At 43.5% G+C, this 71,305-nt stretch overlaps 1 protein-coding gene, 1 non-coding gene and 1 pseudogene across 12 annotated transcripts; 1 reads left to right on the top strand and 2 right to left on the bottom strand.

Moving 5' to 3' along the window:
• Window positions 1–6,262: 6,262 nt before the first annotated feature.
• On the bottom strand, window positions 6,263–6,854 carry LOC103790956 (small ribosomal subunit protein uS12 pseudogene; annotated as a pseudogene).
• A 344-nt stretch (window positions 6,855–7,198) lies between these two features.
• Window positions 7,199–55,207, top strand: LOC103788993 (uncharacterized). 11 transcript variants are annotated; one of them, XM_078355735.1, is made up of 33 exons: window positions 7,199–7,330; window positions 8,986–9,106; window positions 15,600–15,717; window positions 15,899–15,997; window positions 16,325–16,537; window positions 18,065–18,182; window positions 25,126–25,233; window positions 27,639–27,696; window positions 27,956–28,063; window positions 29,853–30,029; window positions 32,290–32,498; window positions 33,688–33,789; window positions 34,343–34,552; window positions 35,725–35,829; window positions 36,394–36,603; window positions 37,781–37,885; window positions 38,446–38,655; window positions 39,833–39,934; window positions 40,482–40,691; window positions 41,876–41,980; window positions 42,580–42,789; window positions 44,158–44,230; window positions 44,684–44,898; window positions 46,662–46,766; window positions 47,323–47,517; window positions 48,697–48,801; window positions 49,358–49,549; window positions 50,725–50,829; window positions 51,368–51,562; window positions 52,740–52,844; window positions 53,401–53,595; window positions 54,501–54,552; window positions 55,072–55,207. In XM_078355735.1, exons 11-32 carry the CDS (start codon window positions 32,324–32,326, stop codon window positions 54,515–54,517), a joined length of 3,246 nt encoding a protein of 1,081 aa, XP_078211861.1. In that variant the 5' UTR covers window positions 7,199–7,330; window positions 8,986–9,106; window positions 15,600–15,717; window positions 15,899–15,997; window positions 16,325–16,537; window positions 18,065–18,182; window positions 25,126–25,233; window positions 27,639–27,696; window positions 27,956–28,063; window positions 29,853–30,029; window positions 32,290–32,323; the 3' UTR covers window positions 54,518–54,552; window positions 55,072–55,207. The 11 variants fall into 11 exon arrangements, with proteins under 11 accessions (XP_078211861.1, XP_078211867.1, XP_054103914.2 ...); XM_078355741.1 differs by lacking the exon at window positions 8,986–9,106 and having other exon boundaries at window positions 29,963–30,029; window positions 33,691–33,789; XM_054247939.2 differs by lacking the exons at window positions 15,600–15,717; window positions 15,899–15,997; window positions 16,325–16,537 and having other exon boundaries at window positions 29,963–30,029.
• Window positions 46,091–46,231, bottom strand: LOC128930173 (U4 spliceosomal RNA). The gene has a single exon (XR_008477857.1). It is a non-coding gene; the product is annotated as a U4 spliceosomal RNA (small nuclear RNA).
• Window positions 55,208–71,305: the final 16,098 nt, after the last annotated feature.

Here is a 71,305-nt window from a genome sequence, read left to right on the forward strand (position 1 = left end):
CATACATGTGTGAGGGAGGATGGATGTTGAGTGGGGCTAGATCAGGAGGAGCAGATGGCACTCACAGAGGGAGAGGTGCACGAAGAGACCCGTCAGGGCCTTGAAGGGGACCAGAGGCAAAGGACTGTGTTTACAAAAGACATTTCAGAATTGGTCACAAGCAATGCTGCTTCAGGCCAATTGACATAGGGAAGACAGAGTTGGAGGTCCTCTCCCACTCCTGCCCGTATTGACCCCAATTCAAGCCAGAGTGCCCTGCTGGCCCCTGAAGTCCCAAGGCCACCACCCACAGAGGACAGGGTGAGGAGAACAGTGGACACTCAAGGAGAATAGGAGAGGAGGTATGTACTTAAGTCTCTTTAAATGAGCAAAAAATGGAAGATATTTGTGTTCCATATGCATGTTTACTAAACAATAACCTTAGCAGAGACTTTAATAGATACATGGGTAGGATAACCTATTCTGTGGATACCAGACTCTTTGCCCAGCCTCTCCTGTCATTTCCCAGTGAGCTCATGAACACAGTGGCCACGGTGGCCCGTAAGACAGTGAAGTTGTGTTGCTGCCCTTGCCAGCTGAAAACAAACAGATTCTGGTAGTCATTACTAATAGGTAAGAGGAAAAAAATCTAGATCAATAGCTGCATAGTAGGGGATGTGCTAATTAGCTCAAGCAAATAAACCACATCTAGTACAACACCTGCAAACGGAGTCACCACCTGGAGAGGCTTGTAATCATTCAGTGTATGCGTCTGCTCGAGCGATCATAACAAAATACTATAAATTAGGTGGCTTAAATAATAGAATTTTTTTTTCTCATAGTTTGGGAGGCTAGGAAGCCCAAGGTCAAGGTGCCAGTGGATTTGGTTTCTGATGAGAGCTCCTTTTCTGGCTTACGGATGGCCACCTTCTCACTGTGTCTTCACATGGCTAAAAAAGAAATCTCTGGCATCTGCTTCTCTTCTTATAAGAGCACAAGCCCTATCAGATGAGGGCCTGACACTCATAACTTTATCACCTTCTTAAAGGCCCTATCTGCAAATATTGTCACATTGGAAGTCAGGACTTCAACATATGGATTCTGGGGGAACATAAATCAATCCATAGACACTCATTTTCATTCTCCAAGATGCAACTATTTTCTGAACGAGTTAAATAGGTAAGTTGAGCAGGGATGTGGTGAGAATAATCATCTCTGTATATTTCAGGTCCTTGATAATGGCACCAAAGCTGCAATCTCTCTTGTAATATGGTGTTGCTTTTGATTTGTTATTTTCCTAGGTGGAAGCAGTTCTAAAGGCTTCCCTTTGGTCTTTTCTACAAGAATAGCCAATACTCCACAGGTCAGAGGACTGATGAGAAGATTCTGCCAGTTGCTGAGTACGCCTGTTAAACTTATGCTTCTGGAACTAAGTAAATTCCACAGAATATTCTGATTGCTGCTTGGACTCTGATGTCCTTATGGTACCCACACCCACTTTGCCTTTGGTGATTAGGTGCCCTTCCTTGGCCCCTGACACCCAGGGATCCAAGTTTTTCCATATCTTTTAGGTTTTCCAATTCAGTAATGGCAGATCCCACTGAAATTGTTGATCTTCAGTGAGAAGGGCCATTGAAGCTCTTTTTTTTGAGACAGAGTCTTGCTCTGTTGCCTCAGGCTGGAGTGCAGTTGTGCAATCTCAGCTCACTTCAACCTCAGCCTCCCAAGTTCAAGTGAATTTCCTGCCTTCAGCTCCTGAGTAGCTGGGGTTACAGGGCCGTCCACCATGCCTGGCTAATTTTGTGTATTTTTAGCAGACATGGGGTTTCATTGTGTTAATCAGGATGGTCTCGATCTCCTGACCTCATGATTGGCCCACCTCGGCCTCCCAAAGTGCTGCTGGGATTACAGCAGTGCCAGGCCAATCTAAGCTTTTGAGCTCTTCAAGAATGCTGAGCCTTTCTTCACAAATATATTTTTCACAATTGTGATGAAAGGTGAATCACCTGGACCTTTCAACGGGGGTGATTTGTCATTTCATGACAAATTAATTCTAATATTCCAATCTCCCTGATGCTCTGAGTCTCTTCCTCTGCAGCAAACCAAGACAGGCCTGTCATTTCTAGGTCACACACACTGGCCCACCTTTTGGTCCACGTTTTGGGCAGCCAACCAAAGTCACTGTTAAGGCCTTTTCTTTCTCCCTAAACTGTAACTTTGCCTAGAATCTCTGCAATCAATTCAGCCTCATCCAATTTTATAGTCCTTCTACAACTGTGCCATGCTCTTAATATGCATTCCCACACGGATTCCCTGAATGTCTGTCTGTACACCCTGGAAAAACCATGTAGTTCTTTTGGAGTGTAGTGTGCCTTGTCATGACAAGGTCACTTGTTGTACCTTCCCTTTGGAGGCCAACGTGATGAAACCTCATCACTACTAAAAAGACATAAAGTAGCCAGGCGTGGTGGCGCACACCCAAAATCCCAGCTACCTGGGCAGCTGAGGCAGGAGAAGCGGTTGAACCCAGGAAGCAGATGTTGCAATGAGCTGAGATCGTGCCTCTGCACTGCAGCCTGAGCAAGTGAGATTCCAACTAAAAAAAAAAAGAAAGCTGAAATATTCTCTTCTTCATAAGTTTTTATTTCAAAGGAATAAATATTAAATTTGCCATGGAGAAAGCTGGCAGACCAAGTGGTGGAAGTTGTATCTCCAGGAATGGGACAATTAGACACCATGGGAGGCTCGATATCATGCTCTAAGGGTAACATTTCTTTTGTGGATCTTTGCAAAAGTGCATAATCTGAATCTGCTCAAGAAGAAACATCAGACAAACCCAAATTGAGGGGCATTCTACAAAACCGATGGTTCTTTAAAAAGGTCAGTGTCACGAAAGACAAAGACAGAGTGAAGAACTGTTCGGAGTGGAGGAGACTGAGGAGTCATGTGACTACCGTCAAGGCAGCGGAGAATCCTGGACTGGCTTCTGAATCAACAAAATTGTCTTTTGCCATACAGGACATTAGTAGGAAGAATGGCTAAATTTGAGTAAGGTCTGCAGATAGTGACATCCTTGGAGAGCCTGGAGATGAGGACAGAGTGCGAAAACCAATGAAGAAATAACAATCAGTCAAGGCAGAAAGGAATGCATATTTCCGGTTTTATTGTTTTACATCAGGCTGAGCTATGCAAAAATACAGGCTGCAAAGGGATATAGGTCTGTGCTTCGGGCTTCCCAGAGCAACCACACATACGCAAAACAAGGTCAGTGAATGGCTTTGTGGGAGAAGTTTTGAGCCCCTGAACTCCAAGACAGAAGAATCCTCTATGCTTGAGCTCAGCCCTCACCAAGACCTAACAGCCACATGGGCAGGCTCAGAAGGAGAAGGAAGGGGAGAGGGAAATATTTGGCCATTTGTGCTCTTCTAGGCACAGGGTCCACTTCAGCAGCAGCCTCCAGAGTGCTGGCCGCTGCCCCCTCCACAGCAGCTGGAGCCCCCTCCACAGCAGCTGGAGCCCCCTGAGGGCTGGCTGCAGCAGTCAGAGCTCTGGGGTCTGTGGCGGTGAGACCTGCGGCACCTGTGGTGGCTCAGGCAGCAGCCACCTCCCCCAGAACTGCAGCAGCCCCCAGAGCTGACACTGCAGCAGGAAGACACTGGAGGGCACTTGGGGGGGCATTTAGGGACAGGGCACTTGGGGATGCACTTGGGAGGGGGCTGGCACTGCTGTTGGCTCTGCTGGCAGGACATCTTCACGGTGGGTGTTCAGGAGCTGGGGAAGAATCAGACAGGAAATCAGACCCAAGTAGAGATGACCTCTGTCCCTGTGACACTCTTAGCATCACTCAAGTATAAAAACATAATCTTCAGTAGTTTTGCTTCCAATAACTTCTTCAAACTCTCATACTATCTTTTTCAAGCTTAGGACATCTTTGAGTGTCACACAATTGTAAAGTAAGACTGAACAATATTGCAAAATGCGTCCGAGATTCTAACGTGTTGTCAGTGGAGGAGGAAAGTATTACAAATATGTCTTCAGATGGAAACTGTCTAATTTTCAAGTCATTTATGGGAACATTATTTCTTAAAGAAAAGAAGCAGTCATTCTCTCTTGTCATAACTTGCAAGACAATTGTACTTGGAAGGTCAGCATTGCACAGGGTCTTGGACACTACCAGGTCGGTAAACTCATGTCAACACCGACAGATAAATTCATCAACTGCTGCACATCTAGTGCTGGAACCCTGACCTCCTGATCTCAGGTTGGAGCTCAGACTTCCTCAACTCCCCACCTGCTCGGGCTGTTGGCTGACATGGTGGCCCTCAGGCTTGGTGTGTCTTAACCAACCTGGGAAGTTTGTGAACAAGTCTCAGACCCATAAAAATGGGGGCTCATTAGCCCAAAAGAGCCTTTAGTCCCATGTCCATGGCTCTAGCTCTTCGCTTGCAGGCAGAGACAGGGTTGTATCTTCCGAAGCGGGCTTCCCTCCTGTGGCCTGCCGCGGTGGAGCAGGTCTCTGTGCCTCAAGCTCCCATCTTGGAAGGCCCACCTCATCCCAGAGCAATTTGTTTCCTCTAGAGTTCAAAGGCACATGGCACAGCCAGCCAGCTCTCTCCTTCTTCTCCTTCCTGTTCCCAGTTAGCGCCCAGACCCCTTTTTGCAGTCTACCCCTTCAGTCTTTTCTAAACTCTTCACCTCTGACAGCAAGGCTGTAGCCCCGAGGCCCTTCCCTGTTCTGAACATCCCTGCTCCTGTTCTTACCAGAGTCGCACACAGCACAGGGTTCTTCAGCACCTCAGGAGGCGAGCAGATGGGGTGCTCTGGTCCTGAGTCCTTTTATCTTGGCCTGGGCCCTGCCTCGGCTGTGAGACAGGGCCTGTGCATGAGAGGACCTGCCTCCTGACAGCCGTGAGATATCATAACTTAGCTAATAAGTCAATAAGATATCTTGTCCAGCAAAGCGTCAACTTTCTGAAATGTCCTATTTGTCAAAGATTTTATCTTTTATGTAGTGAAAATGTCACCGTCTTATGGGATGTGAGTTAATACTGCTGAGATCTAACCAGATATACTTCAAATGGAATAATTTTTCTGTGTGTTCTATATCCAGTAACACGTTGTTAGTAATCTTTGTTTTGTTCTTTCCATATCTACAAAACCTTTCCACAATTACAGTGACGAAAAATACTATTAAAGTCTACAGGAATATTCTATTCCATTTAACTAGCATCTTTAAAAGTATTTTTATTGCTATTATTGTCATAATTTTTAATATATTGATATCCTTTACTGCAGCTGCGCTGAGCACTCCAAAATTCTTGCAGTCAGTGAACACTTGAAAAAAATGTGGTAAAAATATAACCCAAAATGTACTGCCTTAGTCATTTTTTAGTGTACAGTTCAGTAATATTAAATAAAATCACATCATTGTGTAACCAATGTCTAGAATTTCTGTCTTCTTGCAACACTGAAACTCTACACCCGCTAAACAAAAGTTCTCCCTTACTCCCTCTGCCTAGCCCCTGGGGACCGCCATTTTACTTTGTTTCTATGAAACGGAGTACTCCTTGTGTCTCATATAAGTGGAATCATACGGTGTTTGCCTTTTTGTGACCAGCTTATTTAATTTAGCATATCTTTAGGATTCATTCATATTGCAGGATGTATATAAATTTCTTCCCTTTTTAAGCCCATTTAATATTTCACTGTGTGTATGTGCCTCCTTTCCTTTCTATAATCATTGAGCAGCGGACTCTTGGATTGCTTCCACTTTTCAGCTTGTGAATAATAATACTGTGAACATGGGTGTGCATGTCCCCTGGCAAGACTCTACTTTCAGTCCTTTGCATTGTATATACCCAGAAGTGGAACTGCTGGATCGTATGTTAATTCTGTTAACTTTTTGAGAAACAAGCATGCTATTTTCATAGTAATTATAGGTTTAGATTTGTTTCTAGAAATCTATCCATTTTATCTAGGTTATCCAATTTGGCATACAATTGTTCATAACTTAAAGTTATGCAAACATTTGCATTAGTTAAAACGCAAAGTTTTAAAAGTTTTTAGCTGGGTGGACAGCATGGCTTTACTTCCTATTTCTTGATACTTTCCAATCTTGGTTAAAAAAAAGTTTTTCTCTTTCTGAAAGGCTTATTTCAGTGAAAGTCCATCTGCAAAATGTTATATATTTAAATTAGAAAATAACTAAAAGTGCCATTGACATGCTGATTATTGGTTTTTTGGCACATGAAAATTGATTACTACAGTGTTTTCATCATTAAACTTATGATCTTGGTCTTTCCTTCTTGCCTTTGTATAGGGCCGAAAGAGAGACACTGGCTACTTTGACAAACTTAAAGCGGACTCCAGGAATATCACCAACAGTATGACCTTTGCGACCAAATCCAGCAACCAGAACTGCCTCGTTTTCCTCCATAAAGTTCAAGCAACCATCACTGGGTATAAAGGCTGTGATTTTCTTGCCATTCTTGATGGGCTGGACCCTGACGCACTTAGTAGAATTTGGCTGCTTAGCTTCAACTCCTAGTTTTTCCGGCAGGATTCCCTTTGCATGAGAAGCACCTCCAAAAGGGTCGGCCTTCAGGGCTGTGCCCAAATGGGCTTTCTTGTACTGTTTATCATGCCACTTCTGGTGTCCTTGGTGGCTAGGGAGCTTCTTAGCAGTACGAAGTCCAGGACACTTGCCCATCCTGCCGGCTTTGAGAGTGACCCTAGGCCACCTCACCGGGGATCTGGGGGCTGCCTTCTGAAGCCTGCGCGTCTGCACCGCGTGCCCGGGCCTGGAAGTCAGACTCAGGGCGGTGCGGCAGCCTGAGGCCTGCAGCCCTAATAGCGGGATCGGGATCGCTCAGCCCGCCAGAGGTTGTGTCTCCCGCCTCTTAAGCCTGGCAGGGGCGGTTCAAGTGGTGGGGGGTAATCAGCGAGTTGCCGGATCCAGGGCGGGTGCTATGAAAGTGAGGCGGAGGGGAGAGAGGGATTTCCCGGTCCCGCTGCACTCCGTCCACCCTCCTCGCAGCCCGTAACCGGGTTTTGCGGTTGAGGGGGCGGGTCCCTTTAAGGCCCCGCAGCGCTTGCGCCCGGGGTTGTCGGCGGGGCGACCCGGAGGAGCCGGCGGGCTGCAGTGGGCGGGGCTCGGCGGCTGTTGAGACAGTGGCGGCGCCGGGACGGGGAGGTAAGGGTCCCGAGGTGGCCCGAACTTGAGTGAGCCCGATGCTTTTGGAAACGCCGGACGGTGCACCAGCCGGGCCGAGAGCCGGACTCAGGCGCGGGGCGCGGCTGCCGTTTCGCTGGAAGTTAAGGTTTCCCGCGAAGTCCGCCCAGCGTTTCCGAGGTGAGTGCGCGGAGTCAGGCCGGGCGGGCGGTGAGTCCCGGACCGCCGGCGAACAGCTGGGGCGCGGCGCGGCTCTCGGGCTGCCCCAAGTTTCGCTGCGCGAGCTGGCGGGTGCGCCGGACCCGCCAGGGCCTGTTTCCAGGCTCCATTCCTCGCCTGCCGCTGCAGCCAGCCGCCCTCCTCTCGGGCGCTGCGGAAGAACTCGCGGCGGGTCCTACTGTGGTATCCCAGGGGGTGGAGGGACGAAGAAGCCTCGGGGGCACATCCTCCTAAATCCTCTGGAGAACATTGACCCTGCGCCGCACCTTAAGGCCGGAAATCCGTTCCCTCTTGGGACCTGAGAGACAATTTTAAATGTGCAGGTGGTGCGAGGGCAGCAGATCACACCTGTAATCCCAGCACTTTGAGAGGCCAAAGTGGGCAGATCACTTGAGCCCAGGAGTTCCAGACCAGCCTGGGCTACCCTGTCTCTACTAAAAATACAAGATTAGCTGTGTGTGGTGGTGTGTGCCTGTAGTCATAGCTAGTGTGGAGGCCGAGGTGGGAGGATCACCAGAGCCTGGGAAGTTGAGATTGCAGTGAACCGTGATCATGCCAGTGCGCTCCAGCCTGGATGGCAGAGTGAGAGCCTGTCTCGGAAAAGAAAAAAAAAAAGTACAGGTAATGAATTTTACTAAGTGAACTACCACAGACAAAGAAATGGAACATTACTAGACTGAGGTCTGGGGTGTATATGCAGGAGTGGCATTTTTGATTTTAGAGACATATGAATGATAAAACTTTAGTATTAGATATTGTTGAACATTTTCCCCAAGTGGTTGTACCATTTAGCAGGGAATATTCTGGTTATCCCACATCTTTGCTTACTCTCGTCAGCTAAAAATTATTTTGCCATTCTAGTAGAGGTGCAGTAATATATCAGTGTGGTTTCATCTTGCATTCTCCTGGTATTGAGATTATTTTTTATTGCCATTTGTGGCTTCTTTTGTGAAGTGCCTGTTAAATATTTTTATCCTGTTGTCATTAATTGAAAAAAAAAATGCTGGTTTTTCTGTTGATTTGTAACACTTTATTCTGGATATGTGTCCTTTCTAGAATATATATTTATTGCATTTCTCTTTTTCCAAACTGTCGCTTGCCTTTTCATTCTTTTAATGTTGTTTTTACATTAATGGAGATTCTCTAATTTTTTTTTTTTTTTTTTTGAGAGAGAATCTCACTATGTTGTCCAGGCTGGAATGCAGTGGCACAATCACAGCTCAGTGCAACCTCCACCTCCCAAGGCTCAGGTGATCCTCCTGCCTCAGCCCCCAAGTAGCTGGGACCTACAGGGGAGCATCATTATGCTCAGCTCTTTTTCGTATTTTTTAGTAGAAATGGGGTTTTGCCACGTTGCACAGGCTGGTCTGGAATTCCTGGGATCAGGTGACACACCTGCCTCAGCCTCCCAAAGTGTTGGGATTACGGGCATGAGCCACCACCTGGCATGTTTCTGAATTTTAGAGAAATTATACTTTATCAATCTTTTCCTATGTGGTTACTGCTTTTTGTGTCCTCTAAGAAGTCAGTGCCTAACCTAAGAAAATGAACATATTTTTCTGTGTTAATCTTATAGCAATTTTATTTCAGTTCATGCATTTTTTTTTTTTTTCCAGACAAGGTCTCACTCTATTGCCCAGGCTGGAGTGCAGCGGCATAATCTCAGCTGACCGCAACCTTCACCTCCTGGCTCAAGCAATCCTCCCACGTCAGCCTTCTGAATAGCTGCGACTATAGGTGTGTGCCACCATTCCTGGGTAACTTCTGTATTTTGTGTAGAGATGGGGATTCAGCATTTTCCCAGGTTGGTCTCAAACTCTTCGGCTCAAGTAGTCTACCTGCTTCAGCCTCCCAGAGTGCTGGGATTATAGGTGTGAGCCACACCCCCCAGCCATGTTCACTTTTTACTACATGGATGTGATTGCTTGATCCAGCACCGTGTACTGAAAAGACCATCCTTGTCCTTCTGTACTGTTGGGCACTTTTTTTTATAAATTGGATGACTCTAAGGTCATTTGGTTTATGAAATTAACGTGAGTCTGTTTCTGGGCAACATAGTGAGATCCTGTCTCTCCAACATATATTAAATAATAAATACATAAAATTGTTTTTTAAAGTGGGTAGAGCTGATGGAGTCATAGGTGGTAATTTATAAATGATTGTCAATTTCTTGGCTACATACAGGTGTTGGTAATTCAGATCTGTGGGGCATTCAGGCAAAATGTATTAAATGAATTTCATGGTGTTGAGAATGATCGCTAGATGATCATTGTGGCTTGAATTAGACATTATTTGGGCCTCACAGAGCTGCAGTTTTGACTCATATTTATTTGCCTTTTTAAAATGTTTCCAATCTTTCTGTGAAGGCAGTAACTCTTTTCTACTTAATTGTTCTTAGGTATACTTAATTACTAGGAAACCTTTATGGATCACACCTAACTAAGTGTTAAGCCACGTAAAGTAAAGGGCTGATGTGATGTGTTGTAGACAATAGTATTCTACACAATAGTTTCGGGACTACATCCGTTAAATTGTTTGTTTGTTTTTCTTGAGACAGGGTCTGGCTCTGTCGCCCAGGCTGGAGTGCAGTGGTGCAGTGGTCTGATCACGGCTCACTGCAGCTTTGACCTCTCGGGCTCAAGCAGCCTCCCACCTCAGCCTTCTTAGTAGCTGGAGCTACAGGCATGCACCACCACGTCTGGCTAATTTTTTATTTTTTGTACACAGGGTCTTCCTGTGGTTCCCAGACTGGTTTCAAAATCCTGGGCTCAAATAATCCTTCCATCTTGGCATCCCAAAATGTTGGGATTACTGACATGAGCCATCACACCTGGCCATTTTAGTTTTAATAATTTAAAATTTTTTCTAATTAAAAATATTTACTAAAATCTATTATTTACAAATATAGTGTTCATTATTGTTACGATTATTTTGTATGTGTTTAATGTCATTTTCAATATAAGCTCTTGGAAATTAGAGAACTTGTCTCTGATTCCTTACTGTATTCTCAATACTTAACCTTGTCTGCTATGAAACAGATATTGATTAAGTATTTGTTAAATGAATGAATGAACATACTGATACCACATTCAATTCTCCGCGTATCACAGCTTTCACCATCTAACAAATAAAATAGCTTGTATAGAGCAGAGCCGTAGTCAACCTGCCATAAAAGAAAATGTCAACGAAAGTAAACCCTTTTATGTGTAGATCTAGAGTTGGTTGGTTTCTGTCATATGCAGTCAACCGTCCTGACCAGCCTGGGCAACACAGTAAGACCCTATCTCTGAAAATAAAAAATCAGCCGAGCATGGTGGTGCACACTTGTAGTCTCAGCCAATCTAGAGGCTGAGGCAGGAGGATTCCTTGAGTCTTGAGTTAGAGGTTACAGTGAGCTATGATGGCACCACCACACTCCAACCTGGGGGGCGGGAAAAAAGAGTCCTGACTGATTAGTTGAGTCGCCAGAGAAAGTGCTTACTTTTCACAAAGTACTGATTTGAGGCCGATCTCAGTGAACAGGAATTCCATTCTTTCTGTTAGGAAATTAAGAGAGTGTGGGTGTGGTTAGTTAATGCTTATTGAACTATCTTTGGAACTCATCTCCTGCTCTCTCTGGTCTATTTATATATGTATATTCTATCTGCTGTTGTGTTGAGCTTTGCAAGTTTATGCTGCAGTAACAAAAGCCCAAAATCTCACCAGTAGAAGAGATTCGAAAGATAGCCAGATCCAACAGGTAAAAATCATGAGGTCAGTGAGTCCTCTCTCTATTATGACTCAAATGCAAAGGGAAGATGCCGTGGACCCTCAACATCGCAGCATGACCAGCATGTGCCTCCCACGAGCTGCAGTGCATGGTCAGGTGGAAGTTATTTGACTTCAGGAAAGGACAGTGTTCTCTTCAGGCCTTTTCCTCAGTGGCTGGATCTGCGTTCCTCTCCTCTCTCTTCCCTTCTCTCCCCCAGTCTCCATCCCTATTTCTCTCTCTGTTTCCACCTTGCTGTTCCCTTTCACCTGCTTTCTCCTCTTCAACTTTCATGTTTCTCCCGTCCCCCTGCATTTCCCAGGCTAAGGCTGCTGCAATATCCTGGGTGGGGAGATGTGTGTGGATTTAGGCGGTGCCCTGTAGATGTGTCCAGGATGGGGAAACATGGCTCAGCTGCCAGTATAATGGTTCAGAGAGTGGACACTTTTGAAGACCTTTCACAGCTCCCATTCTATAATTGTGTAGAACTTAAAACTGATGGGCCACAGTGGAATTCTTGGTTCCTCAGGACCTTGTGGTGGACACCTTCTTTCACTCAGCATTCACAGGGTGGCTATTAGGTGCCAGGCCCTGCCTGGGCTAGGGGCACCATAATGAGTAAATATCAGGTAACTACCCCATGGAACCCACCACTGCAGGCATCGAGAGGGGGAGAAAGAAAGTGGTGTGGCCGGTTTGTGTCCTTCTCATGTGGTCACATGCCAGGTCCTGGGGGAGTGGGAGCCAGTGCAAGGAGAGAAGCCCAGTGAGCAAGGAAAAGGGACGATGTCAGACCCAGGGGCTCAGACCCCCACCTGTAGCCAGGCAGCTTCTGGAGTGGACAAGGAGCAGCAGGGAAGGTTGTGGCCTGGTGTTTTGGGGTCCGCTGTCCCATCTCATTCCTGTGGGTGCCAGAATTTGTCCAAAGGGAGGACTCAGTGTCTCTGGAAACAGCAGGCCAGAGACAGAACGTGTTTCAGAAAAGGAGGAAGGAATTGTACATCATGGAAATAGAATATGATTTTATAGTAGTGTGTCTCTCTCTAGTAACTAGTTAGCATGTTCCTGTTAATGGAAAATATTGGTGGTGTAAGTCCCCCTGGATCTTCTCATCATTGTGTAAGTTCATTTGTTCCCCCCTCCCTCCCTATTTCCTCCCTCCCCTCCTTCCTTCCTCCCCTTCTTCCTTCTTTCCTTTCATGCCTGTTTCTTTTCCTTCCTTCCTTCCTTCCTTCCTTCCTTCCTTCCTTCCTTCCTTCCTTCCTCCCTCTCTCCCTCCTTCCCACCCTCCTGCCTTCCATCCTTATCTTTTCTTTTTCGTTCTCTCTCTGTCACCCTCTTTCTTTCTTTTAAACTTTTTTGAATAGACCACACTGTACTGAAACCCACATTATTTACCAAAATCTCTGGAGCTGCTTCTGTCTTTAAGGCATGGAGGTCATCCTGTATCCCTCAGCCCCTCCCAGCCTCCTTCTCTTTTGATTTGTGGGTGCCCCTGGGGCAGCTGCTGAGTCTCAGGGGTTTCTAGTTTTCATTAAGTTCTGCCCACCTGGATGGTTTGTCCCTGTCCTTACCAGACGCTTGCATTATCTAGATCACTGAGGTTGCTTTCGCCTAACTGATCTGCTATCTGTATTCCGACGGCACCCCAGCAATAGAGGCGAAAGGCACAGGCATCGAAATCTCCAGCTGCTCTGACTCTAGGTTGGTGCACTTCTATGCCAAGTACTAAGCACACAAGAACTGGACGCCACCAAAACCTGATTTGGGTCTGCTGCCTCCTAATTTCAAAAAACTTAATAGACATTATTTTTTAGAGCAGTTCTAGGTTTATAGATAAATTGAGTAGATAGTACAGAGAGTTCTCCTAGGGTCCCTTGACTTCCAGCACACAATTTTCCTATTAGTATGTCATATTAGTGTGGTTCATCTGTTACAATTGACCAACCAATATTGATACATCATTAGTAACTAAAGTTCATAGTGGACATTAGAGTTCATTCTTCGAGTTTTCACAGATTGAGTTTTGGCAATTACATAATGTCGTAAATTCCCAATACGGCATCATGCAAAATAGTTTCACTGCTGAAGATTCCCTGTGCTTCACCATTTCATGCCTCCTCTCCTCCAGCCCTGACAACCACTCATCATTTCACTGTTTCTATCTTTTTGACTTTTCAAGAATGTCCTACAGTTGGAATCATAGAGTATATAGGTTTCCCGACTGGCTTCTTGCTCACGTGATGGACTTAAACTTCCTCCATGTGTTTGTGGCTTGATGGCTCATTTTAAAAAATCACTGAATTAGATTTCATTGTATGGCTGCAGCACAGTGTGTTTATTCATTCACTTGGTGAAAGACATCTTGGTTCTTCAAGTTTTGACACTGATGAATAAAATTGCTCTAAGTACTTATGTGCAGGATTTTGAGTGAACTTCAGTTTTCCCAAGTGACTGTACAATTTGATTTTCACTAGCTATGGAGAGTTCGGGCTGCTCCTCATCTTTGACAGCATTCGGTGTGTTTCCCTTTTTGCATTTTAACCATTCTAATAGGTTTCCAGTGATAGCTCGTTGTTTTAATGTGCAATTCCCCAATGACCAATGATTTTGAGCACTTTCTATATGCTTACGCGCCATCTGCGTATTTTGTTGGTGATGTGCTCAGATCTTTCACGTATTGTTATTATTTGTTTACCTTGTGTTGTTCAGTTCTCAGAATTCGTCATGTATTTTAGACAGCAGCATTTCATCAGATTATTTTGTAAATATTTTCTCCCCGTCTTTGACTTGCTTTTTCCGTTATCTTCACAGTGTCTTTCACAGGCAGAAGGTTTTCATTTTCCGGAGGCTCAACTTTCTTTCTTTCATTGTGGATTGTGCTTTTGAGTGTTGTATCTAAGAAGTCATCCTCGAACCCAAGTTCCCAAGCTCTTCTCCTGTGTGATCTCCTGGGATTCTCATGGTTTTGCACCTTACATATAGGTGTAAGATTCACTTTATGAAGGGCATAACATGCACACCTAGATTGATTGATTGATTGATTGATTTTGCATTTGGTTGTCTAGCTGTTCTAGCACCATTATTTGGAAAGGCTATCCTTGCTGTTTTAAATGTCTTTTAACCTTTATGAAAGATCCATGGGCTGGATGTAGGCCTGTTTCTGAGCTCTGTGTTCTTTTCCATAGGTCCTATTTGTGTGTTTTTCCTCTTTTCACCAACTTCACGCTGTTTTGGTTTCTGTAGGTTTCTAGTAAGTACTGAAGTCGGTAGTATCTTTAGGGTTTTTTTTTTTTTTTTTTTTGAGGAGACGGAGTTTCGCTCTTGTTACCCAGGCTGCCATCTGGGCTCACCGCAACCTCCGCCTCCTGAGTTCAGGCAATTCTCCTGCCTCAGCCTCCTGAGTAGCTGGGATTACAGGCACATGCCACCATGCCCAGCTAATTTTTTGTATTTTTTTAGTAGAGACGGGGTTTCACCATGTTGACCAGGATGGTCTCGATCTGTTGACCTCGTGATCCACCCGCCTCGGCCTCCCAAAGTGCTGGGATTACAGGCTTGAGCCACCGCGACCGGCCCCTTTAGGGTTTTTTTTTTTTTTCTGAACTTTGTCATGACAACCCGAGATTGCTGTAGTCAAACTTGGAAATGTGTGAGATTCCCCCTTAGTTTGGTCTTCAAGGAGTTTTTAATGCTCAAGGCAGGCCACCCTTAGCTGCTGGTAATCTGTGAATATCATTTAAGTGCTCCTCCCAGTGGCTGTCCCCAGTAGCTTCTCTTCCGGGTAAGCTGTGACTCTTCATGGGTTAGCCTGTTTTAGGGTGGCAGTTTTTTCTGTGACCTCACTTCTCTGGTCCAGCCTAGAAGAGCTGACTTTCAGTTTGTTCAGCTTTTCTCTAGCTGTGAGGATAAGTGATGACTCCCTAGCTCTTTCCATGTTGGAGTGGAAACCCAGAAGTTCATTTAAAGAGTTACTTGTAATAAAAGTCACCCATTGTCAGTGTACAGCTTAATCATTTAGGTTGATTTATAGAATTGTGCAGCCATCAGCAGAGTTCTATTTCAGTACATTTTTGTCACTTCCCCAAATTCCCTTGAGCCTCTTTGTAGTCATTTCCTAATCCCTAGTCCCTGTGACCAGATCTGAACAGAATAAATATTTGGATAATGGACTTCATTGTATTTACATTTTCCTGTGTTTGGGACTGTATATAGTGGACTGTTGTCTTCCTTTTCTGACAAATGGAGGAGAGGCTCCATTCTCGGGGTGTTTTTGGGGAAACAGAACAGCAGTCCTGTTTATGGCTCTCCTTGAATTGGTGCATCTGTGCTGGTGAGTGGTTCTTGCTACAAAACCTTGTCTGGTGAGCACAAGGAAAGGAATCTTTAAAAACCTGCCATTAAAACAGAGATGATACATTTTCACATAGTAATATGTGCAGTTAAGTATTAAACCATCTTTATTCTTTTTTTTTTTCACAGAGTTTTTGCTGCTTGTCCAGGCTGGAATGCAATGGCACGATCTCAGCTCACTGCAACCTCCACCTCCTGGGTTCAAGTGATTCTCCTGCCTCAGCCTCCTGATTAGCTGGGATTACAGGTGCCCACCACCACACCCAGCTAATTTTTGTATTTTTAGTAGAGACAAGGTTTTACCATATTGGCCAGGTTGGTCTCTAACTCGTGACCACAGGTGATCCACCTGCCTTGGCCTCCTAAAGTGCTAGGATTACAGGCATGAGTCACCACACCAGGCCTGAAGCATCTGTTTATCCTTTCAGAAATATGGTTGATAACAGTAAAGCCACACTCCTCATGTGCCTGAAATGCCCCACATTATGTTCTTTGGGTGGCAAGAGCTCTGGAACAGCCACATGAAGGTGAGGGCAAGATTTTATTGTAGTTCTTCGATTGATTGATTGATTTTTGCGCTTAGAGGGGTAGCATCCATGTATCTGAAATAGAATTCAAGAGTAGAGACAGGCACCTGTATTAGTTTTCTCCTGCTGCCTATGATCACATGACCACAAACCAGTGGTTTGAAGCCACAGAAGTCTGGAATGAAGCGGCTGGGTTTTCTGATCAGGGTCATGTGAAGCTGCAATCTGGGAATGGGCTGGCTGTGGGTTTTCTCTAGAGCGCAGGCTATTTTTCTGAGTTCACTACACATATTGAAAGAGTTCTATTCTTGTTGTTGGGGGACTAAGGGCCCTTTTTCTATGCTGGCTGTCAACCAGAAGACACTCTGACTTCAGAGGCCACCTGCTTTCCTCCTTACCTCTCTTTCCCATCTTTCAACCAATAACAACTCATGGAGTCCTTCTCAAGCTCTCTGCCTTCCCTTCTCTGACTTCATCTTCTCCAACCAGCCATGGAAAGCTCTGTCACTATGGAGTGATGTGTCGATCCAGTTCATGCAGGTAACCTCACCATCTTCAAGTCATGTAACTGTCACATACCAATGTAATCACAGGAATGGTGTTTCATTACCTTAACAGGCTTCAAAGACAAGGGTATGGCATGTTTGGGGACCATTTCAGAAATTCTGTCTACCACAGTTGGACGCTCACATTCCCCTATCTGAAAAATACATGCAGCCTCTCCTCTAAAGTTTCCAAATTTCATGTCATTAAAGCATTAGTTCAACATGAAAAATGTCACATAGACCACATAAGATCCGAAGTTTAAAATCTCATCTAAAACATCCACACCAGGTGTGGATGAGGCTTCTGAGGATGTCCATTAAGTACAGATCCTGGACATAATTTCCTTACCTTGTCGACCTGTGAGACTGAACAAACTGCTTTTCTGCTCCTAATGTGGAATGGCGGGACAGACACAGACTGACAATTACAGTGATTCTAGTTCAAAAAGAAGGAACGTGGAAGGGAGAAGGAAGTCACTGACCCAAAATCATTTGGAAGTGGAGCTGGGCAAAATCCAGCAGGAGGTTCTTAAGTAGGATCCACAGCCTGGGACTGACCCTCCACCCTGTGGGACTTTGCGTCTGGGATCTTTGCTCTGCATTTCCTGAAACCATTATTATCTATCTTATTTCCCCCAACTCCTTTGGTTCTTCTTTCTCCTCATGGCAGCATCCTCTGCTTAATCCTTGGTCTGTCATCCCCAGCAGAATTGGTCAGATATTGCTTGTGTCAGGGTCCTGTCCGTCTCCATGAGGGGCTGTCCTTGTGAGCCCGTGCTCCTCTGGGGCTGTCTTCACTGACCTGGCCTCTCTCAGTCATGATTGCTTTCAGCTGACCTGGCTCGCTTAGGAGAAAATCTTAAGACTGTGGAGACCCAGAGCCATTCTCTGCCCTCTCTATCTCCAGGAGAGGAAGAAAATAACAGGGATCTTCATGGAGAAATGACCCATGTGAGGGCCTGGACTCTCCAGCAGTCACAGCAGAGGAAACTCCCTGAGGAAGAATGGAGGACCTGAACTCCCAGACTGGGAAAGCAGGGTTGTATTAAGCACTATTTAATTCTCATGTGCTCCCTGTCCCAGTCTATTAGCCAGCAAATGACAATGGACTGAGGTTAAGTAATAGGACTATAGAGCCATGATGAAGAATTGTCCAAGGAAAGGCCCCTTTACTCTGTTTGCAAGGTGAAATTGCTGTATTTAATCCAAAGTTTTCTGAAAGGCAGCAGTGAGTTTCTGGAGGGTGAGTTACCTGCTTTGCACAGGGAGGCTGAGGCCAAGGCTTGCGTGGTGGATCTGCTGCCACCAGGTCGTCAGGGCGGGAGCCTGGGAGAGTCTTAGTCTTTCTGGGCTTCAGTTTTCTCATCAGTAAAGTAGGGGCTTATTGTACCTCTCTGAGGTCCCTTCCTGCTCACTTTTCTCTGAGTCCTTGAGGGACTAAGATGGTTTTTAACACTGCCTGGACCTGTAACCTGCACTGAGCTCTCTGGGTCTGACTCCTGACTGACCCTGTCTCCTGCAGAGCCTGAGCTGAATCCACAGCCTGGAAGCCCAGAACCGAGGGAACAGATGGAAGAAAGAAAGGCAGCAGGTTTTGGGAAAGAGAAGAACCTGCAAAGGACAAGTCAGCGCTAGAACAGGTGAAAACCAAAGAAGGGGAGAGTAAGGACAAACTGGGCCAGAAGCCTCAGGGGAAATGGGCACTGGGCCTGTGAACATTCAACCACTCAAGAAGGAGCACAAGCTGAGCAGTGGGGATGAGAGAAACTTACCTCACAGGAGTCTCCTGATCCTGGCCAGGGAGAGCCAAAGTGGGGATCAGAGCTGGTTTATAGTGAGGGACAGCACCAACTCCAAGAGGGGGAGGATGTGACCATGAGCCTCCACCCAAGACCCCGGAGCCTCGACCTCTGGGCTGCCATAGCAGTGGATGCTCTTCAGGTCAGTGTGGATTAGAGGGAATAACCACACTTGGGGAAGGGTTAGAGATGTCTGTTCTTACATTAAACCATTCTGCCCTAAGTCAGGTGCCAGAGTAAGTGATTCTTGCCAGTATATGAGGCAGTGCTACTTACACTGTTCCTCTGCACTTTCAGTTGAGTAGGGTCTCTATGTGATGTATTTACTGAGTGTTCAATTTTCTCTACACTGTGTTAAGCACTTGGGGTTCAGCTAGTAGTTTCCCAAGGAACTGAAGCCCATGAGAGAAAGAACACAAAGACATGATTTCAAGAAAATAGAGTAGTTCTCCAAAAGTGGGGTGTGATGGCAGCCCAGAGGATGGGAGTGTAGGTGAAGACATTGCTCCTAAGGACAAGGGGAACCATAAGAGGGATTCTTCAGAGCAGTCCCGTTTTTCCTCCAGTGTCCCACAGAAGAAGATCCTGGGGCATGACTGGTGTAGAGCAGGGGTCTACAGGTGTAGGAGGGGCACTTGCTGCATCTCGGGAGAAATTATAGCATCCCTGGTAGGACATTTTGGAGAGGAATGTCAATGATGGGATTGGATGTCTGTAGTCAGTTTTATTCTATCTTCAGTGAGCACTGCTGAGAACTTCCTTAGTGCCAGACCCTAAGCTGGGAATCATGAACACAGAGATGAGTAGAATATGATCTCAGCTTTCACAGAACTCTCAGTCTAGTGACTAGTGAGATATGAGAAGTGTAGTGACTTCATTAGAGCAAGTGGCTCATGCTGCATGGAGATGACCTCAGTGGATGGCCTGGTCCCCCTACTGGTTGTTACCAACAGCTGGATGACTTGCTTTGAGCCAGTGACCCTGGACTTCTGCCAGGTGTCAGCATCTTAGGTACAAGCAACACCTCAGTTTCCTGTTGTGTCAAAATGCTTAATACTGCCAAGGTGATCAGAGGACACTAGTGACATCAGTAGCTACTGATGAGGTCCTGGCCAGCTAGGGAAATAAAGATGTAAGTTTAACAATGATTCTAAATTTATTCTTAATATAATGAGCAGAGATATCTGTCTTCTAAGTTAAATACTTTTTAGACTTCAGGATTCACCCACGTCCAAAATAACATATATATCAGCCATATCACTGCCCGAAGGTGATTTCTCCCTGTCCTTACCAGAAGCCTGCACTATCTGGAGCACTGCGTCTGTCTCAGGCTAACTGATCTGCTCTCTGGATTCCAGGGACACCCACAGAGCCAGTGGTTGAAGGCACAGGCATTGATGTCTCCAACTGTTCTGACTCCAGCTTGGTGTACCTCAATGCCCAGTATTAACTACACAGTAACAGGATGCCACCACAATTTTGATTTGGGGCTTTTGCATCCTAACTTTAATAAAATGTAATGGATTTTTTTTTTTAGAATAATTTCAGGTTTACAGATAAATTAAGCTGATAGTACAGGGAATTTCCCTATTCTCCCTTGTCCCCTAGCACCCAGCTTTCTTTCTTTTTTTTTTTTTTTTTTGGAAGGGAGGAGGGCAGGATGGGAGGAAAGGAGGAAGGGAGGGAGGAAGGAAATCAGGTAATGAGCCATTGCTGACCTGGATCTAGAGGTCTACAAGTTGGTTACTTTTCTTTTTTTGAGAGAAGGAAAGAAAAAAGAGTGAAGGAGAGGAAGAAAGAGGAAGAAGAAGAGGGAGAGAGAACGGAAATGTTGCTTTATTCTAAAAAAATAAAAAGGGTATCAATAATGGCCAATCAATATTTTATTTAAACCTATGAGTAGGTGTGATGTGGTATTAACAAGAATGTATATTTTGTGTATTTAAAGTGGAGAGCTCTATAAATATTTATTGTTTACTTTTTCCGGATCTTAGTTTGAGTTCTTTATATCCTTATTAATTTTCTGTCTCATTGAGTCTAAGTCTCTATGTATTTGGGTGTTAGGCTCGTTAGTTCTTGTTGTTGCATTTATCCTTCTTTGTTGCTTTAAAATCTATTTTATCAGATACGAGAATTGCAACTCCTGCTTTTTATTTATTTGTTTATTTTTGCTCTCCATTTGGTTGGTAAGTCTTTTTCCATCCCTTTGTTTTGAGTCTTTGTGTATCTTGCATATGAAGTGGGTCTGGATGTAGCATACCATTGGGTTTTGGCTGTATCTTTTGATTGGGGGATTTAGTCGATTTAAATTTAGGATTACTGCCATTTGACATTAACTGGTTGTTTTATCCATTCGTTGATGTAAATTCTTCTTTATGTTGATGCTCTTTGCTTTTTGGTATATTTTTAGAAAGGCTAATACTGGCTGTTTCTATGTGTAATGCTTCTTTCAGAAGCTCTTGTAAAGCAGGCCTGGTGGTGATGAAATCTCTGAGTACTTGCTTGTTCATAAAAGGTTTTATTTTTCCTTCAGTTGTGAAGCTTAGTTTGGCAGGATATGAAATTCTGGGCTGAAAGTTCTGTTTTTTTAAGGATGTTGAATATTGGCCCCCACTCTCTTCTGGCTTGTAGAGTTTCTGCTTAGAGATCTGCTGTAAGTCTGATAGGCTTCCCTTTGTGGGTAACCTGACCTTTCTCTCTGGCTGCCCTTAGTATTTTTTCCTTCATTTCAACCCTGGTGAATCTAACGATTATGTGCCTTGGGGTTGCTCTTCTTGAGGAATATCTTTGTGGTGTTCTCTGTATTACCTGGGGTTGAATATTGACCTGCTTTGCTAGTTTAAGAAAATTTTCCTGAATAATGTCCGGAAGAATATTTTCCAGCTTGGATTCATTCTCTCCGTCGCATTCAGGTACACCTATCAAACGTAAATTTGGTCTTTTCACATAGTCCCACATTTCTTGGAGACTTTGCTCATTCCTTTTTTTATCCTTTTTTCTCTAATCTTGTCTTCTTGTTTTATTTCATTAAGTTGGACTTCCACCTCTGATATCCTTGCTTCTGCTTGAACAATTTGAGTGTTTAAACCTGTGCATACTTCTCAGAGTTCCTGTATTGTATTCTTCAGTTCCATTAATTCACTTATATTCCTCTCTAAGTTGTCTATTCTCATTAGGATTTCATCAAACCTTTTTTCAAAGTTCTTAGTTTCTTTACATTGGGCTACAACATGTTCTTTTAACTCACAGAAGTTTCTGATTATCCATCTTCTGAAGCCTGATTTCGTTAATGGGATGTGCTCGTTCTCTATCAAGCCTTGTTCCCTTGTTAATAAGGAACTGTGATCCTCTGTAGAGGGAGAGGCATTCTGATTTTGAGTATTCTCAGCCTTTTTATGCTGGTTTCTTCCCATCGTAAATTTATCCACCTGTCATCTTTGTAATTACCATCTTTCAAATTAGGCCTCTGAGTAGATGTCCAAGTTGTTAATTCCCAGGGCTGAAATATGAGCAACTCACTGCGCCGGCCAAAACAGCTGTGTTAAGACTGATGGTGCTTTTCTGCGTGGGAATCTCCAGTCTGGCTTCCTTGTTGAGTCTGTAATAGGCGACTCTGCCTTCCCAGAGCTCCAAACCTTGGTCAGAAGGGGAACCAGTCCCATTTACTCTGCACCAACAGCTGCCACGCCGAGGTGCCGGCAAAACCGCTGTGCCGGCCACAAGAGTCGTCCTGGCAACCCATGTGGCTCCCACTGGGAATCTTCTGCTCCGTGAGTGACCAAAATTTGTCTGAAAGTGTGGCGTCCTTTTGTCTTTGTGCTTTCACTGGGAGCTGCAATCCTGGGATGTTAGTGATCAGCCATCTTGGATCGTTCCCCACACCCAACTTTATCATTAGTATGGTGCATTAGTGTGATACATGTTTACAACTGATTAATCAATATTGATACATTATTATTAACTAAACTCCATAGTTTACATTAGGGTGCATTCTTTGAGTTTTACAGTTCTATGGGGCTTGACAGTTACCATGTCCTGAATCCCCAGTACGGTGTCACACAGAAGAGTTTCACTTCTGAGAACCTCCTTGTGTTCAGCCAATTCACCCTCCTCCACACTTGGCAGTCACTGATCATTTCACTGTCTCTACCATTTTGACTTTCCTGGAATGTCCTAGTGTTGGAATCACAGTGTCTTTAGACTAGTTTCTTCCTAGCATTGTGTATTTAAAGTTCCTCCATGTCTTCTCATGGCCTGATAGCTCATTGCATTTATCACTGAATCACATTCTTTTGTACAGATATACCACAGTTTGTTTAGCCATTCACTTAGTGAAGGACGTTTTGGTTACTTCCAGTGTTTGACAAGTATGAGTAAAACTGTCGTAAATACTTGGATGCAAGCTTTTGAGTGAACATGTTTTCACATTACTTTGGTAAGTATCTAAAACTGCTGTTTTCAGGATTCCATGGCAAGGCTGTGTTTAGCTTTTTTTTCTTTTAAGAAAAAAGAACCTGCCAAACTGTTTTCCAAAGTGACAAGCATTTTGCATTTCCACTAGCAGTGACTGAGAGTCCCCATTGCTCTGCATCTCTGCCAGCCTGTGATATTGTCACTTGTTTGGATTTGAGCCTCCTATTAGGTGTATATTATAGTGTAGTGACATCTCATTGGTTTAATATGCAATTTCCTGGTGACACATGATTTTGAGCATCTTTTTCATATGCTTGTTTTCCATCCATGTGTCTTTTCTGGTGAAGTATCCATATCTTTTGCCCATTTCTAAATTGGGTTGTTTGCTTCTTTATTATTGAGTTTTAAGAGTCCTTTATATATTTTGGACACCAGCCTTTCATCAGATCTGTATTTTCCAATTTTTTTTCCCAGTCTGTCACTTGCTTATTCATTTTCTTAACAATGTCTTTCACAGAGCAGAAGTTTTTAATTTTTATGAAGTTCAAGCTTTCAATTTTTTCTTTCCTGGATTGTGCTTTTGGCATCGTATCTGAGAAGTCATCACCAAACCCAAAGTCATCCAGATTTTCCCCTATGTGATCATCCAGGAGTCTTAGAGTTTTGCACCTCACATTCAGGTGTAAGGTCTGTTTTGTGGAAGGTGTAAAATCTGTGCCTAGATTTATTTATTTTTCACATGTGGATGTCTAGTCATTCTAGTGTCATTTGTTGAAAAGTCTATCCTTTCCCTGTTAAATTGCCTTTGTGCCTTTCTTAAAGATCAGTTGAGTGTTTGTGTAGGTCTATTCCTGAGCTCTGTATTGTTTCCTAGTGACCTGTTTGTCTGTGTTTTCTTTCTTCACCATTTCCACAGTTTGGTTACTGTAGCTTTATAATTAGTACTGAAGTTGGCAGTGTCAGTTCTCTGGGGATTTTTCTGATCTTTACTATGAGAACCTGGTTGGGCTCCTGGTGGTAACACTTAGAAAAGTGTGAGATCCCCACTAAATGTGAGCCCCAATTAGTTTTGAATGCTCAAGGCAGGCCTCTGTCAGCTTCTAGGAATCTGTGAGTAACATTGAAGAGCTCCTCCCAGTTGCTGGCTTCAGCAGCTTCTGTTCCCTGTATTTGCCTGTCTGTCCGGTTTTCAGCATGGCAATTTGCCCTGTGACCTCTCCTCTAGTCCCTCTAATAAGGGTTGAAAATTTTCAGTTTGTTCAGCTTTTTTCTAGTTGTGAGGACAAGTGGTGACCTCCTACCTCCTTACAAGTTGGAGTAGAAACCAGGAATTTTATTTAACAAGTTACTTGTAATAAAAGTCACTAATTGCAAATGTAGAATTGAGTAATTTAAGTAGACATAGAATTTTGCAGGCATCACCTCAGTCCCCTCTTAAAATACATTTCTTCCCTCCCCAGATTTCCCAGAGCCTCTTTGCAGTCATTTTCCAATCCCTGGTCACCACGATAGAGTCTGAACAAAATAAAAATTTGGAAAACAGACAACATTATATTTAAGCTTTTATTAGATTATAATGGACCATTGTCTTACTCTTGTGGCAACCAGAGGAGATTTTTATTCTAAGGACTTTATTCGGGGAAACTTAGTGGTGTCCTGTTTATTGCTTTCCTTGAATTGCTTCATCTTTGCTGGTGTCAGACAGTTGCTATCAAGCCTTGTCTGGTGAGCATGAGTGAAAGATCTAAAAGAAAACCTTCTATTAGAAATACAGATGATGAATTTGCAGATAATGTTATGCCGAGTTTTTTTTTTTTTTTGAGCTGAAGTTTTGCTTTTGTTGCTCAGGCTGGAGTGCAGTGGCACAAACTCGGCTCACTGCAACCTCTGCCTCCTGGGTTCAAGCAATTCTCCTGCCTCAGCCTCCTGAGTAGCTTGGACTACAGTCATGCACCACCACGTCAAGCTAATTTGATATTTTTAGTAGAGACAGGGTTACTCCATGTTGGTCAGGCTGGTCTTGAACTCACAACCTCAGGTGATCTGCCTGCCTCGGCCTCCCAAAGTGTTGGGATTGCAGGCATGAGCCACCATGCTGGAGTGCTATGTGCAATCTCAGCTCACTGCAACTTCTACCTCTAGAGTTCAAGTAATTTTTGTTCCTCAGTCTTTCAAGTTGCTGGGATTACAGGCTTGCACCACCATGCCCAGCTAATTTTGTATTTTTAGTAGAGACAGAGTTTTTCCATGTTGGTCAGGCTCTCAATCTCAGGTGATCCATTCACCTTAGCATCCTAAAGTGCTGGGATTACATTCGTGAGCCACCACACCTGGCTGGGAGTTAAGTATTTTACCATCTTTTTTCTTTCAGAGATTGGGTTGGTAACATTGAAGAGACGCTTCTCACCTGCCTGAAATGCCCTACGTTATCTTCAAGTTGCAAGGGCTCCGGAACAGCCCTTGCAGTGCTCCCGTAAAGGTAAGCATCACATTATACTGTAGTTCTTTGCTTTTTTTTTTTTTTGTGCCTATAGGGATTAGCATATATGTATGTGAAAATATAAAAAGAGTACAGTTAGGCACCTGTAACTAGTTTTTGTTGCTACCTATTAACACATTATAACAAGTTAGTGGTTTGAAAACACAGAAATCAGGAATGATTGGTTTCTCTGATCGGGGTCTTAGGAGGCTGAAATCCAGTTATGTGCTGCCTGTGTTTTTCATCTAGAGCTCAGGCTACTCTTCCAAGTTCACTACAGATGTATTGGCAGAATCCATGTTCTTGTGGGTGGAGGACTAACATCCTTTTGCAGTCCTCCTCCTCCTGGCTCTCAGCCTGAAGACACTCTGACTCCAGAGGCCACCTGCATTCTTTCTCGCTTTCCCCATCTTCCAACCAACAACAGCTCTTGGAATACTTCTCCAGCTCCCATCCTCTCTCTGACTTTGTCTTCTCCTACCCACTAGAGAAATCTGTGACACTTAGGGAGGGGTGTGATTAGATCCGGCCCACTCAGGAAAGCTCAGGCTTGGTATTAGTCTGTTCTTGCAATGCTATAATGACCTGAGGCTGAGATTTACATAGAAAAGAGATTTAAGTAGGTCACGGTTCTGTGGGCTGGCAGAGGACAGAGATAGAGGGTGGGGGGAGAGAGGGGGGAAAGTGCTACACAGTTTTAAAGAGCCAGAGAGAGAGAGAGAAAGGGGAAGTGCTACATAGTTTTAAAGAGCCAGATCTCATGGAAACTCTGTCATGCACCAGCACTTGGGGGATGGTGCTACGCCATTAGAAACCATCCCCAGGATCCAGTAACCTTCTGCCAGGCCCCACCTCTAACACTCAGGATTATAATTCAACATGAGATTTGGGTGGGGACAGAGAGCCAAACCATATCACTCTTTAAAGTCATGTGACTGCCATGTAACAGCGTAATCACAGGAATGTCTCATCAGCTTAAAAGTTTCCAGAGATAAGGGTACAACATGTTTGGAGACCATTTTGGAAATTCCACCTATCACAATTCAACTTATGGTCCCCAGACATTCACGTTCCTCACAGATGCAAAATACATTCACCTTCTCACCTAAGGTTTCCAAGTTTGATGTCATTATACATTAGTTCAAAGTGAAAAATGTCATGTAGCTTTAATCTGATCAAAAGTTTAAAATCTTATTTAAATCATCTATATTAAGTGTGAATGAGTCTTCTGAGGGTGTCTGTTAAGTACAGATTCCTTTTATTTGAGAGTGAGTCTTGGTCTGTCACCCATGCTGGAGTGCAGTGGTGCAATCTTGGCTTACTGCGACTTCTGCCTCCTGGGTTCAAGGGATTCTCCTGACTCAGCCTCCTGAGTAGCTGGAAATATAGACATGCACCACTACATTTAGCTAAATTTTTTTATTTTTAGTAGAGACGGGGTTTTGCCCTGTTGGCCAGGCTAGTCTGAAACTCCTGACCTCAGGAGCTGTCCCCCTCAGCCTCCCAAGGTGCTAGGATTTCAGGCATGAGCCACCATGCCCAGGCCAAGTACAGATCCTTGATATAATTCCCTTACCCCTGTTGACCCATGAAACTGAACAAACAGCTTATCTGTCCTCAGTGTGCAATGGTGGGACAGTCACAGAATAACACTGCTAGTGATTCTTGTTCAAAAAGAGGGAAAGTGGAGGGAACAAAGTCACTGATCCAAAACCATTTTGACATGGGGCTGAGCAAAGTCCAGCCAGGATTTCTTGATTAGGCTGCACATCCTGGAACTAACCCTCTGTGACAGGGGGCTTTGCTTCCGGGCTCTGCATGTTTTTCTATCATTATTTGAAACATTTTATTTTCCTTCTCCTGCTACTTTTTGGTTCTTCCCCTTTCTCCTCGTGGCAGCATCCTCCACTTAATTTTTGTTGCATCATCCCACGCAGAATTGGTCAGACATTGCCTGTGTCACGGTCCTGACCATCTCCACGAGGGGCTGTCCTTGTGAGCCTGTGCTCCTCTTCACACACCTGACCTCTCTGTCATGATTGCTTTCAGCTGCCCTGGCTGGCTTAGGAGAAAACCTAAGACTATGGAGTCCCAGAACAAATCTCTGCCCTCTCTACCTCCAAGACAGGAAGAAATAACAGGGATCTTCATGGAGAAATGACCCACAGGAGGGCCTGGACTCTCCAGCAGATACAGCAGAAGGAAGTTTCTGAAGGAGAATGAAGGAGCTGAGAGCCCAGGCAGGGAAAGCAGGGTTGTGTAAAACACTATTTAATCCTATGTGCTCCCTGCCCCAATCTAGCAGCCAGTGAATGACAACTGACCAAGTATAAAGGCCAGGACTATAGAACTGTGATAAAGGGTTTGTCCAAGGAAAGGTCCTTTTACTGTTTTTGTTTCCACAGTGGAAATTGCTATTTTTCATCTAAAGTTTTCTGAATGGCAGCAGCGAGCTTCTGGAGGGTGAGTTACCTGCTCTGCACAAGGAGGCTGAGGGCAAGACTTGTGTGATGGATCTGCTGCCACCAAGTGGTGAGGGAGGGAGCCTGGGAGAGTGTCAGTGTTTCTGGGCTTTAGTGTTTCCTCATCAGTAAGGTAGAGGCTTATTGTACCTCTCTGAGGTCCCTTCCTGCTCTGTTTTCTCTGAGCTTCTGAGGAATTGATGCTTTTCAATACTGCCTGGGAGCTTCAGCTGAGACCTGACCCTGTGTGTCTCCTGCAGGAGCCTTAGCTGAGTACACGCTGGAATCCCAGAGCTGGGGGAACAGGTGGAAGAAAGAAAGTCAGCAGGTTTAGGGGATGAGAATAATCCACAAAGGAGAAGCCATTGGTAAGTGAAAACCAAAGAAGGGGAGAATAAGGACAGAGCAGGACAGAAGCCTGAGGGGAAATGGGCAATGCCTATGATCATTTAAACCCTCAAGGAGCAGCGTGAGCTGAGCAGTGGGGTCTGAGAGAAACTTACTCGACAGGAATCTCCTGCCTCTGGCCAAGGAGAGCCACAGGTTAGATCAGAGCTGGTTTATAATGAGGGGCAGCTTCAACTCCAAGAAAGGGTCAGAGGTTTGTAATCAGTTTTATTCAGTCATGGATGAACACTCCCCAGACCCAGGAGCATCAGGATCGGTGCTGCCGTAGCAGTGGATGCTCTTCAGGTCAGAGTGAGTTAGAGGGAATAACCATGTGTGGAGAAGGGTTGGAGATGTTCATTCTTATATCAAACAGCTCTGCCCTAGGTCAGGTGCCAGAGTATGTGTCCCTTGCTTGTATATGAAGCAGTGATATTAATATTCCTCTGCACATTCAGTTGAGGGAAGTTTCTCATAAATATTTATTGAGTATTTAATTTTCTTTATACTGTGCTAAGCACTTGGGATTCAGGTATTTAATGTCTCTCTAAAGAAACTCAAGCCAGTGAGTGGAAGAACACAAACAGATCATTTCAACAAGACACGGTAGTGCTACCCAACTGAGGTGTTGTGGCAGCCCGGAGGACGGGAGTGTATGTCAAAGGACATTACTCCTAATGACAGGGGGAGGCATAAGAGAACATTTTCAGGACAGACTAGTCTTCCTTGAAGCTCCCACAGGAGAGGATCCTGCGGCAGGGATGGTGTAGGGCAGGCACCTCTCTAGGGAAGGATTTGCAGCATTCTGAGAGAAAGAGCATCCCTTACAAGACATTGGGGACAGAAATGTAGGTGAAAGGGTTGGAGGTTTGTAATTTATTTTATTCAGTCATGGATGAGCACTGCTGAGAGGCCCCTCTGTGCTGGGCCCTTAGCTAAGGATCATGACCAGAGATGAGTAAAATAGGATCCCATGTTTCACAGAATTCTCAGTCTAGTGACTGGTGATTCATGAGAAGTGTAGTGATGGTGGAAGCCAGGCCCAGGTCTCATGAGATGAACTCAGTGGATGTCCTGGGCCAGTGATCCTGGACTTTAGCCATATTTCAGCCTCTCAACATACAGTACACCAACACCTCAGCTCCATGTTGAGTCAAAGCAGTTAACACAGCCAAGGTATTCAGAGGACACTGATGATATCAGTAGCTATGGACTGTTTCCAGCTGGGGAGATAAAGAAGTAAATTTAATAACTCTTCTAAATTTGTCCTTGCCATAGTGATAAATAACTATCTTGGTAATGAATTATATTGTGGCAAGTTAATTATAACTTACCATAATGAGAAATAACTTTATGCTAAGTACAGCAGACACACAAGCTCTTGAGGACACAAGCCTGAGGATTCTGATGAAGATATATGTCCAAATATGTGACAGTTGGACCTACAGGCCAGCTTTGAAACAGTGGAAGACCTAGTTTCAAATTCAAGGTTGCTTTGAGTAGAAATTCACTTTACCTCTCTTTGCATGGCAATGGGGCCAGTCTTTTCTAAGCTACCCCTTACAAGAAAAGGAGTCATACTGGTAAGTATTCAGACTTCAGCAAACATGGGGAAGTAAGGAAGTCTTATAACTATTCTAGCCACCTAGCAAGAAACCAGGAATTTAGCAAGTTCATTCACTTTCAGGACAGTTGTGTTCACTAGATCAGAGGCCCTGAGACATGAGGAAGAGACCCCCTAATAAGAGAAAGTGTTTCTTCCTGCCCTAGGACATCACTGCCAACTTCAGGGAAGCGGGAACACAGCTGCTTGCCTTATAATATGGGCTGCTTTTGTTCCTGGAATGTGTGTTATGTCCTGAGACCTGTACCTATTTCAGGGAGCCTTGGGAGGAGCCTGAATAACTGATGGAATTGGACGGTGCATGGAGATGGTTGAGCAGGAGGGTAAGTGCAGGGGCATGGTCAGGTCATACTGGGAGAACTGAGTGGCACTGATGGGGACAAAGATATAGACCTTCTCTTGTATATTCCAAAGGTCCAGGGAAATTCCAGGTCTAATTCCATGAAAAATAGAGGCTTTTTTCCATGCTGTTAAAGCAAGGTTGTAGACACTTGTGAATTTTGGTCCCAATATACTTGGAGGACACATCTGTGTCCTGGAAAATGATACAGGGATGAATAGTCTTGCAGTGACTCATTCTGGTCATTTGTCCAGCATCACAGAAACCAGAAAATGGAAATATGGCCAAATTCATGATTTGCTAGCCCTCTTGTTCAGGTTTCTTACCTGATTCTTAGTATAACAGCGTTACCTTGAGGATTCTGATGAAGATATACTGTCCAAATATGTGCACAGTTTTGAGCAAAATGCCTGGTAGAGATTGGTCAACAAACAAGTAGTGAATAATTATATGAATATTTACTGAATGACATGGATTCTATGAATCATTATGGAATAATTGTTGTGATTGCTTTTATTGGCACTGCTCAAAACTCCTCCCTGTGTGACCTGAAGTAAGCCACATAACTTTGTGAACCTTCAGTTTCATCATTTTTATAGTGAAGAAATCTGACAGATTTTGCTTCTGCCAGAGAATGTCACGCCTCTCAGACACCAGAGCATGCATATACATAAAGCCTTTGATGTATCTCTAAGCGGTGTGCTCACAGTGTTGCTGGAGGATGATGGGGCTGTAGAGAGGCACGCTTTGCAATGGGATCGATCCAGTCCTCCTTGCTTCACTTCCACATGAATGCTGGGCAGCCCAGGGTCACACCCATTGCACCCTCGACAGCAAGCCCAGGAAGCAGCCAAACATAGGAGACCTGGGCTACAGAACAGCCTCCCAAGTCCCAGGCTCCCAAAACCTGGGTGGCGATGAAAGCTGAGAAAGTGAGGAGGAGGCTCAGGGATCACTCTTCCTACTCGGTCCTGTCATCTCCAATTCCCCTTCTACTGCACAGCAACACGGAGGACCACCAACCACCCGACCATCACCTTGCTCTTACCGGGTTTGGTTAGTGGGATATAACCACACATCAATGGCATTAGACCAACTCAGAAAAATATGTGTCCAACAGTATTCCATAAGGACCGCTCATGGCCCTGTTGTTTTCAATATGTGGACAACATGAAATGAAAACAACAAAATCATACCAGGTTTACCAGACTTCCCAAGATAGATGGTCACATACGCTTTCAGGAGATCTCCATAGAAATGATTTTAATGACTTGACACCTTGAAAAGAACTCTTCTGGGACTAAATTGCCATTTATAAGTGACAAGAATGAGATGTAGTGTTCAGTCACATTAGAAAATTAATCATCCCACAGAGGAAGCTTTAAATGTAGGGACATCAAACTGGTCTTAAGTGTAATGAAAAGTCTCTTCTGCCCCAAATATCAGTGTTGTGATATCTGATAGTAAGAAAATATAAATCAGCATAACCATGGGATGCAGCAAGAGGAATACTGAGCCAGGAAAGAAAGCATTTTAATTCATTAACAAAATGAATTCCTCATTCAGTCTCTAGTGGATACAGAAAAAACTGCAGGAGAGTCAGAGGATTTCATGGCAGTGTAATAGGCTGATATGTTAAACTCATGGAAAAGCCTCCAATTCTGTTTTAACATATGAGAAGGAGGGATGACTGACTTCATGACTAGCATTAAGACAATATCACATGTTGGGAAACTGTTTCTGCCTTGATGATTTTATACACAGAAGAGATGAAAAAAATGAGGCACATGCTTAGATATATTGGGAATGAGATGGGACTGTGGCATTGTCACAAGGGTAGACAAATACTGAGAGTGACTGATAGAGGAACGGTTCCCCATTGGTTGTGAGCTCAGGTGAGACTAGTAGGCCTGAGTTTTAGCAAACCCTGGGCAGTTGGAATGAAGATTCCGTGACACGCCCAGCTTATAATTCTATTATTGCAACAGCAGCCCGTTACCTGGGACATCGGCCCTGTCTCCCACACTCTTGTGAGAGTCTGAGCTAGAGGCAGCACCTTCAGCTCTGAGCTCAAGCGTTTCCTACATTGTTTTGGCAGTTAAGGACCCTAACATTCTGTGAGGAGGGATTGTTCTTCTGAATAGTAAGTTAGGAATTTGAGTTATTGAAATTCCTCGGTCCTGATTAAACCTATTTGATTTCCAGTTTTTAACCCATCCTGTGTTTGGGTTTCTTCTCCCTAGTCCCTGGCTGTGCCTGGGTGCCCCAAATGTCACCATGGCGGCACCTGGCAGGGCGTGTTCCAGGCAAACCACAGAGGTGAACTTTCCTGATATCGTTGAGAATTCCTTCACCCAGCAGGAAGAGACCAAACCACGTTTCAGAGACAGCAAAAATAGACTTCTTCTGAGCCAGGTGGCCTACTTCCAGAACTACCAGCTGAAGACAGACAGTAAGTTGTATAGGTTCACCACCATGAAACTGTTGAGTGATGTCCTGTCTTCTCTCTAGAAACTAACGGTTCTCTTCATCAAAATTAATTTCATGGTTCCCATACTTGTAGAAAATAGCAATGGGTATTTTAACATTGAGTTAAGGATGGAAGACAGAGGCCAAAGTATTTATCAACTGTTCCACATCTGCAGTAAGGTGGGTGAGGGACTGGGGTTACAATCCCAGCTCTTGATTTCTGACCCAGGCACAGAACCACCTGTTTTTCTCAGCAAAAGGCTAAATCCTGTTTACAGGAATCCTCTCTGTACCGTATAAGATTCTGCAGACAAGTAGCATCCAGTCTGTTGGTCTAAATGTCTGAGACTACTGAACTTCCATTAGGTTCCGGAGACTGCTGAGGCCCAGTAGGCAAAGGTGTGTTCTGGGGACACTGGGGGAAACACAGTGACAGCAGACAGTACCCACTGTGAGGAGTTTGAAGGGGACACTGCTGCTAATAGATCCTGTGGTATGTGTAAGTGACATCCAGAGCAGGGAGTACCCTGGTACTGGTGTCTCAACCTCCCAATTAGCTGGGATTTCCAGTGGGCACCAGCACACCTGGCTTACTATTGTATTTTTAGTAGAGATGGGGTTTCATGATGTTGGCCAAGCTGGTCTTGAACTCCTGAGATTAAGGGATCTGCCCTGCTGTGCCTCCTAAATTGCTCAGATTCCAGGCACGAGCCACCATGGTGGTTCCACAGATTCTTTTTCCAGAATTCATCAGTTGGTGCAGTTGTTAGAATTCATCAGTTGGTCCAGTCTCCTATATAAATTTCTCTATCCATGAATTGACCATAATATATGATGAGATAAATCAGTATTGCAGCAGTGCTTCTGGAAAATATTTAGAGCAATTTTTGGAAGATTTTGGGTGAAACATTTGAATTTTTGCACTGGCTTAGGTCAGAGGATAAGTGATTAAGATCTACCAGATGAGGGAAATTTTGTCCCATGGATTTGAAAAACAGGCTCATCCACTTCTAGGGTGACTTAGTCTAGGGCCCATTAGAACATTACTGTCAGAATAACACATTCTTACACTGAGAGTATTTTAAGTCCTTGTGCTATGACTGGACACTGATTTGGTCTTGTGTGAAGTGTGATTTGGTTAATGTGACCTGCTCTTCTGAATTTGTTTATAGAAGATCGAAAAGATGACGAAAAACAGAAATACAGAGACAGCAAAAATACACTTTTTTTGAGTCAAGTGGCCTACTACCTGGGCTGCCGGTTGAAGACGGAAGGTAAGTTCTATAGGTTCACCATCACGGAAGTGCTGAACAATGTCCTGTCTTATCTCTGAGAAATTACACACTCTCGTCTTGAAAGTTAATTTAATCCTTCCCATACTTCTAGGAAAATAGCAGTGGGTATTTTAACATTATGGTAAAGATGGAAGTCAGAGGCCAAGGCATTTAGCAACGCTTCCACATCTGCAGTAAGGTGGGTGTCGGACTAGGGTTAATAACGCAGCTAACGATTCCTGACACAGGCACAGAACCACCTGTTTTTCTCAGGAAGAGACTAAATCACGTTGTCAGGAATTCTCTCTAACACATAGGATCCTTCAGAACATATAAGCAAGATAAAGGTAGAAGCGTTTATATCCTGGTTTCAGAGTCACTGAGTAGCTAAGACAAGTTGACTTTAAGGAGATCAAGAGTGGAGATGAGAGTAAAAGCAGGGAAACACCATATGCAATAGGCAAGGCTGTCAGTGACATCCCTTAGTCGTGATTAAACCAACTTGACATCTTCAGTTTCTAACCCATTATATGTTTGGGTTTCTTTGCCCCAGTTTCTGGCTTTCTGTGTTGTGCCCCAAAAGTCAACATGGTGGCATCTGGCAGACCTCCTTTTAGAAGAATCCCAGAGGAGAACATTACAGAAGGCATTGAGAAATCCGGCTCACAACAGGAAGAAAACAAGCCGAATGTCGGAGCCAGCAAAAACAGACTTCTTCTGAGCCAGGTGGCCTACTTCCAGAACTACCGGATGAAGACAGACAGTAAGTTCGATAGGTTGACCACCACGAACGTGATCAATGATGTCCTGTGTTGTTTTGAGAAACTAACAGTTCTCTTCATCAAAAGTAATTTCATTCTTCCCATACCTGTAGAAATTAGCAATGGGTACTTTAACATTTTGTTAAAGATGAAGACAGAAGCCAAAGTAGTTAGCAACTTTTCCACATCTGCAGTAAGGTGGGTGTACGACTGGGGTCACAATCCCAGCTATCATTTTCTGACACAGGCACAGAACCACCTGTTTTTCTCAGCAAGAGACCAAACCCATGTTTACAGGAATCCTCTGTGTACAGTATAAGATCCTGCCGACAAGTAGCCTCTAGTCTGTTGGTCAAAATGTCTAAGGCAACTGAACTTCCATTTGGTTCTGGTTTTCTGAGGCCCAGTAGGCAAAACTCTGTTCTCAGGACACTGGGGGAAACATGGTGATAGCACAGAATATCTCCTGTGAAGAGCTTGAAGGGGGCTCTGCTCCAATAACATCTGTGGTATGTGTATGTGGCACCATCAAGAGCAGGGAGTACCCTGGTACTGGTGCCTCAGCCTTCTAATTAGCTGGGATCCCTGGTGGGCACCACCGCAAATGGCCAATTTTTGTATTGTTAGAGGTGGGGTTTCACCATGTTGGCCAGGCTTGTCTTCAACTCCTGAGGTCAAGTGATCTCCCTCCCTGGGCCTGCTAAAGTGCTGGAATTCCAGGTGTGAGACACTGGGCTGCCTCCATGGATTCTTTTTTAAGTAAAGGTTGTTAGAATTCATCCGTCAGTCCAGTCTCCTATGTAAATTTTTCTAACCATTTATTGACCATGATATATGATGAGATAACTCTGTATTGCAGCAATGCTTCTGGAGAGCAGTTAGGGCCATTTTTGAAGATTTCAGAAAAAAGGTTTAATCATTTGCACTGACGTAAGTCAGAGGATATGGGATTGAGATCTACAAGATGAGACAGATTTTGTCCCATGGATCTGAAGAGCAGGCTCATCTGCTTCTGAGGCAACCGAATCTAGGACCCGTTAGAACATTCCCATCATAGTATCGCATTCTTCCATTGAGACTATTTCACATCCTCGTGCTATGACTGGACACTGATTTGGTCTTGTGTGAAGTGCCATTTGCTTACTGTGACCTGCTCTTCTGAATTTGTTTACAGAAGATCGAGAAGATGATGATGAAGAATGGATATACGGAGACAGCAAAAATAAACTTCTTGTGAGTCAAGCGGTCTACTACCTGTCCTGTCAGCTGAAGACGGAATGTAAGTTTTATAGGTTCACCATCATGGAAGTGCTGAGGAGTGTCCTGTCTTGTCTCTGAGAAACCATACACTCTCTTTTTCAAAGATAATTTTATCCTTCCCATACTTCTAGGAAAGTAGCAATGTTACGTCTTTAACATTTTGTTAAAGGCGTAACATGGAGGCGAAACTATTTAGCAACATTTCAACGTCTGCAATAAAACAGGTGCGAGACTGGGGTTAACATCCCAGCTATTGATTCCTAACACAGGCACCAAACCACCTGCTTTTCTCTGCAAGAGGCTAAATCATGTGTACAGGAATCTTCTCCGTACCATATAAGATCCTTCAGAACTTATAAGCAGGATCAAGGTAGAAATGTGAATGTCCTGGCTTCAAGGTCAATGAGTAGCTAAGACAAGTTGACTTTAGGGTGATCGAGAGTGCAGGTGAGAAGAGTAATTCGGGGAAATAACATCTTCAAATGAATAGGCAAGGCTGTCAGTGACATCCCTCAGTCCTGATTAAACCAATTTGACGTCACCAATTTCTAACCCATCATGTGTTTGGGTTTCTTCTTTCCAGTCCCTGGCTTTCCGTGTTCTGCCCCAAATGTCATCACGGTGGCATCTGGCAGGGCTGTTGCTGGAACAGTTCAAGGGGTGAACGTTCCAGAAGCCATTGAGAAATCCTGTTCCCAGTGGAAAGATAACAAACCGGTTGTCGGAGTCCGCCGAAATAGATGTCTTCTGAGTGAGGTGGACTACTCCCTGAACTACCGGCTGAGGACATATGGTGAGTTCCTTAGGTTCACCTCCACAAAAGTGATGAACGATGTTTTGCCTCGTCTCGAGAAACTGACCGCTTTCTTCCTCAAAGTTAATCTCATCTTTCCCATACTCCTAGAAAATAGAAATGGGTATTTTACCATTTGGTTAAAGATGGAAGACAGAGGCCAAAGTGTTTAGCAACTTTTCCATGTCTGCAGTAAGGTGGGTGTGGGACTGGGGTCACAATCCCAGCTATGGATTTCTGACACAGGCATGGAACCACCTGTTTTTCTCAGCAAGAGGCTAAATCCATGTTTACAGGAATCCTCTCTGTATAGTATAAGATCCTGCAGAGAAGTAGCATCTAGTCTGTTGGTCTAAATGTCTGAGGCTGCTGAACTTCCATTGTGTTCCGGTTTCTGCTGAGGCCCAGCAGGCAAAGCTGTGTTGGGGACACTGGGGGAAACAGTGATAGCAGACAGTACCTCCTGTGAGGAACTGAAAGGGGATCCTGCTCTTGATAGAATCTGTGGTATGTGTAAGTGGCTCCATCAAGAGCAGGAAGTACCCTGGTACTGGTTCCTCAGCCTCCAAATTAGCTGGGATCCCCGGTTGGCACCACCACGCCTGGCTACTGTTTGTGTTTGATGTAGAGGCGGAGATTATCCATGTTGGCCAGGCAGAGCTCGAACTCCTGAGGTCAAGGGATCTGCCCTCCTAGACCTCCTAAAGTGCTGGGATTCCGAGCATGAGCCACCATGCCGGCTCCACAGATTCTTTTTTAAGTAGACGTTGTTAAAATACATCCCCTCGGTCCAGTCTTCTGTATACTTTTCTCTAACCCTTTGTTGACCGTGATACGGGATGAGCTAGATCAGTATTGTAGCAGCCCTTCTGGAAAGCAATCGGGAAGTTCTGAAGGTTTTGGAATAAATGTTTTAATCGTTTGCACTGACTTAAGTCAGAAGATATGGGATGGGGATCTACAAGATGAGACAGATTTTTGTCCCATGGATCTGAAGAGCAGGCTCATCTGCTTCTGAGGCAACCGAATCTAGGGCCCCGTTTGAACATTCCCATCATAGTATCGCATTCTTCCAATGAGAATATTTTGTGTCCTCGTGCTATGACTGGACACTGATTTGGTCTTGTGCAAAGTGCCATTTGCTTACTGTGACCTGCTCTTCTGAATTTGTTTACAGAAGCTCGAGAAGATGACGATGAAGAATGGAGATACGGAGACAGTAAAAATAAACCTTTTGTGAGTCAAGTGGTCTACTACCTGGTCTGTCAGCTGAAGATGGAAGGTAAGTTCTATAGGTTCACCGTCACCGAAGTGCTGAGCAGTGTCCTGTCTCGTCTCTGGTAAACCATACACTCTCTTTTTCAAAGTTAATTTCATCCTTCCCATACTTCTAGGAAAGTAGCAATGTTTAACATTATGTTAAAGACGTAACACGGATGCGAAACAATGTAGCAACGTTTTCACTTCTGCAGTAAGACAGGTGCGAGACTAGGGTTAACATCTCAGCTATTGATTCCTAACACAGGCACCAAACCACCTGCTTTTCTCTGCCAGAGGCTAAATCATGTTTACAGGAATCTTCTCTGTACCATGTAAGATTCTTCAGAACTTATAAGCAGGATCAAGGTAGAAATGTGGATGTCCTGGCTTCAAGGTCAATGAGTAGCTAAGACAAGTTGACTTTAGGGTGGTGATCAAGAGTGCAGATGAGAACAGTAATTCGGTGAAATAAGATCTTCAAATCAATAGGCAAGGCTGTCAGTGACATCCCTCAGTCCTGATTAAACCAATTTGACGTCACCAGTTTCTAACGCATCATGTGTTTGGGTTTCTTCTTTCCAGTCCCTGGCTTTCCCTGTTTGTTTCCAAATGTCATCACGGTGGCATCTGGCAGGGCTGTTGCCGGAAAAATTCCAGGGGTGAACGTTCCAAAAGCCATTGAGAAATCCTGCTTTCAGCGGGAAGATAACAAACCGGATGTCGGAGTCCGCCGAAATAGATGTCTTCTGAGTGAGGTGGACTACTCCCTGAACTACCGGCTGAGGGCATACGGTGAGTTCCATAGGTTTACCTCCATAAAGGCGATGAATGATGTCCTGCCTGGTCTCGAGAAACTGACCGCTGTCTTCCTCAAAGTTAATCTTATCTTTCTTATACTCCTAGAAAATAGAAATGGGTATTTTACCATTTGGTTAAAGGTGGAAAACAGAGGCCAAAGTGTTTAGCAACTTTTCCACGTCTGAAGTAAGGTGGGTGTGGGACTGGGGTCACAATCCCAGCTATGGATTTCTGACACAGGCACGGAACCACCTGTTTTTCTCAGCAAGAGGCTAAATCCATGTTTACAGGAATCCTCTCTGTACAGTATAAGATCCTGCAGAGAAGTAGCATCTAGTCTGTTGGTCTAAATGTCTGAGGCTGCTGAACTTCCATTGTGTTCCGGTTTCTGCTGAGGCCCAGCAGGCAAAGCTGTGTGTTGGGGACCCTGGGGGAAACACAGTGATAGCAGACAGTACCTCCTGTGAGGAACTAAAAGGGGATCCTGCTTTTGATGGAACCTGTGGTATATGTAAGTGGCCCCATCAAGAGCAGGAAGTACCCTGGTACCGGTGCCTCAGCCTCGCAATTAGCTGGGATTTCTGGTGGGCACCACCACGCCTGGCTACTTTTTGTGTTTGATGTAGAGGTGGGGTTTCTCCGTGTTGGCCAGGCTGATCTCGAACTCCTGAGGTCAAGGGATCTGCCCTCCCAGACCTCCTAAAGTGCTGGGATTCCAGGCATGAGCCACCATGCCGGCTCCACAGATTCTTTTTTAAGTAGACGTTAAAATACATCCCTCGGTCCAGTCTCCTGTATACATTTCTCTAACCCTTCGTTGACCATGATACAGGATGAACTAGATCAGTATTGCAGCAACCCTTCTGGAAAGCAGTCAGGGGAAGTTTTGAAGATTTTGGGGTAAAAGTTTTAATCGTTTGCACTGACTTAAGTCAGAGGATGTGGGATTGAGATCTACACTATGAGACAGATTTTGTCCCATGGATCTGAAGAGCAGGCTCATCTGCTTCTGAGGCAACCGAATCTAGGGCCCGTTCGAACATTCTCATCATAATATCGCATTCTTCCATTGAGACTATTTCACGTCCTCATGCTATGACTGGACACTGATTTGGTCTTGTGTGAAGTGCCATTTGCCTACTGTGACCTGCTCTTCTGAATTTGTTTACAGAAGATCGAGAAGATGATGATGAACGGAGATACGGAGACAACAAAAATAAATTTCTAGTGAGTCGAGCAGTCTACTACCTGTCCTGTCAGCTGAAGACGGAAGGTAAGTTCTATAGGTTCATTGTCATGGAAGTGCTGAGCAGTGTCCTGCCTTGTCTCTGAGAAACCATATACTCTCTTTTTCAAAGTCAATTTCGTCCTTCTTAGACTTCTAGGAAAGTAGCAATGTTACATCTTTAACATCTTGTTAAAGGCGTAACACGGAGGCAAAACTATGTAGCAACATTTTCACGTCTGCAGTAAGACAGGTGCCAGACTAGGGTTAACATCCCAGCTATTGATTCCTAACACAGGCACCAAACCACCTGCTTTTCTCTGCAAGAGGCTAAATCATATTTACAGGAATCTTCTCTGTACCATATAAGATCCTTCAGAACTTATAAGCAGGATCAAGGTAGAAATGTGGATGTCCTGGCTTCAAGGTCAATGAATAGCTAAGACAAATTGACTTTAGGGTGATCGAGAGTGCAGGGGAAATAACATCTTCAAATGAATAGGCAAGACTGTCAGTGACATCCCTCAGTCCTGATTAAACCAATTTGACATCACCTGTTTCTAACCCATCATGTGTTTGGGTTTCTCCTTTTCAGTCCCTGGCTTTCCGTGTTCTGCCCCAAATGTCATCACGGTGGCATCTGGCAGGGCTGTTGCCGGAACAATTCCAGGGGTGAACGTTCCAGAAGCCATTGAGAAATCCTGCTCCCAGTGGGAAGATAACAAACCGGATGTCAGAGTCCGCAGAAATAGATGTCTTCTGAGTGAGGTGAACTACTCCCTGAACTACCGGCTGAGGACATACGGTGAGTTCCATAGGTTCACCTGCACAAAGGTGATGAACGACGTCCTGCCTCGTCTCGAGAAACTGACTGCTCTCTTCCTCAAAGTTAATCTCATCTTTCCCATACTCATAGAAAACACAAATGGGTATTTTACCATTTGGCTAAAGATGGAAGACAGAGGCCAAAGTGTTTAGCAAGTTTTCCACGTCTGCAGTAAGGTGGGTGTGGGACTGGGGTTACAATCCCAGCTATGGGATTTCTGACGCAGGCGCGGAACCACCTGTTTTTCTCAGCAAGAGGCTGAATCCATGTTGACAGGAATCCTCTCTGTACGGTACAAGATCCTGCAGAGAAGTAGCATCTAGTCTGTTGGTCCAAATGTCTGAGGCTGCTGAACTTGCACGTGGTTTCGGTTTCGGCCGAGGCCCAGCAGGCAAAGCTGTGTGTTGGGGACCCTGGGGGAAACACAGCGATAGCAGACAGTACCTCCTGTGAGGAACTGAAAGGGGATCCTGCTCCTGATAGAACCTGTGGTGTTTGTAAGTGGCCCCATCAAGAGCAGGAAGTACCCTGGTACCGGTGCCTCAGCCTCCCAATTAGCTGGGATTTCTGGTGGGCACCACCACGCCTGGCTACTTTTTGTTTGGTGTAGAGGCGGGGTTTCTCCATGTTGGCCAGGCTAATCTTGAACTCCTGAGGTCGAGGGATCTGCCCTTCTAGACCTCCTAAAGTGCTGGGATTCCGGGCATGAGCCACCATGCCGGCTCCGGCTCCACAGATTCTTTTTTAAGTAGAGGTTGTTAAAATACATCCATCGGTCCAATCTCCTGTATACATTTCTCTAACCCTTCGTTGACCATGATACAGGATGAGCTAGATCAGTATTGCAGCAACCCTTCTGGAAAGCAGTCGGGAAGTTTTGAAGATTTTGGGGTAAAAGTTTTAATTGTTTGCACTGACTTAAGTCAGAGGATGTGGAATTGAGATCTACAAGACGAGACAGATTTTGTCCCATGGATCTGAAGAGCAGGCTCATCTGCTTCTGAGGCAACCGAATCTAGGGCCCCGTGAGAACATTCCCATCATAGTATCGCATTCTTCCATTGAGACTATTTCACGTCCTCGTGCTATGACTGGACACTGATTTGGTCTTGTGCGAAGTGCCATTTGCTTACTGTGACCTGCTCTTCTGAATTTGATTACAGGAACTCAAGAAGATGACGATGGAGAACGGAGATACGGAGACAGCAAAAATAAACTTTTTGTGAGTCAAGTGGTCTACTACCTGGCCTGTCAGCTGAAGATGGAAGGTAAGTTCTATAGGTTCACCATCACGGAAGTGCTGAGCAGTGTCGTGTCTTGTCTCTGAGAAACCATACACTCTCTTTTTCAAAGTGAATTTCATCCTTCCCATACTTCTAGGGAAGTAGCAATGTTACATCTTTAACATTTTGTTAAAGGCCTAATACGGAGGCGAAACTATGTAGCAGCGTTTCCACATCTGCAGTAAGACAGGTGTGAGACTAGGGTTAACATCCCAGCTATTGATTCCTAACACAGGCACCAAACCACCTGCTTTTCTCTGCAAGAGGCTAAATCATGTTTACAGGAATCTTCTCTGTACCATATAAGATCCTTCAGAACTTATAAGCAGGATCAAGGTAGAAATGTGGATGTCCTTGCTTCAAGGTCAAGACAAGTTGACCTTGAAGTTGTCAACTTCAAGGCTTCAAGGTCAAGACAAGTTGAGTAGCTAAGACAAGTTGACTTTAGGGTGATCGAGAGTGCAGGGGAAATAACATCTTCAAATCAATAGGCAAGGCCGTTAGTGACATCCCTCAGTCCTGATTAAACCAATTTGATGTCACCAGTTTCTAACCCAACATGTGTTTGGGTTTCTCCTTTCCAGTCCCTGGCTTTCCGTGTTCTGCCCCAAATGTCATCACGGTGGCATCTGGCAGGGCTGTTGCCGGAACAGTTCCAGGGGTGAACATTCCAGAAGCCATTGAGAAATCCTGCTCCCAGCGGGAAGATAACAAACCGGATGTCGGAGTCCGCCGAAATAAATTTCTTCTGAGAGAGGTGGACTACTCCCTGAACTACCGGCTGAGGACATACGGTGAGTTCCATAGGTTCACCTCCACAAAAGTGATGAACGATGTCCTGCCTCGTCTTGAGAAACTGACCACTCTCTTTCTCAAAGCTAATCTCGTATTTCCCATACTCCTAGAAAATAGGAATTGGTGTTTTTCCATTTGGTTAAAGATGGAAGACAGAGGCCAAAGTGTTTAGCAACTTTTCCACGTCTGCAGTAATCTGGGATTGGGACTGTGGTTACAATCCCAGCTATGGATTTCTGACGCAGGCACGGAACCACCTGTTTTTCTCAGCAAGAGGCTAAATCCATGTTTACAGGAATCCTCTCTGTACAGTATAAGATTCTACAGACAAGTAGCATCTAGTCTGTTGGTCTAAATGTCTGAGGCTTGTGAACTGCTATTCATTTCAAGTTTCTGCTGAGGTCCAGTAGGGAAAGCTTTGTTCTCAGTTCCTGGGGGAAATGTGGTAATAATACACAGTACCCGCTTTAGGGAGGTTAAAGAGACTCTCCTCCTTACATAATCTGGTGGAAGATGGTGTTTGGAACAAGAGGCAGCATCTGTCCAGGTGTAAAGGACAGGAAGGAAGCTGTGACAGGAGAGGGGTTGTTGGAGTGGAAAGATCTCTGGATTAAGAATGAAGGTTCCCAGGCTGTATCGTCAGCAGTGTTTTCAGTAACTGTCAGTGAGCAATTGATTCCTCCTTCCTGACTTTCTGTCTTTCCATCTGCAAAGTCAGGCAAATTTCTTTTCTCCATCTGCGAAGGCAGGCATATTGCAGTGTCTGAAGCTTTCAAATGTGTGAACACATATGACTGCTCAACCAAATGAGATGAAGCCCCTCGCTGTGTGGTGTTGGAGGCAGCACTTGCCGTGTGGGTATTTGGTGTTAGGATGTGGTTCAGACTGGCACACTCCCCATGGAGAGAGTGTTTCTGAATACATCAGAAGCCACTTGGAAGGCCTGTGAAGTCACCTGATGTGCAGAGGATTGTGGGACAAGTTTGTTTGTCCTCTCCTAAGAGAAATAGGTTGTAAATGTGAGCTGTGACAGGACAGCAAGCCTGTCCCTGGGCATCAGATCTTTTTCAGGATGGGGGAGACAGCTGCAAAATTCCAGAGAGCAGCTGCACAAGCCTCCAGTGATGTGGGAGCAGAAGGTCTTTTCAACATTTGGCCTCATCTTGATGGTGACCCTCCGGATCAGAAATGCATCGCATGGTAGATCAGGAAACCATGCCAGGGCATTGTGTTAAAGAGAAATCACGAGAGCTTTCAGTAGAACAGGGACCCATGCACAGACGTTCATGTCCCTGTGCACATTGGGTTGACTGTGCTTGCAGAGTGCAAAATGGGAAATATCTCAATGAACACATCTGTACTTGCAGAAAATGCCAAAGATATGGATGAAGACGTTCATGTTGTGGAGGCTGAGAAAATATGGGAGTCACCTGACCCCAGGTAACACTGAAGAATCTGGAGCAAGTAATGCTTGGTAAAGTATGGAAAAGGTCTAGAATCTCAGCCTCTCTGGCATCTCCCATGGGCCAAAAGCCTGCATTTCCTTGCCCACAATATGCTCCATTCAACCCAACTTAGACACAGGTTGTGGCAGCTGTTTTGCTTCTTTGTATGTGCTGAGTGCCATGTCTGAATTATACAGGGATAACTGAGTCTTTGTTCTCAGCTTTTTTCTGCACAGTGTGATGAATACCAGTTCTCTTTTTCTCTCCGGTTTTCATGGCAGCCATGCTTTGTTGCAGAGCAGAGGATTGCCTGTTTCCTCTCAAAGGGAACCTCCTATTTGCCTTCTGGGACCACTCTAATTCCTCCTGAGAAAACCAGCCAGGAATTCCTGGGTTCCAATCACCCTTTGTTTAATCTTTGTCATCTCTATCCCATCTGGCTCATCAGGGAGGTGCAGAAGCTTGAAGTCAAGAAAGTCCCTGAAGACTCACTAGAGGAATGTGTCATCACTCATTCAAAAAACTCTGGGCCTACTGACACGAGCCAGCCTCACGGAGACACCAGTGAAATCATATTTGAGGAAGAGAGCGTGAACTCTGTGCTGTTTGTACAGAGTGCATCATCTGATGATGTTGCGGAGGATGTGCTCATCATTCTTACAGGTAACCTCTACATTCCTTGTTTTTGGTACCTCTGTCTAGGCTGAGGAAGATCAACTCTGAAGACAGGCTCTATACACACAAATTGGTTTGAATAAATACGTATGATGGGATACTAAACACAGATATCAGCGAATTTTTCTCTCTTCCTCAGGTCATGCCATGAGTTTGTCTCCCAGGCCCAAGTATGAAGTTACCAGACCCCAGGCCAGTGTGACAAACTCATGGTCACCTGAGTGCAGGAAGTGTACAGTAGGTGTCTGTCAGGTCTCCTACCTTTGATTTGGTATCTTTCATCACCTGTGATTATGTCATCTGTCCCTGAACGATGTTCATGGTGTTTTTATTTTTTTTTTAAGGAAACTTGGAGCCTTGCCTATTCATTTGGAGATATTGTTCCCCAGGTTTCACTGCTCTGAGCTTCAGTCTTGAACTCTTTTGAGTCAGCTTGCTTAGCTGCACAGTCACCTTGAAACCAAGATGAAAACATTTCTTTACCTTGCTGATATGTTTCCATCAAGCAAGGCTCACCCCTGGCTGTCCACCCCCTCAGTGCAATGGCCGATGTGATTTTTTCAGTGTAGCATCACATTGTGGTTGAGATGGAGTCTTTCTTTGTCACCCAGGCTGGAGTGCAGTGGCACCATCTGGGCTTACTGCAATCTCCACTTCATGGACTCCAGTGATTCTCCTGCCTCTGACTCCTGAGTAGCTGGGATTGCAGGTGGCCACCACCACACCAAGTGAATTTTTGTATTTTTAGTAGAAACGAGGTTTCACCTTATTGACCAGGCTGGGCTTGAACTCCTGACCTTAAATTGTTCACCTGCCTTGTCCTTTCAAATCACAGATTTTGTTTGTTTTTTTTTTTGTTTGAGATGGAGTCTTTTTGTGTTATTCAGGCTGGACTTCAGTTGCACAATCTCAGGTCACTGCAACCTCTGCCTCGTGGGTTAAGACGATTCTGCTGCCTCAGCCTCCCAGGTAGCTGAGACTGTAGGCGTGTGCTACCACGCCCAGATAGTTTCTTAGTATTTTTAGTAGAGAATGGCTTTCACCAGGTTAGCCAGGATGGTCCCAATCTCCTGACCTCGTGAAGTGTTCACCTCCACCTTTCAGAGTGCTGAGATTACATGCGTGAGCCACTATGCCCAGCCCATAGATTTTTTTTTCATTTTATTGTTTTTTTCTAATTCCTCCCTAGAGACTGTCAAAAATTGGCAATGCCGACTCTATTGCCTGTCATCTCGGTGGGGTATTGGGGAAAGTTTTCAGTTATTGATAATCTAATGATGGATAAACCTCATTGACTACGATACTGCCATTGCGCAAAGCTAACAGATTCTTTTTCAAGTAACTGTTGTTAGAATTTACATATCTGCCCAGTTTCAGCCTAGATGCCTCTAACCATTCAATAACCTTGATAGCTGATGAGATAAGTCATTATTGCAGCAACACTCCCAGAAAATAGTTTGACTAATTTTGGAGATTTTCTGGGAACAAATTAGGTTTAACTTTGCATAGACTCAGGGAGAGAATATGGCATTATGGTCTACCCATAGAGGGAGATTTTGACCTCTGCTTCTGGAAAGCAGGCACACCTACTCACCAGGCTTCATCTAGGGCACCCTAGAATCTTTCTGTCAGAATATCACATTTTTACACTGAGAGTATTTTAGATGCTTGTGGTATGATGGAACACTGCTTTGGTCTTATATGAAATGTGATTTGCTTAACGTGACCTGTTATTTCGAATTTGCTTACAGAAGATCGAAAAGATCACAATGAAGAACTGAAATACAGAGACAGCAAAAAGAAACTTCTTATGTGTCAAGTGGCCTACTACCTGGCCTGCCGACTGAAGACGGAAGGTAAGTTCTAAAGGTTCGCCATAACGGAAGTGCTGAACAACGTCCTGTCTTGTCTCTGACAAGCGATAAACTCTCATCTTCAAAGTTAATTTAATCCTTCCCATACTTCTAAGGAAATAGCAATGAGTATTGTAACATTTTGGTAAACATGGAAGTCAGAGGCCAAGGTATTTAGCAACTCTTCCACGTCTGCAGTAAGTTCGGTTTGGGACTAGGGTTAATATCGCAGCTAATGATTCCTGACACAGGCACAGAACCACCTGTTTTTCTCAGCAAGAGACTAAATCATGTTTTCAGGAATCCTCTCTAACATATAGGATCCTTCAGAACATATAAGCAAGATAAAGGCAGAAGTGTTTATATCCTGGTTTCAGGGTGACTGAGTAGCTAAGACAAGTTGACTTTAAGGAGATCAGGAGTGGAGATGAGAAGAGTCAAAGCAGGGAAACAACATGTCCAATAAGCAAGGCTGTCAGTGACATCCCGGAGTCCTGATTAAACCAATTTGATGTCACCAGATTCTAACCCATCATGTGTTTGGTTTTCTTCTCCCCAGTCCCTGGCTTTCTGTGTTCTGCCCCACCTGGCAAGCCTCCTTTCAGAAAATACCCAGAGGTGAATCTTCCAGAAGGCATTGAGAAATTCTGCTCCCAACAGGAAGAAAAGAAACCGAATGTCGGAGCCCAAAGGAAAAATAGACTTCCTTTGAGCCTGGTGGCCTACTTCCTGAAGTACCGGCTGAAGTCATACAGTAAGTTCTATAGGTTGACTACCATGAAAGTGGCGAATGACGTCCTGTGTTGTCTTCAGTAACTAACCATTCTCTTCATCAAAATTAATTTCTTATGCTTATACTTGCAGAAAATAGAAATGGGTATTTTAACATTTTGGTAAAGATGAAAGTTAGAGGCCAAAGTGTTTAGCAACTTTTCCACATCTGCAGTAAGGTGGGTGTGAAACTAGGGTCACAATCCCAGCTATCGATTTCTGACACAGGCTTGGAACCACCTGTTTTTCTCAGCAAGAGGCTAAATCCATGTTCCTCTTATAGGAATCCTCTCTATACTATATAAGATCCTGCAGACAAGTAGCATCTAGTCTATTGGTCTAAATGTCTGAGGCTACTGAACTTCTATTTTGTTTTGGTTTCTGTTGAGGCCCAGTAGGCAAAGCAGTGTTCTGGGGACACTGGGGGAAACATGATGATAGCACACAGTTCCTGCTGTGGGGAGCTTAAAGGGGACCCTCCTCCTATTAGAACCTGTGGTATCTGTAAGTGGCATCATCAAGAGCAGGGAGTACCCTGGTACTTGTGCCTCAGCCTCCCAATCACCTGGAATCCCCGATGGGCACCACCACTCCTGGCTAACTATTGTATTTTCAGTAGAGGTGGGGTTTCACCATGTTGGCCAGGCTGGTCCTGAAGTCCTGAGGTCAAGGGATCTGCCCTCCTGTGGCTCCTAAATTGCTCGGATTCCAGGCATGAGGCACCATGCTGGTTCCACAGATTCTTTTCTCAGTAAAGGTCGTTCGTATTCATCAGTTGGTCCAGTCTCCTATATAAATTTCTCTAACCTATGCATTTACTATGATATATGATGGGATAAATCAGTATTGCAGCAATGCTCCTGGAAAGTATTTAGGGCGATTTTTGAAAGATTTGGGGGAAAACATTTTAATTTTTGCACTGACTTAGGTCAGAGGATACGTGATTAAGATCTACCAGATGAGGGAGATTTTGTCCCATGGATCTCAAACACAGGCTCATCCACTTCTTGGGGACTTAGTCTAGGGCCCATTAGAACATTGCTGTCAGAATAACACATCCTTACACTGAGAATATTTTAAGTCCTTGTGACTGGACACTGCTTTTGTCTTGTGTGAAGTGTGATTTGCTTAACGTGACCTGCTCTTCCGAATTTGTTTACAGAAGATCGAAAAGATCACGATGAAGAACAGAAGTACAGAGACTGCAAAAAGAAACTTCTTATGTGTCAAGTGGCCTACTACCTGGGCTGCCGGCTGAAGACGGAAGGTAAGTTCTAAAGGTTCGCCATAACGGAAGTGCTGAACAACGTCCTGTCTTGTCTCTGACAAGCGATAAACTCTCATCTTCAAAGTTAATTTAATCCTTCCCATACTTCTAGGGAAATAGCAATGAGTATAGTAACATTTTGGTAAAGATGGAGGTCAGAGGCCAAGGTATTTAGCAACTCTTCCACGTCTGCAGTAAGTTCGGTGTGGGACTAGGGTTAATATCGCAGCTAATGATTCCTGACACAGGCACAGAACCACCTGTTTTTCTCAGCAAGAGACTAAATCATGTTTTCAGGAATCCTCTCTAACATATAGGATCCTTCAGAACGTATAAACAAGATAAAGGCAGACGAGTTTATATCCTGGTTTCAGGGTGACTGAGTAGCTAAGACAAGTTGACTTTAAGGAGATCAGGAGTGGAGATGAGAAGAGTCAAAGCAGGGAAACAACATGTCCAATAGGCAAGGCTGTCAGTGACATCCCGGAGTCCTGATTAAACCAATTTGATGTCACCAGATTCTAACCCATCATGTGTTTGGTTTTCTTCTCCCCAGTCCCTGGCTTTCTGTGTTCTGCCCCACCTGGCAAGCCTCCTTTCAGAAAATACCCAGAGGTGAATTTTCCAGAAGGCATTGAGAGATTCTGCTCCCAACAGGAAGAAAAGAAACCGAATGTCGGAGCCCACAAAAATAGACTTCCTTTGAGCCTGGTGGCCTACTTCCTGAAGTACCGGCTGAAATCATACAGTAAGTTCTATAGGTTGACTACCATGAAAGTGGTGAATGATGTCCTGTGTTGTCTTGAGTAACTAACCATTCTCTTCATCAAAATTAATTTCTTATGCTTATACTTGCAGAAAATAGAAATGGGTATTTTAACATTTTGGTAAAGATGAAAGTTAGAGGCCAAAGTGTTTAGCAACTTTTCCACATCTGCAGTAAGATGGGTGTGGGACTAGGGTCACAATCCCAGCTATCGATTTCTGACACAGGCTTGGAACCACCTGTATTTCTCAGCAAGAGGCTAAATCCATGTTCCTCTTATAGGAATCCTCTCTATACTATTTAAGATCCTGCGGACAAGTAGCATCTAGTCTATTGGTCTAAATCTGAGGCTACTGAACTTCTATTTTGTTTTGGTTTCTGTTGAGGCCCAGTAGGCAAAGCAGTGTTCTGGGGACACTGGGGGAAATACGATCATAGCGCACAGTTCCTGCTGTGGGGAGCTTAAAGGGGACCCTCCTCCTATTAGAACCTGTGGTATCTTTAAGTGGCATCATCAAGAGCAGGGAGTACCCTGGTACTTGTGCCTCAGCCTCCCAATCACCTGGAATCCCCGATGGGCACCACCACTCCTGGCTAACTATTGTATTTTCAGTGGAGGTGGGGTTTCACTATGTTGGCCAGGCTGGTCCTGAAGTCCTGAGGTCAAGGGATCTGCCCTCCTGTGGCTCCTAAATTGCTCGGATTCCAGGCATGAGGCACCATGCTGGTTCCACAGATTCTTTTCTCAGTAAAGGTCGTTCGTATTCATCAGTTGGTCCAGTCTCCTATATAAATTTCTCTAACCTATGCATTTACCATGATATATGATGGGATAAATCAGTATTGCAGCAATGCTCCTGGAAAGTATTTAGGGCGATTTTTGAAAGATTTGGGGGAAAACATTTTAATTTTTGCACTGACTTAGGTCAGAGGATACGTGATTAAGATCTACCAGATGAGGGAGATTTTGTCCCATGGATCTCAAACACAGGCTCATCTACTTCTTGGGGACTTAGTCTAGGGCCCATTAGAACATTGCTGTCAGAATAACACATCCTTACACAGAATATTTTAAGTCCTTGTGACTGGACACTGCTTTTGTCTTGTGTGAAGTGTGATTTGCTTAACGTGACCTGCTCTTCCGAATTTGTTTACAGAAGATCGAAAAGATCACGATGAAGAACAGAAGTACAGAGACTGCAAAAAGAAACTTCTTATGTGTCAAGTGGCCTACTACCTGGGCTGCCGGCTGAAGACGGAAGGTAAGTTCTAAAGGTTCGCCATAACGGAAGTGCTGAACAACGTCCTGTCTTGTCTCTGACAAGCGATAAACTCTCATCTTCAAAGTTAATTTAATCCTTCCCATACTTCTAGGGAAATAGCAATGAGTATTGTAACATTTTGGTAAAGATGGAGGTCAGAGGCCAAGGTATTTAGCAACTCTTCCACGTCTGCAGTAAGTTCGGTGTGGGACTAGGGTTAATATCGCAGCTAATGATTCCTGACACAGGCACAGAACCACCTGTTTTTCTCAGCAAGAGACTAAATCATGTTTTCAGGAATCCTCTCTAACATATAGGATCCTTCAGAACGTATAAGCAAGATAAAGGCAGAAGTGTTTATATCCTGGTTTCAGGGTGACTGAGTAGCTAAGACAAGTTGACTTTAAGGAGATCAGGAGTGGAGATGAGAAGAGTCAAAGCAGGGAAACAACATGTCCAATAGGCCCGGAGTCCTGATTAAACCAATTTGATGTCACCAGATTCTAACCCATCATGTGTTTGGTTTTCTTCTCCCCAGTCCCTGGCTTTCTGTGTTCTGCCCCACCTGGCAAGCCTCCTTTCAGAAAATACCCAGAGGTGAATCTTCCAGAAGGCATTGAGAAATTCTGCTCCCAACAGGAAGAAAAGAAACCGAATGTCGGAGCCCAAAGGAAAAATAGACTTCCTTTGAGCCTGGTGGCCTACTTCCTGAAGTACCGGCTGAAATCATACAGTAAGTCCTATAGGTTGACTACCATGAAAGTGGTGAATGATGTCCTGTGTTGTCTTGAGTAACTAACCATTCTCTTCATCAAAATTAATTTCTTATGCTTATACTTGCAGAAAATAGAAATGGGTATTTTAACATTTTGGTAAAGATGAAAGTTAGAGGCCAAAGTGTTTAGCAACTTTTCCACATCTGCAGTAAGATGGGTGTGGGACTAGGGTCACAATCCCGGCTATCGATTTCTGACACAGGCTTGGAACCACCTGTTTTTCTCAGCAAGAGGCTAAATCCATGTTCCTCTTATAGGAATCCTCTCTATACTATATAAGATCCTGCAGACAAGTAGCATCTAGTCTATTGGTCTAAATCTGAGGCTACTGAACTTCTATTTTGTTTTGGTTTCTGTTGAGGCCCAGTAGGCAAAGCAGTGTTCTGGGGACACTGGGGGAAATACGATCATAGCGCACAGTTCCTGCTGTGGGGAGCTTAAAGGGGACCCTCCTCCTATTAGAACCTGTGGTATCTGTAAGTGGCATCATCAAGAGCAGGGAGTACCCTGGTACTTGTGCCTCAGCCTCCCAATCACCTGGAATCCCCGATGGGCACCACCACTCCTGGCTAACTATTGTATTTTCAGTAGAGGTGGGGTTTCACCATGTTGGCCAGGCTGGTCCTGAAGTCCTGAGGTCAAGGGATCTGCCCTCCTGTGGCTCCTAAATTGCTCGGATTCCAGGCATGAGGCACCATGCTGGTTCCACAGATTCTTTTCTCAGTAAAGGTCGTTCGTATTCATCAGTTGGTCCAGTCTCCTATATAAATTTCTCTAACCTATGCATTTACCATGATATATGATGGGATAAATCAGTATTGCAGCAATGCTCCTGGAAAGTATTTAGGGCGATTTTTGAAAGATTTGGGGGAAAACATTTTAATTTTTGCACTGACTTAGGTCAGAGGATACGTGATTAAGATCTACCAGATGAGGGAGATTTTGTCCCATGGATCTCAAACACAGGCTCATCCACTTCTTGGGGACTTAGTCTAGGGCCCATTAGAACATTGCTGTCAGAATAACACATCCTTACACTGAGAATATTTTAAGTCCTTGTGACTGGACACTGCTTTTGTCTTGTGTGAAGTGTGATTTGCTTAACGTGACCTGCTCTTCCGAATTTGTTTACAGAAGATCGAAAAGATCACGATGAAGAACAGAAGTACAGAGACTGCAAAAAGAAACTTCTTATGTGTCAAGTGGCCTACTACCTGGGCTGCCGGCTGAAGACGGAAGGTAAGTTCTAAAGGTTCGCCATAACGGAAGTGCTGAACAACGTCCTGTCTTGTCTCTGACAAGCGATAAACTCTCATCTTCAAAGTTAATTTAATCCTTCCCATACTTCTAGGGAAATAGCAATGAGTATTGTAACATTTTGGTAAAGATGGAGGTCAGAGGCCAAGGTATTTAGCAACTCTTCCACGTCTGCAGTAAGTTCGGTGTGGGACTAGGGTTAATATCGCAGCTAATGATTCCTGACACAGGCACAGAACCACCTGTTTTTCTCAGCAAGAGACTAAATCGTGTTTTCAGGAATCCTCTCTAACATATAGGATCCTTCAGAACGTATAAGCAAGATAAAGGCAGACGAGTTTATATCCTGGTTTCAGGGTGACTGAGTAGCTAAGACAAGTTGACTTTAAGGAGATCAGGAGTGGAGATGAGAAGAGTCAAAGCAGGGAAACAACATGTCCAATAGGCAAGGCTGTCAGTGACATCCCGGAGTCCTGATTAAACCAATTTGATGTCACCAGATTCTAACCCATCATGTGTTTGGTTTTCTTCTCCCCAGTCCCTGGCTTTCTGTGTTCTGCCCCACCTGGCAAGCCTCCTTTCAGAAAATACCCAGAGGTGAATCTTCCAGAAGGCATTGAGAAATTCTGCTCCCAACAGGAAGAAAAGAAACCGAATGTCGGAGCCCAAAGGAAAAATAGACTTCCTTTGAGCCTGGTGGCCTACTTCCTGAAGTACCGGCTGAAGTCATACAGTAAGTTCTATAGGTTGACTACCACGAAAGTGATGCATGATGTCCTGTGTTGTCTTGAGTAACTAACCATTCTCTTCATCAAAATTAATTTCTTATGCTTATACTTGCAGAAAATAGAAATGGGTATTTTAACATTTTGGTAAAGATGAAAGTTAGAGGCCAAAGTGTTTAGCAACTTTTCCACATCTGCAGTAAGATGGGTGTGGGACTAGGGTCACAATCCCAGCTATCGATTTCTGACACAGGCTTGGAACCACCTGTTTTTCTCAGCAAGAGGCTAAATCCATGTTCCTCTTATAGGAATCCTCTCTATACTATATAAGATCCTGCGGACAAGTAGCATCTAGTCTATTGGTCTAAATGTCTGAGGCTACTGAACTTCTATTTTGTTTTGGTTTCTGTTGAGGCCCAGTGGGCAAAGCAGTGTTCTGGGGACACTGGGGGAAACACGATGATAGCGCACAGTTCCTGCTGTGGGGAGCTTAAAGGGGACCCTCCTCCTATTAGAACCTGTGGTATCTGTAAGTGGCATCATTAAGAGCAGGGAGTACCCTGGTACTGGTGCCGCAGCCTTCCAATCAGGTGGGATTCCTTGTGGGCACCACCACTCCTGGCTAACTATTGTATTTTCAGTAGAGGCAGTGTTTCACCATGTTTGCCAGGTTGGTCCTGAACTCCTGGGGTCCAGGGATCTGCCCTCTTTTGCCTCCTAAATAGTTCAGATTTCAGGCATGAGGAACTATGCTGGTTCCACAGATTTCTCAGTAAAGGTTGTTCGTATTCATCAGTTGGTCCTTTTCTCATGCTGAGGAGCGTGAGTTCCCTGTGCAGGGATTAGACAGTGGATGGTTATGGGTGTAGGAGAACTGGCTTATTTTGTCTGTCCCTGTCTGAATTTGTTGCAGAGATTAAAAATGACTAAGAAGAAGAAGAAGACCAAGGCCCACCATGCCCCAGGTAACTTTGAGCAATTGTGAACAGCTAATTTTGTGTTGACACCTGGAGACACCAGGTCCAGGGAAAAGAGTGGGCTGACAATATCGATACCATGTTTTCAATGAAGTCTGAATGATTCGTACTAACATTTCTGTTGATTTTCGTTGCGGTAGATACTTAGGTTTCCATTTCTCCCTCCGCTTATCATTTACTAACTACCATAGGTTGAGATACTTGTTTTTATGATCAGTGTACGCTGTGTGTCCTGAGGGTACTCACTCAGAGTGTCCTTTTACTCCCTCATCAGTGTGTCACCTGGACACTAAGTTCACTGAGCTTACTTTCCCTCTCTCTTTCTTTTTCATTCTTTTTTACCCTACTCTTGCCCATAGCAACATAAAGCAATAATTTGTTATGTCATTAATGGATCTATGTTTTTTCTTCATTAACCACTTTCTTGTGCTCCCGATGAAGTCTAGCTGGGGCTCTGCGGTGTCTTATTTTCCCTGACTTATTCTTTGGTTTTTCCTCCTTTTCTAGGCTCAGCATGGAGCTGGTGGAAGCAGAAGAACCTGAAGTCTTCTGGTACTCACTGGATGTATTGTATTCAACTTATGCAGCTTATCCTGAGTTTTATTTCACATGCCAGGCTTACACATATGTTATTTTTTTATTTGTGGAAGAGCGTGTTCGCTTGACTTTGGACATGGACAGTAGGTTTCTTACTGTGACGGTGATGAGACTCCCTCTGGTCTACCAGGTAGGGGTCATATTTCCACACTAAGACAACATGTCACATTGGACTCTGCCAGTGCAGAGTATGAACACCACCATGTTCTGGCTGAAACACTTAGCCTGAGTTTTATAGCCTGAGATAATTGCCAGACAACTTTAGAATGTAGACCAGTGAGAAGCACAAGTGACCTTTCTCCTTCAGAAAGCCCATGTCACCACAAATCACACAACCGAAAGAAGAGACATATTGGGTTGAAAAAGAGTAAAAAGATAATGTAGCTACATTTCTTTAGTTCTTTTGAACCCAAAGTGTCTCCTCACCTTTTGTTGTCATTGATGGTGGTGACATGGGCCTGTTTGTAGAGAACAGGTCAGTTGTCTGGCTCCATGCTCTACACTCTGAAGTTTGAAAATGTCCTCATGATTAAATTCAGCCGAAGTGTTTTTCTGGGAACACTGCAGGGTCAATACTACCTCACCCATCTGCAGGCAGAGAAGGTCCCGTGTGTCTTCCACCGTGATTCTGATACCAGGACTCTTCCACCATTTGTTTATCACCATTATTGTGATACCAGGACTCTTCCACCATTTGTCTACCACCATGATCGTGATACCAGGACTGTTCCACCATTTGTCTACCACCTTGATCGTGATACCAGGACTGTTCCACCATTTGTCTACCACCATGATCGTGATACCAGGACTCTTCCACCATTTGTCTACCACCATGATCGTGATACCAGGACTGTTCCACCATTTGTCTACCACCATGATCGTGATACCAGGACTCTTCCAGCATTTGTCTACCACCATGATCGTGATACCAGGACTGTTCCACCATTTGTCTACCACCATGATTGTGGTACCAGGACTGTTCCATCATTTGTTTATCACCATTATTGTGATGCCAGATCTGTACCTTTCAGAGACACCTTATTTATACCGAAATAATTGGAAAAATGGTTTTTTAAAGGTATTAATATGCTGTGTTCAAATGATCATTCCCTAAATATTTTATTCATTAATCATCCCTGATGGTGTCAATTATTATATTTATGTCTCTCTACTGGAAATTTTCAGTTTTTACTGTATCTTTGCTTTTCCTAGTTTCTGTTGTTGGAAAAAAAATTTCCTGCCTGAATTTTAATTTTTGCCAAAGTTAATTTTAATCTATACTATTACAATTTTTTCTCTTAAGATATGACTATCAGCACATAGGGCCACAGCAAAACAGAGGATTCACTGATTTTGAGGCCTTTGTTAATTTCTGGCTGACAAGAGATGTAGTTTTCTTAGCTGCTAATATCTATTTAAGTGAGTAGCCAGACTCACTTAATGTCTATCAGACTAAGGACATGCAAAGCCCAGGCCATTCTCTTTGAGTTTTTTAAACTATTTCAAAAGAGAATAGGTAGATTCCACATATGTGGACAGGAAGGAGAATACACTAAAAGCAACAGACAACTATTTCCAAAAACAGAAAATTAGATTTAAATAAACATACACCATTAAAATTCATTAAACATTTTCTCATGAAATGTAATCTCTCTAAACTTACCTGTTATATGAAAGTCAGTTCTTAATATTCCACACTGCATTGACTGTTGACATTCATAAGAACGTATTCCAAGTTTATTACTTGAAAAAGCTAATGGATTATAATCCTTTTTTTTGCAGTGATCTCTTTAAGATTGAAGATTTTTTTCAAAATAAAACCAAAGATTTTAAAGATTGAAAATGACATTAAAATTTATCTTCTCAAAGTAATGATGTTTAACTTTGTGTATCTTACTCCTGTTTATAGTATAACTGTCAAGTGACCATTTAACCATTCTGTAAATATTTCAAATTACTGGGAACAAATCGCATCCCAGGGTGTATCTTCTTTTTCTTTTCTTTTTTTCTTTATTTTACTTTAAGTTCTGGGGTGCATGTGCAGACCTTGCAGGATTGTTACATAGGTATACACATGCCATGGTGGTTTGCTGCCTCCATCCCTCCATCACTTACGTTATGTATTTGTCCTAATGCTATTTTTTCTCAATATTCCCATCCCCTGCTATCCCTCCCTTGCCCCCCACCCTCAACAGACCTCAGTTTGTGATATTCCCCTCCTGTGTTCTTGTGTTCTCATTGTTCAACATTCTCTTATGAGTGAAAACGTGGTGTTTGGTTTTCTGTTCTTGTGTCAGTTTGCTGAGAATGATGGTTTCCAGCTTCATCCATGTCCCTGCAAAGGACATGAACTCATCCTTTTTTATGTCTGCATAGTATTCCATGGTGTATATGTGCAACATTTTCTTTTTCCACTGTGTCCTTGATGGGCATTTGGGTTGGTTGTAAGTCTTTGCTATTGTAAACAGTGCCACAATGAATATGTGTGTGCATGTATCTTTATAATAGAAGGATATATAATCCTTTGTGTATATACCCAGTAATGGGATTGCTGGGTCAAATGCTATTTCTACTTCTATATTCTTGAGGAATTGCCACATTGTCTTCCACAATGATTGAAGTAATTTACACTCCCACCAACAGTGTAAAAGCATTCCTATTTCTCAACATCCTCTCCAGCATCTGTTGTCTCCTGATTTTTTAATGATCGCCATTCTAACTGGTGTGAGATGGTATCTCTACATGATTTTGAATTGCATTTTTCTAATGACCAGTGATGAGCATTTTTTCTTATGTTTGTTGGCCACATAAATGTCTTTTTTTGAAAAGTGTCTGTTGGTAGCTTTTGCCTACTCTTTGATGGGGTTGCTTTTTCTCTTGTATATTTGTTTTAGTTCTTTATAGATTCTGATTATTAGTTTTTTGTCAGATGGGTAACTTGCAAATTTTTTCCCCCATTTTGTTGGTTTCTGGTTCATTCTAATGATAGTTTCTTTTGCTGTGCAGAAGCTTTTAAGTTTCATTAGATCTATTTCGTCTATTTTGGCTTTTTGTTTCCAATGCTTTTGGTGTTTAAGTCATGAAGTCCTTGCCTATGCCTATGTCCTGCATGGTATTTCCTAGGCTTTCTTCATGGGTTTTTATGGTGTTAGGTCTCATGTTTAAATCTTTTATTTATCTGGAGTTAATTTTTGATTAAAGTGCAAGGAAGGAGTCCAGTTTCAGCTTTCTGCACATGGCTAGCCAGTTTTTCCAACACCATTTATTAAACAGGGAATCCTTTCCCTATTGCTTGTTTTTGTCAGGTTTGTCAAAGATCAGATGGTTGTAGATGTGTGATGTGACTTCTGAGGCCTCTGTTCTGTTCTGTTGCTCTATATCTCTGTTTTGGTACCAGTACCATACTGTTTTGATTATCGTAGCCCTGTAGTATAGTTTGAAGTCAGGTAGTGCGATGCCTCCAGCTTTGTTCTTTTTTCTTAGGATTGTCGTGGCTATGCGTGCTCTTTTCTGGTTCCATATGAAGTTTAAGTTGTTTTTTTTCCAGTTCTGTGAATATTCCTCAAGGAGATTAAAGACTTAAATAAGTGGAAAGATATCTTGAGTCCATGGGTTAAAAGATATAACATGGTTAAGGTAAAAATACAACTCAAAGCAATCCACAGATTTAATACAACTCTCTTAAATTGGCTTTTTTCATAGGCATGGTTGAGAAGAACTTCATATTCCTAAGAAATAGCAAGTGTGTCCCCAAAACAAAAGCAATCTTGAAATGCAAGAAGGAACATCCTCTATTCCAAAGGTGTTTAACTGCTCTCAGCAATACCTGGCAGTCTTCAGTATACAGGCTTTCACATCTTATTTATTTTTTTTTTCCATTTGTTTCCAGACAGAATCTCACTCTTTCTCTCAGGCTGAAGTACAGGGGCACAGTCCCAGCTCACTGCAGCATGGAATTCTCAGGCCCATGAGATCCTAGGGCCTCATCCACTGAGCACCTGGGGCTACAGGCTCACACCGCCACGCCTGGATAATGTTTATAGTTGTCAGTAGAGATGAGGTCTCACTATGTTGCCCAGGCTAGTTTTAAATTTCTGAGCTCAGGCGACCCTCCTGCCACAGCCTTCCAAGTTGCTGGGATTTGAAGCTGAGCCTGGCTGGCTTTCAGATTTTTGCTATATAATTTATATTTCCTAATGCAACTGTAAAGTACTCTTTTAAACATTTGTTATTAAAATTATATATTTAAGGATTTCTATATATATATATTTAAGGAATACAACCAGAGGATCATATACATACACATATACATATACATGTACATATACATGTACATACACATAATGAAGCAATGCCTACTCGGTGAGGGGCTGCCTTGTGAGCAACCCCAAGGGCCCTGGCTCATGAAGCCCTTGGCTAGAAAGGTGGAGGGATCAGCCAGGTGGGCACACAGCAGGTTTCCTGTTTTCTTCTGGCAAACACACACACAAATATCAACACCTGCTCACTTGAGTCTCTGGCAACCCCGACCAGGCTTCATGATGGGTGAGGTGGGCTAGAAATGGGAAAGTGGACGACCCCAGACCTAGAGGCTGCCGCTGTCACCTGGGCACCTGGAATGTGCGTGGAGGAGTCTCCCACAGATTTGGGCCTGGATCAATGCCCAAACATGCACAAGGACAGGACTGTTGGCCTGGATGTTTGCAGAGCTCCCAGTCTTCTAAAGAGGCTGGTGGTGGGGAGGAAGTTTCAACAAAACAGAAGAGTTATGGGTACTCGAGCTTGGCAACAGAGAATACCTCCCTGTACTACTAAATGACAGTATCTGACGATGATGAATGACACTTGAGCAGCAGCTTTCACTATTTCACAAGCAGTGTCTCTGGACCACTAGGTTGGTGCTGTCAGATGTTGACTGAAACGTCGCTGGTTCGAGCCCATCCAGTCACATGAATGTTTCTAGCGGACATGACCTATCTGAAGAGTCTCTTCCTTGGACCAAATATATCTTAAAACTTCCCTTCAGGCCCGGTGCTGTGGCTCACGCCTGTAATCCTAGCACTTTGGGAAGCGGAGGTGGGTGGATCACCTGAAGTTAGGAGTTCAAGACCAGCCTGGCCATCATGGTGAAACCCCATCTTATATAAACAAACACACACACACACACACACACACACACACACACACACACACACACACACAAACTTTTTGTCTCTTGTCTATTTTCCAACGTGTCTCTTTGTTGCTTGGGGCAAAAAAAGTCCATTTTTAATTACCCCCCAACAAACATCTTACTTATCCTGGTGTTTAGGGTTTTGAGTTTGTTTCCTCAACTGCTTATATTTGGAACACTGGAAATTTCTAAAATGGAGAATGACAGAACCTGAGTCACACCTCTGGTGAAGCCACAGACTTTGGGGGAGAAATCTAATCTGCCAGGATTTGAAGTTAAACACATTAATTTTCTGTGCCTCCATTTCTATATGTCAAATGCACTAAACTGGAATACTCAGGTTGCCCAATGTTTAAATGAGCTGTGCAGGAAAAGCGTGGAGCCCAATGCCTCTCACATAGTAATTGTTCAATACACATGAGCTCCTATCAGCGCCATTGCCTCCAGCATTTCCACAAGGCTTTGATCTTATAAACATCCTTCTTGATACAAGTGGATCATTCTTCAAACCTTCTCTAACTGATGGCTGTGAAATTGCTCCAATGTGTATTATTACAAACACAGCTGCAGGGATCAGACTGACACATACATCTGTCGTGCATCCCCTGTCTACTTCTGCGCAGACACCTGGAAATGGAATGGCCAGATCAAGGTATTTATACATTTCGGATTTTGCTAATTTCTGCCCAAATTACTGTGGAAAGACGATATAACAAGTCACATTGTTAACATTGTGTGAGAATACTTTCTATCTTCTTCTTCTGGCCAAAACTGGGTAGTATTGCCTACCATTTCCTCTGAGCTTCCTTTGCCAACATTTCTGTAGTCGTTCGGTGGGGACACGTGTTATGCATGACATCAAACTCAAATCCTTAAAGGAAAAGAGGGATTAACATGACTGTACAAATTTATATTCAAAATACAATGAATAGAAATATATATGTGGATGTAAATATAGACACAAAATATATGGCAAAATGTTTTTCATTTAGGATACTTCATCAAAGTTACGTATACTTCAAAATTTGTTTAGTAAAACAGCAGGCCCCATGTATACATAATTATTCAGCTCCTTATCTCTAAATAGCTATTATTAGTCTTTGCTTTCTGAGGTTAGGCCCTATCTCTCCTTCAAATACTCTCTCATCACCACCACCCCCAAACACGCCTCTCAACACCTCACCCTCTAACATGTTCGTGTCCTAGTTTGCTGAGTCAATTACTACATTATTATAACTTGTACATTTTATTCAGAGCTCAGTCACATTGGATATACACAGCAGGAATGAAGGACCAGTATCTTCCGGGTCTCTCTCTCAAGTGGATGAGCTTCAGAGATTCATGTAGTCTTTGGCCACCCTGCCTGTCTTCTATTCCAGGTAAGTACTGGATAGGATGGCCCAGCTCAGATCAGGCACTCTCTCCGTGAGCAGGGGAGGGCGGGACATCTTCATGTGCAGTAGCAGAAAGACACTGTCCACAGAGGGAGAGGCAGTTCTACAAAAGAAAGGTCTGGGTCATGGGCAGGCAAACCGAGGATGTGAAGAAAACAGTGTCTGCTCTGTGAGGGGAGCATGCAGTAGAGGATGGATTCAGAGTGGGAGGAAAAGAGTTTTTGGAAATATGGGCCGTGGATATTCCTGTGTGAGCTGGAGCCACACGAGACTGTTAGGTACTTACAGGGAGCTTAGGAGAATCTGCACTCCCCAACCTGGGAGACAGGTGAGGGGACTGTCCTGGTCACCAGACAGAGATAGGGTCTGGGCCAGGCAGTTCTGATGGGAAAGAAAGGACAGGAAATCTTCTCCTTAAGGTAAGGTCCTGAGTTCAGGTCTTTGTAGGAAGGGAGGCTGCCTTGGGCATTGGCAGCTGCAGATAGTTGGCCAGAGGAGGGCACTGAAATCTAGGTGCTATCACCTTGTGGTTCTAGTAAAAGAATCACTGTATGAAGGGTTCTTAGGAAGAGGAGGTGGATGACCTGACTTGGGGTGGGGGCTCCAAGAGGAGTGTCTGCGGTGCTGTACAGAAGCCTGCTGCACAACCTCCCTGGTTCTCTTGCTCAGTCTCCTGGCCAGACCCCCAGAGTCCCTGCCCTGTGTGTCCTAAAAGCTCAGTCAGAGGAGCCAAGGCATCTCCAGCTGGGACTCATCCCTGGGCATTTTTGTTTTATTCGGGTGCCCGGGTCTTCTCCAGGCCTTGTCCTGCAAGCAACTGTCCTGCAGAGGGAATTGGGGGAAGGAGGCTACTTGTCACTTAACTGTGGGGGACCACAAGGTCCTGACTTGGGTCCTAGTCACTTGCAAACCTATGCATCCCCATCCCATCCCCAAAATGATAGAAAGAAACGTTGTTGTGACTCATGCCAGACAAATAGGGTGGGGCCTTTTTGTAGAGCCAAGTTCTTAGGCCATCAATAAGGGATGGAAACCACCTGCAGGAAGGTGCCATGGTGGGAACCTGGGTGGCAGGAGGCAGTCACTGAACTGTCAGGGTGAATCCTGGTCCTCACACACCCTTTCTTTTCCCTACCTCCTTGTCTTCTTTCTCCTGTCTGCTCTTTCCCCTCCTTTCCCAAGGCTCAAAACATTTGGTAAGCTTGGATAGTTTTAGAACTGGAGAGGTTTGGCCACAACATTTTCAAGCTAGGAAGCGTCTCCAGAACTCTTGCCTAATTTTTTATGCTAATTAGAAGAGAACAAAAGAGTTTCCATCTGATCTGGTCCTACATCTTTTTGGAGCAGGGTCTGGGTAGGAAGGAGGAGGACACCCAGGGTCCTGGACTTGTGCCTCCCAGCTGCTCCCCTTCTGCCCTGGGCTGAGCAACTCTCTGTGGAAGCCACTGCTCCTATTCTCAAAGGACACTTACCAGGATTGCAGGCAGCACAGGGTCCTTCAGCACCTCAGGATGTGAGTGAATGGGGTGCTCTGGCCCAGAGCCCTTTATCCTGGCCTGGGCTCTGCCTCCAGCTGTGAGACAGGGCCTGGGCACAGAGGACCTGCCTCCTGACACCCACGTGGGTTCTGAGGGGGTGGTGACTGGAAGCTCCTCACCTGCCTTTCTCCCTGGGGCCCAGGAAAGCTGCTCCCAGCTCGGAATATGGCCACTTAAATATAGAAATAGGGTGGGGAAATCCCGACCATCGTTTCCTGTCTTGTTCTCTGTGGAGAACATCTAATCTGTTTAGTTTTGAGGCTTGAGGTCTCTATTTTGTTAACTCCAAAATCTTGCGTTTGTGGCTTTGGGCAACCTGGCTTAACTCAAGTTTTACAGAATGCTGCAACCCTCAACTCTCTTGTGGTGTGTGTGTGTGTGTGTGTGTGTATGTGGGCGTGTGTGTGTGTGTGTTCCTGTATTACAGCCATTAGGTAACTGGTTAGAGAGTCAGACCCAGAGAGAAACCTGATCCTGCCACTCACTACCTGCCTGACCTTGTGAACAATATGAATAGCTCATTGCCCTTGTTCTCACTCGTCACTCTGCAATAGAGATGATATAAAAATATTGTCCAGGGATGGCTGACGGTCAATGAAATAAAGCAAAGGAAGTTTCTGTGGAGAGTTTATAACATGTCATTTTCTCCAAACAAATGCCAATGCATTCATACTCTTAAATTATATCTGCTTTCTAAGGAGAGCAGATTTGGTTAGAAAATATAAGACCCTTTTGTTTTGTTGAGGTTGTAAGGAGACTATATAAAGGAAAAAAGGAATAAATGAATAGAATTTTACAGAGGAGGGACAGAGAGATGACTTGATCTGCTAATGAGACTGAGAATTAAGATTTTCCAGGGTTATGTGGGTGGGCTTAAGTGAAGCCCACCGATGAAGAAGGGGAAAGGTAGAGGAGATGGTGAGATTCTGTAAAACGAGCTCTGCCTGGTGTGGACCAAGGGAAGGACATTCTTAGTGGGTGGAGACTGGAATGTGTTTAAGATCTGGAGTACTGAACATTTTATAGAATCTTTTCTTTGTGCTTTGAAGCCTGTCTCAAATGCTGGAAGGTCCCAATTCAGTTATCCGCATTAACACAGGCTTCAATTTTTTAAATATTAGCATTTTTACACTTTCAGGAGATTAAGGGAAGGGACTAGAGCTTACCTCTGAGTTAAGATAGTGATTCAGATAATAATAATCCCATAGAAGGTATTGTAAGGTTATTAAACAAGGAAGCTAATTTATCAGATGGAAGCAAATTAGAGTTGGAGGTGATATGCAGAGAAAGCCTACTTCCTTCCAGGCTTGGAGACCTCTGGAACTCCCTGGACCCCGAGTGCATGTTGACTTGATAATACCTGAGTCCCTTTGTGCAGTAGGAACACTGGCAGCATGTGGCTGAGATGTGTGTATTTCTATATGTTTCTACTTAAAGATATTGCAGAGACTATGAAGGGAACCACATATGCAAAGGTGTGTGCATATATGAATATATGTGTATGTTACCATATCTGTCAGTATCTTGTATTTTCTTGTGTTCTGCCTCTCCGAAATTGTTCTGCTTCTCATCTCTTCTGTACTTCCTTTTCTCTATTCTTCACTGAGTTCCTGGAAAGCTCTCTCTCTCTCTCTCTTTCAAGCCTCTCAAACATTTCCCCAGATCATTAAGGAAATATCATCCTCAGGTCCCCACTGGGTCCACGTGAGCTCCAATCTCTATTAACTCATGTTTGAGGCATATGCAATATGATCCTTTGCTACATCTCTTATATAGGCTTTGCTGTCTCCCTGTAGAAACTCTTCTTAGGGTGAAATGACCTGTTTTCTCTCTTTCGTTTTGTTTTTAACTTTTATTTTAGGTTCGGGATACACAAGCAGGTTTATTATGAGGTAAACTTGTGTCATGAGCTTTGTTGCTAAGATTCTTTCATCACCTAGGCACTGAGCCTAGTACTCAATAGTTGTTGTTTTTAGCTCCCTTCCCTCCTCCCACTGCTTGTTTTCAGAAATGCCCCAGTGTCTGTTGTTCCCCTCTTTGTGTTCATATGTTCTCATAATTTAGCTCTCACTTATAAGGGATAATATTCAGTATTTGATTTTATGTTCCTGCATTAATTTGCTGAAGATAATAGCTTCCAGCTCCATCCATGTTCCTGCAAAGGACATAATTTTATTCTTTTTATGGCTGCATACTATTCCATGGTATATGTGTACCGCATTCTCTTTATCCAGTCTACCACTGGTGGGCATTTAAAATCCATGATAAATAGTAAATCTTTACAACGTTATAGAAAAGAAATAAGCCTGTCTACAAACGAATGGGCAAAATGCATGAGAAAAACAGATAGCTTGGAAAGAAATACAAACAACCGAAACATTTTGAAACTTATCATTTCATATTTGCATACACAAGTAACCAAAGACTTGTATATAAAACAGGGATGGTCTCTGGAGGATGCCGTCTGAGTCCGCCACTGAATTACCTGGCTGTGGCTCCTGTTGTCCCAAACAATGTATTTAATGCGACAGTAGTTAAGATACTGGTTACTCAGCTTACATTAGTAGCTCTTATCTAGAAGCACAGCCCATTCATTTCAAGGACGATAAGGATTACCAGCGATTCCTTTGTATCGACTAGAAGAAACTTAAAATCAATAACCAAAGAGTATTGCTGAAGGTGATAGGAAATGGGTCTTCTAAATTGGCTCAATAATGAGAATTCAGATGAAATTTGCTGACCTATTACTCAACAAATAATCATTTTGTGTATACAAATTAAAATTTAAAATGAGCATACTCTTTATTCAACAGTTGTACTTCCAAGAACTTAAGGAGAAAAACTTTGAGAAAGAAGATATATAGACAAGAATGATTACTATAGAAAATTAAAATAACATTGAGAGTTAGAAAAGTTGCAAGATGTAAGAATAAATCTATATTAACTAGCAACAAATAATTCAGAAATATAATTTTAAAAGTTGCTATTTAAAATAGAAAGAATACATAAAATCTAAAATATAATTTTAATGTAAAATATATTTGACAAAATGAGAAGACTATTAGCATTACAGAATACCATAATAGAGAGATACACCATATTTGGGGTGAGTAGAAAAAAGTTATAATAAAATATGGCAAATGTCCATAAATTAATGCATATTCTTAATGATGTTTTCATCAAAATTCTAATGTTTTGTTTTGTTTCATCTTCATTGTGTGGGGCATGACAAACTGGCTCTAGTTCTTTTATTTATTTATTTATTTTGAGACGGAGTTTTGCTCTTGCTACCCAGGCTGGAGTGCAATGGCGCGATCTCGGCTCACCGCAACCTCCGCCTCCTGGGTTCAGGCAATTCTCCTGCCTCAGCCTCCTGAGTAGCTAGGATTACAGGCACACGCCACCGTGCCCAGCTAATTTTTTTTGTATTTTTAGTAGAGACGGGGTTTCACCATGTTGACCAGGATGGTCTCAATCTCTTGACCTCGTGATCCATCCACCTCAGCCTCCCAAAGTGCTGGGATTACAGGCTTGAGCCACTGCGCCCGGCCTTCTAGTTCTTACATAAAAGAGCAAAGGTTTAGTAATCACCAAGCCAATCTTAAAAAATGATGGAAACTGTGATTCAGATATCGCAATTGATTACACACCTATGGCAATTAAGGCAGCCGGATGTTCTCAGAGGTGTTGACAAATTGACAATGACAAAAATTGTTCCCCCAATTATAAATCTACAAAAATGTGAAAAATTGATTCTGACCCAGAGATATTTCAGATGAGTGGGAAAAATGGAATATTTGATTACAATACTAAGACAATTGGTTATCCATTCAGAAAAATGTTTAAAATATATTAAAATGTACAAAAAGTCCTTTCTTGATTGAATAAAAACCTTATTTTTAAAAAGAAAAAAAGTCAACTTTTTAAAGACAGGGAAAAGATTTCTGAACTTACAAATGGATGAGATTTATTAAAATCATGAAAAGTGCAAACAACACAGTTATTGTGGCAGACATTCAACTATGTTAAAAATAAAACACTGGTTCATCAAATGGCACCATTAAAATGCACACAAGAACATACTTTCTTAGAAAATACCTTCACAGCACGTTTAATAGCAGCACATTAGAACCAGATCGCACTGTGTTCATGAGCTCACTGGGAAATGACAGGAGAGGCTGGGCAAAGAGTCTGGTATCCACAGAATAGGTTATCCTACCCATGTATCTATTAAAGTCTCTGCTAAGGTTATTGTTTAGTAAACATGCATATGGAACACAAATATCTTCCATTTTTCCCTCATTTAAAGAGACTTACATACATACCTCCTCTCCTATTCTCCTTGAGTGTCCACTGTTCTCCTTACCCTGTCCTCTGTGGATGGTGGCCTTGGAACTTCAGGGGCCAGCAGGGCACTCTGGCTTGAATTGGGTTCAATGTGGGCAGGAGTGGGAGAGGACCTGCAACTCTGTCTGTCCTATGTCAATTGGCCTGAAGCAGCATTGCTTGTGACCAAGTCTGAAATGTCTTTTGTAAACACAGTCCTTTGCCTCTGGTCCCCTTCAAGGCCCTGACGGGTCTCCGTGCACCTCTCCCTCTGTGAGTGCTATCTGCTCCTCCTGATCTAGCCCCACTCAACATCCTTCCTCCCTCACACATGTATGCACAGACATACACACACATGCAAAACACTTCCTCACATGTACAGGTGCCTACGCACAAATGCACACACATGCGTACATGCATATGTACATATGGAAGAAAAAAGAAAAGAAATATCGATGAATAGACTAATAAAACAGGAAGGAAAAAACAAATATATTTTGAAAATACACTTTCCCACTAACTGCTTCTGCAATCAGTTTAGTTCTAGGCATATTTTTATGTAAAAGCTGTACTTGTACTTACCTTCCCTTAAATCTTGTCTCTTTCTTCCTCTTCCATCTCCATTGAATTCTCTGCACTTTTTTCCAGAACACATTCCCCATACCACGTGTTTGAATTGTCACTCTATTTCTGCAAAAACAGTGGCTTTCTACAGAAAAATGCATGTGCTTCTTAAGTATGACCTTTGAAATTCAACAGAAATTATTTCCAACTGCTTTTCTAAGGTTTACCGTTCATCCTTCCCGTGACGCCCATGTTCTTGTTGCACTGAGCAACTCACTTTGCACAGACATAACTTACACGTGTGTATCTTCATGCCCTTGTTTTTTCTGGGAAGCTGTAAGTAGAATTTACTATCCATAGCTCCATATCCAGAATACTGTAAGTCTTCAATAAAGAGTGGCTCACACCTGTAATCCCAGCATTTTGGGAGGCTGAGGTGGGTGAATCATGAGGTCAGGAGTTCAAGACCAGCCTGGCCAACATAATGAAACCCCTTATCTACTAAAAATATTTTTAAAATTAGCTAGGCATGGTGGTAGGTGCCTGTAATCTCTGTTACTCGGGAGGCTGAGGCAGGAGAATCACTTGAACCTGGGAGGCAGAGGTTGCAGTGAGCTGAAATCGTGCCACTGCACTCCAGCCCAGGCAGCAATGTGAGACTGTCTCAAAAAAAAAAAAAGAATAGCTTCTAAGTGTTGCCGTTACTACTAATGCTGCTGTTAGCACCACTGCTAACTGCTGTAATCACTTCCTAATCACTACTATAAAATCGGGCTAACTGATGTTATAGCTCTTTCCAAGTAATGGGAAACGATTTGTTACTTGAAATCACAAACCTAGACCAAGCGAAGTGGCTCATGCCTATAATCTCAGCAATCTGGGAGGCCCCGGAGGGACAATCACTTGAACCTAGGAGTTTGAGACCAGGCAGGACAACACGGTGAGACCCCATCTCTAAAAAAAAAAAAAAATTACAAACTTGGTCTCAGTTCAGTAATGAACTATCCAGTTGGAAAAACAATATCAATGCCAAATTTGATTAAGATTGATTTTTTTTCAGACAGTCTCATTCTGTTGTTCAGGCTGGAGTGTAGTGGTGCAATCATGGCTCACTGCAGCCTCAATGTCCTAGGCTCAAATGGTCCCCCCCACTCAGCCTACTGAGTAACTGGGACTACAGGCATACACCACCATGCCAGGCTGATTTTTGTATTTTTTTGTAAAGACAGAATGTTGCTGTGTTGTCCAGGGTGGTCTTGAACTCCTGGCCTAGGGTAGTCTGCCTGTCTCAGCCTGCCAGAGTGCTGGGATTACAGATATGAGCCATTGTGCGCCACCCCAAATTTGATTGAATGGTGTGTTTATCCATGTCTCTGATCCAGTGAGCTGGCCCAGCACAGCAGAGAAAGGGAGCCTGGTTCTTTTACTCATTCCCCACCTAATGTCTGTCCTTCTCCAGCTTTCTAAATGTATTTTCTGAATGGAGAGCAAAGAAGAGGCTTAGATTGACATGTAGGCACAATTTCTTCTGATACTGGGGCAACCAGGAAGCAGAATCCAATTTCTGACTCCTCCTCTCTTGGGCATTTTAGTGTCTCCCCTCTGTCTGTGATGTGAATGATATCTCTCCAGGGTAGATTTCCCAAAGTCCAGTCTTGGGTCTGGAATCTTCTCTTAGATAAGGGATAAATGGCTCAAGACCACTTGGTCCTTCCAATGTGAACCACATCTGGTCATAGAAAGCACTGATGCATCATTTGACCTATGCTTACAGAGAAACCAGAAACTCATCTTTGCTTAGATGACAAAACTGGTTTCATTTCCGCCATGTTTCCTAAGGGAAGAGTCGGGTCCTCTTTCTGCATACCCCCCATATCAGGGATTCACCTGCAGACTCCTCCCTGGGAGGACAAAGAGGGCAGGATCCTAAGCTTCTAGTCCCAGGAAATTCTCTTTCTTCTTTTTATTTGTCAGAAATGTAGAGGATCTTTTTTATCCACCACAAGTCTCAATTTGATAAAATACTTATCTGTAACTTTCACAGAGTGAAACTCCAAACCTTGAGACTGGAGCAAATGTTTAATAAAATGTAAAGTGTATATATATATATACACACACATATACATTTATGTATGTATATATACACATTTATGCATACATACAATTAAATCTCTATATATGTAAATAGGGATTTAAAATATGATGACGGCGGTGACAGTTATCCATGGGGAAAAGATAACAATTCAGTATCTAAAGTTAGAAAATTTTGTGAACTGAAAAGAAAATGAAAACCTTCATTTAGTATTAGATGCAAGACAAATTCCATAGGATTAAATATTTTAAGGAAATCAAATTATAAAGAAAGAAGTCCGTATAGCTAAATGCTTATCTTCTCTCAGGACTGAGAACAACATTCTAAATTTAAAAACAAAGAAATTATAAAGAAAAATAGACACAAATACATGCATATTAAATATTTTTCTAGAGAAGAAAACAAAATTAATAGTGAAATAATTTTTTGGAATATTTTAATATATATGAAATATGATAGACTAATACCTTATATAAGTGTGTATTAAATTTTACATATGTATAAATTTCTTAAACAAAATATTTTATACAGCTACAAACTTAAAATGATATGCTGGTGAACACCCCACATGTATTTTCCACTCAAATTAAGAAAGAAATCATCAGAAATATGATGGAAACCATCCCCTTATATATTTCTTCTACCTGGCTCATATTCAGGATTCTGGATTTTTGTTTTTCTTCCTGTGTAATGTATACACTTTTCTGTGCTTATTTAACCTTAACTTATAATTTATTTATGTCAAAAGTGTAATAATTCCCTTATACTTAACTATGTTTGTACTTAGCTACAGTTTATAATTTTTTAATATTCATTATAATCTGTATTTTTAATTTTCTAAAAGTGATCTACTCCGTGACTTTGAGACGTTTACCTACGTTAATACAGGTGACTCGACTTCATCTTCATTTATTCTCACTATTGTATAGCATTTCAGCGCAAGAATATTCATACTTTACTTATGCATTCGCCTGAAATTGGATACTTACCAATTTCACTTTGTGCTTTATAAAAAGTGCTACTTTCTAACATTCTTACACATCCCTTGGAAGCTTTG

Source organism: Callithrix jacchus, chromosome 18, assembly GCF_049354715.1.
Source record: "Callithrix jacchus isolate 240 chromosome 18, calJac240_pri, whole genome shotgun sequence".
NCBI classification, from domain to species: Eukaryota; Metazoa; Chordata; class Mammalia; order Primates; family Cebidae; genus Callithrix; species Callithrix jacchus.

Excerpts from the sequence above, each read along its gene's own strand:
- LOC103788993 (XM_078355735.1), top strand. The coding sequence starts at position 32,324 with ATGGCGGCACCTGGCAGGGCGTGTTCCAGGCAAACCACAGAGGTGAAC. Across the intron at positions 33,790-34,342 it reads CTGCCGGTTGAAGACGGAAG|TTTCTGGCTTTCTGTGTTGT; the intron begins GTAAGTTCTATA and ends TCTTTGCCCCAG. Across the intron at positions 46,767-47,322 it reads CTGCCGACTGAAGACGGAAG|TCCCTGGCTTTCTGTGTTCT; the intron begins GTAAGTTCTAAA and ends TCTTCTCCCCAG.